We start from the raw sequence: 64,279 nt of genomic DNA on the forward strand, positions 1-64,279 counted from the left end.
GCCAGATTATCACAGGTATTTAAATGCCTACAGATGCAGATAGGTTCCTAGTGGGATTTTCAAACATTCCTAAGCGGGTGAGGTTCCTAACTCTCATTCAGATCACACCAACTCCCTCTCTGTACTCCATAACCAAGCATACAAACAAACACATATACATCCACACACGTCTCAAGTACCTAAACACCCACATAACTCTGTGTCAGATATCCCAGCATCCCTAACGCTCCACAGATATCCAACACACACCTCCAGCCAACACCCCCACACACATCCAAACCTGAATATGAGTAAACACATACCCAACAGCTACATTCCCACATATTAACATTGCAAACCTTCCACCCACCTCAACTCTCCCCTCACAGCCCCAGCACCCCGACATAACTTGAGCCAACACATACCTGTGCCCCATATGCACACACATATAGTCACCTCATATATATAATCATGCCATCCCCTGTCAAAAGCACCCCATGCCCCATTTATAACCCCATCTCTTGCAGCTACACCCACACATTGGACACCCACATCTTCAGATGCTACACACTAGCCCAACAAAGACCCTAAGCTCACACACAAAGATGTCCCGCTTCTCTTTGAAATTCACACCCTCCCACTAAGAAGTTCATCTTACAACATATTCCAACCCCACATATACCTCACCACTTTCTCTCTCTCTCACACACACACACAAAAGCGTGCGCACACACACACACTCTTCAGCAATCTCCATCTTACACCTCTCAACACACTGAACCTTCTCCACAGATATCCATTGTACATACCCCACATCTCATTCTCTATAACACCTCCAAACAAACTTTGCACACACATCCTCACTGACAAATGAACATCTATCCCAAAGAATTAACTCTCTCTCCCACACTCTTAAGTCCTACACACAAATATGTTCATACACATTATGTATTTTTATCTCACAAATGGTACTTTAGTTTATTTTGTTAAATTTTTCCTCCTTGTAATTTTGATGATAGCTAACGATAGAGGGGGAAAGAGGTGTGTATGTGTGTGTTGGACAGCCAAATAAATAACCAAATGAGGAAAACAGCTTCTTGAACAAAGCTTATACCTTGCTAGATTGAGTTTTAGGCTTTTAGGTGTGTGTTTTCACTTTTACTTGCTTTGAATCATCTCTGCTTTTAATAGGTTTTGTTGGGCATCACTTAACCTATGTCTCTTTGTTAATAAATTTGTTTTATTTTTACAATAAACAGTCTCAGTGCTCAGGTTTCAGTGTAGCAGCCCTGTTAGTCTCAGTGCTGTGTTTGCAGGAAAGCATGTATTTACCCCAGCTAAGTTAATAACCTGCAGTGTTTTTTTTTCTTCTTTAAAGGAGGAAACAAACTTTATTATTTCTCTGAATGTTGCAGGAGAGGCCTGGATACTTCAGGGCACATAGTTTGGGGAAAAGTCAGGAGTTGAAGTGTGTTGGGGTCACCTTGTGAGTAGCCACCAAGGCTCGTGGAGACAAGGGAGTGTGACTAGGGTGTTGCTAGCAGGCTTCTGGAGTCACAGTGGCTGATCCAGGGATGCACAGACATGTGGGATGTGACCTGAATACTTGTCTGCAGCCTGCTGTTCTGTGCACGGCTTTCCCTGGGTAACTCTTCTGTTGTTCCCAAGAGCCAGTGTTAGCTGCACCAATGTAGCTGGCTGATTCAGCAGACCTCAACGTTAATCATAAAGAAAGACCACAGGCTCAATCTGGTGATGAAAGGTCAACCAGGTTTATTGTCAACAAAGCACAATATCAGTAACCTGCATACCAAGCTATAGGTTCACTAGCACATGTTTGCCCATCACATAGTGTTGTCCCCATGGCCAATACAAAGCTGCCCTTCCTATAACTCTACTTCCACTGAGGAAAGGGGGCAATCTGAGGACCATGAGGGTTTTTTGCATATACAAAGGTTGTAGGATGGAAACTGTGTTTTATTACCTCTGTGCACACTGTGTGTGTCTGATATAGTGATGTCTTGTACCCTGAAGTTAAGGAATATTGATATGCCATTGTCAATTCATTTAGAACTCTCCTTTTATACATTGAGACAAACAATTTATGTATTACACTCCAGACGTTATTAGTTACCATACTTGTACCTTGTACTGGATAGGTTGAACAAAACATCTTCTTCCATTATCCTGTCATTCCTCCTTATCTGACAGGGGGTCTGTGTTTTCCTGTACCATCTTCCTAAGAATGTTAGTGGTTACTATTCTAGCGAGGCATTCTTTGGTTCACCACTTACTTCGGTTCATATAATAGCCATACCTTGACCTCCAGCAAGTTCTACACTGGCTGCTGGTGCCCAGAGAAGAGAATCACAACAACAGAGCAATTAAGGCACCCAGGTTAACAGGGCAGGTGGTGAAACATCTCCTCACTAGTCTGGATTGCGCTCCAGGATGTGACAGATTGGTCTGCACAGAGGTCACTGACAGCAGGGTGTGAAGAGGACAGCCTATCATGCCAAAATACAAACATAATGAGGTCACTGAAGCCCCCGTCAGTTACTCTCAGTTGCTCCTCCTGCATCCTTTGTGCTGTTTCCTGGGTAAACTGGTCACCTGACCTCCACATCTCTCTTCATTCTCCAACTCCTCTGGCTGGCTCTTGCAGGGTGGGCCCAGGCCATCAATTGCCGGGATACAGAGTTTCCGGCCATTGTCTGAGTCCAGGGAAATAGACGGCAGTCACACCTACCCTCTAAGGGTCTCTGCCACCATCACACAACCTTGTCCTACTACCTAGATATTTGTGCAATGCACAGAGGAAACTGAGGCCCACACTAAATTCATAAAAAAAATTAAGAAAATTTCCACTTCATCACAGACAGGGCTAAGTGCTTTGTGGCAAGAAGAGCGTGGAATTGCAATGAAACCATTGAGCTGGGGTGTGTGACTTCCGCAGAGGCAGGGAATTGATGTGCAACGCAGGTGTCCAGAAGAGAGGGGACTGGGCACTCAACTGTGACAAAGTGGGATGTATAAACAGTTAGTTTGCATGATGACAAAGTTGCACATGTGGAACTCAAAGTGGAGAGCTTGTGTTTGGTGTTTGGGGAAGGTTTAACCTGCTGGGTACAAGCCTGTCTCATGCTGTAAGAAGGTAGTAGTGATTCAGTCTGGACACCTTGAATAACTCTGAATAGTGACACAGCTATGCTCTCCCTCTCTGATTTTCCCAAATGATCCCTGCACCACTACTCACACTTGCTATACACGAGTTTATTAGCAGTGGTTGACATTCATCTGCAAAAAAAAAAAAATCTGTCTCATAAAAGGGGATTTGTTGGAATCAACATTTTTTGACTGGAAAAAAAAAAGCACTCATAGTAGGACTAAGTATTATCTAGATGTCAACGACTCCTCAGTTAATGCCCCAAAACTGCTATCAGGTCTCCTCTCTCAATGCAATATCAGCTCATTCAATGACTGCCTGCTCCAGATGCTCTTCTTCTACTTAATCAGTGCTGCAACAATGTTTTGACTTGTGATTATGGCTGTGGATAGGTATATGGCCATCTATAAACCACTGCGATACTTGACTCTCATGAACCAGGATGTGTGCGGCGGGGCTGGTGACAACGGCATGGATAGGTGGATTTGCTCATTCTACTGTACAGATTGAACTGATACTCCAGTTACCATTCTGTGGTCCTAATGTCCTAGACAATTTCTATTGTGATGTCCCTCAAGTCATCAAACTGGCCTGCAACAATACTTACTTGATCGAAATACTGATGGTCTCCAATGGTGGGCTGCTCCCCATCATAGTCTTCATCATTCTATTCACTTTGTACACTGTCATCTCAGTCAAGATAAAGACATATGTCACAGAAGGAAATCCTAAGGCTTTGACCACCTGTGGAGCCCAGATCATCATTGTGAGCTTAATTTTCATTCCAAAACATTGTTGTCTATGCTCAGCCCTTCAAGAAACTCCCCATGGCAAGATGGTCTCAGTTCTGTACACTCAAGTCACTCCCATGCTAAACCTGATGATTTACACGCTGAGAAACACTGAGATAAAAAAGGCCATTATCAGAGACTGATGAATAGAATGCTGATGCCAGGGGGAAAAAAAAAGACATGATTTATTCTTGAAGGGTCATTGCTATTAGATACCAGATCTCAGTATGTCATAGAGGGGATATATATACCTGTCATGTGAAAAAGAGATCAAATGCTGGTCAATCATGAAAAATTGTGTTCAGAAATAAGTCAGAGCCAAGGGCCTGAATCATCAATGAGGTCTCTGGGGCCAGCTGGTGTAAATCAGCCTAGCTGCCTGAGCTTAGAAAGCAAGATCCCTAGCCCATGTAAATGTTCATAGGTCTATTGCAGTCAATAAGCAAAATCCCCAGCTGGTTTAAATAAATGCAACTCCATTGGAGTCAATGGACAAGAATCCCAGGTAGTGTAAATCAGCATAGTTCCATAGGCTATGTGGGCCAGATCCATAGCTAATGAAATTTGACGTCACTCCCTGAAAGTCTTCAATCAGCTGAGGATCTGAGTTTGATAATTTTTGCTAAAAATCTATGAATAATTTCAAAAGGGAAAAAAAATCAGAGAAATCAAAGTCTTTTCAGGAAAATCTTTTAAAAGAAGAATATTTTATGTATCATAAGTAATTTTCTAAATACCATAATATTATTATAGAATGTTCCAAATTAGCAATATGGATTTTATATTACATGGTTATTCTTTTCTCCTTATACACAGTTGTTGAATATTAATGTTTCTCATCTGATTAGTAAGCAGTGTGATTTAATAAAATCCATTCTTTACTTTCACAGATAATTAGAGTTAATTCTTTTATACAACATTTCTAGTTCTATTTTTGTCCATAAAGTTTAAACTAGAATTCTCTTTGGTTGCCTTTTCCACTAATCCTGACATTAAAAAAAAATTATAAACAGAACTGGTCAATCTTTTCTTGTAATAGAAACTTATTTAACAGTAGCTTTTTACCAAAAGTTGGAAATAATATTAAAAACATTTGGGATCTAAGTGTGGTGACAAATTTATCCGATAACTGTATTCAAATATCACTAGACAGATATACAAGCCAGCCTCCCTGCACACACATTCATTTCAGTCTCCTGTCTTCCACACACACACACACACACACACACACACACACACACACACACATTGAGCAGGGCATATTTCCTCCAGCAAAGACACATACACACACACACACACACACTTCCGCCCTCTCCTCCAGTTCTCAGTTGTGTTCTGAGTACATTGTCAAATGGGAAATTTTATAGTACGATCTAGAGGTAATGCAAAATGATGTGTGTGCTCCCCCTGCTTCATTGGGGTCTGAGCCCCCAGAAGGAAAAGTCCCCATATCCCATTGCCCACCCCTCTGACCAGCCAGTCCCTGCAGAGTGCGGACAGAGCAGAACCCCTACTGCTCCCCTAGCAGGGTCCTCTTAAGAGACCTGCTTCATCTCCTTGTTCCTCAGGCTGTAGATCAGCTGGTTGAGCAGGGGGGTCCCCACTGTGTAGAAGAGAGTCACCACCTTCCCACTGGCCCCCGAGGCTGCCGGGCTGACATAGTTGACCATGCCAGAGCCGTAGAACAGGCCCACAACAGCCAGGTGTGAGGAGCAGGTGGAGAAGGCCTTGTGCCGCCCAGCCCCAGCTGGCAGACTCAGCACAGCTCTGGTGACTAGCCCATAGGATGCCAGGATGAAGAGGATGGTGGCAAAGATTATGAGGGAGCTCAGGGCATAGCCGGAATGTTCAGCCTGGGGAGCTGGGGTGTAGGAGGCAGCCAGCAATGGGGCTGGGTCACAGACAAAATGATCCAGGGTGTTGGTGCCACAGAAGGAGAGTTGGGAGATGAGAGTGACAGGCACTATGACCCACAGGAAGCCGATAAGCCAGCAGGAGGAGACCAGCACCCAGCAGCTGTGTGGGGACATGAGAACGGGGTAGCACAGGGGGTGGCAGATGGCCAGGTACCTATCCAAGGCCATGGCAGCAAGGAAGAGGCACTTGGTAGCCCCCATGGACAAGAAGGAATAGAACTGCATAAAGCAGGCAGGGAAGGAGATGGAAAGGCCAGGGGACACCAGATCAGAGAGCATCTTTGGCACCGTGGTAGGAGATCTCCAGCCAGGAGAAGTTCCCCAGCAGGATGTACATGGGCAAGCGTTGGAGGCAGGAGTCCCGCAGCACGGTCCACACAATGCACAGGTTGCCTGCTAGTGTCCCAGTGTAGGCGGAGGAGAGAAGGGCACAGAGGAAAGTGCGGCTCTCCCAGTCTATGGAGGTGAAACCCAGCAGGATGAACTTGGTCACTGGGATAGTGTCGTTGGCTGGATGTATCAGGGGGCCCTGGAGATGAAAGGAAACAATCAAGAGGATTCACAGGTTCTACCCAGAATGCTGGGAGGGGAGAGGGGTCTAATGGTTACAGTAGTAGGATCTAGCACACACACAATCACAACCACTTTCTCTCTCTCTTTCCTGCATATCATATTTCAAATTTTGCCTGGGATCTGACACTGAGCTGGGTTTATTCTGCCTTTGGAAACCCTCTGCACTGGATAAAGATCCTGCACTGAGGTATTGAGCCAGCTGTTCTGCCTGACCAATGGACTCTTGCTCCTGCTTCCATAGCTTGATCAGCTCCTATGGACCTGGCTAGGCTCACAAACCCCATCTGTGATGGTCAAAACAGTGGATGATGCCACAGAAGCAGAATGAGCTGCTTTAATGTCCCCTCCTCCCTATTCTTCAAGACTAACAAGGAATTGACTGGGCTGGGGCTTCACATTTGGGCACCTAAATCCACTTGAGTGTCTGGTCCTAAATCCCTTTGGTAAATAGGATTGGAATCCTAAACCAGTAAAGCACCTTAGGCAAATGTACCCCAAACCTTCCCCCCGTCTAGCTAATGAGTGGCACAGAACTGATTCGAGAGGACCTTTAAAAATTCCTTGGACAGCTCCAAGGATGACATTAATCATGGATTGGCCCAAAAGGCTCTGCTGAAGGAAAATCTAGATCAAATATATAAAAATCTATATGAATGTATCAATATGATTAAACTCTACAAATTATTATTGTGCTTGAAATGAATGTATAGAGTCAAATGAGAATTATAGTATTTATGGTTTATATTAGTGTATATTTAAAAAAAATGTCTGTGCCCCAAGCATTTTACACATTATATTTTCCAAAATAGATTAAATTGGTAAATTAAGAGTTACAGTTTATATTAATTTTGAGACTCAGACTGTAAAATTAACAACAGCATGCTATATTAATTTGATTAAAATGAAAAGTATTCAAAATTTTGATTAAAAATAAATAACTACCTAAGATTTCAATTCGTATATTTAAAATAATTTTATACCAATATATGTTATCAATTTCTACTTCCCATTTAAATAACAAATGAATAATTATGTATATCATGAATTACCATTTTAACTAATATAATAAATTAAGAAGTAGATATTGTATTCATTTCTCATTAATAGTAAGTCCATATATTATTGTTTTCCAGATTCATTTCACACGTTAAATTAATATTTACATACTATGTTAATTTATAGATTTTTGATTGAAATCTTACATTAATAAGTATATATTGTGATGATTTCCATATTTATTAAACGTGTTGCATTAATAATTATATTGGATAAGAATTCCTATTATCATTAACATATTTAATAATGATATAGACTTATTTTCATTAAAATAGTAAATTAAGAATTATACATTACTTTTGTCTAGATTTGATTAAATATTATGTTAGTAAGTATATTTTGTACTACTTTCCAGATGTTATTAGAATTGTATTAATGATAAATGGTGTAGTAAGAGGAGACCCTGAGACATAAACATTGGTATCAGAGGCCCGGTATGAGGCCTGAGACCTGAACTAAAGTAATGGTCAAGACTTTGCTAACATAAAGCAAAGTTAAGCTGTGAGCCAGAGGCAGGCTCTGCTCACAGAAGCTGGCAAGGAAAGGGCTGATACTGCAAGAAGATACGTACCTAAAAGGTACTGAACACTAGAAATCAGAACATTCACATACTTGCACATTCCACACAGATAACAAGGAACAGGCTGATCCATCCCAATGACAGGGCCAAAAGGGTAATATGATGGATAGAGTTGTTTTGTTCTAACCAACATGTACAAGGTGAGAGGCGGCACTTACTACGTAGAGGGGTTGTACCTTGCTAAGTAGAGGGGTTGCACCTCAATACGTCAGGAGTGATGTGTAACTTGTTTGTAGCTGTGTATAAGAATGCATCCCTGGGGCGATGTCTTTGTCCGGCTGAGGGGGCAGTGGAAAGTCCCGCCACTGATTGAGCCGAGTCCATTGACCAGGGGCACATACTCGTAGTATGCCCTGAATTAGACTAAGAAGTCTACAGGGAACTATTATTGTGTCCAGTACGGCAATAAACCTGGCCGAAGTGCCTTCATACCTTACTAGACTCTGTGGTCATTGGGGGTTCTCTTCGGGTCTGCTGTGGCAGCTATCTTTGAAGAGCTGGGACAGCACACAGACGAAACACATGCACACAGCCGAGTGATACCAACACTGGAGAGAGCAGAGCACCACACTGGTAGCATCTGACAACACCTCTGACAAGAATTCCTATTATCATTAACATATTTAGTAATGATATATTCTTATTTTCATTAAAATAGTAAATTAAGAATTAAACATTACTTTTCTCTAGATTTGATTAAATATTACGTTAGTAAGTATATTTTGTACTATTTTCCAGATGTTATTAAAATTGTATTAATGATAAATGGTACTTCACAGATGGTACTTAAAATTGTATTAATGATAAATGGTACTATAAATGGTTATAATTTTAAGCTAATATGTATATAAATGTCTAGTTTTTATGAAAAAAACAAAAACTGAAAACTGCATACGTTTTTAGATTTGGTTAAAATATTACATTTATGGTTCTCATTTTTTTAACCTGCAGAACCGATTAAAATATTGAGTTAATAATTCTGTATAGGACAAATTTCCAGAATTTGTTGAAATATTGGGTTATGAACACTATATTATGCTAATTCCCAGGTTAAAGTCAAATATTAAAGTGGTAAATATGTATTTTATTAATTCGTAGATTAGATTGGTAAAATTAAAATAGATAAATGGGAAGTGTTAAATCAATAAATATATTTTTATGTATTTCCAAATTTGATGTAAAATATCCTGTGTCAATTCTGGGACCCGGAGAAACCCAGAGAAGTATCTGATCTGATTATCTTAGAGCAGAGAATATACAACAGATCAGAATATCACTGGAAGGAGGTTTACAAAGGAACTGTATTTTGTTTTTTTCTTACTACTTTAGGAAAGAAAGAGAAAAACAATCCATCCAAAATGTTTTAAAGCACTTTTCTATTTCTTTTAAACTGAGACATATCTGTCTATCTAACTGCCTATCTATTCTCACACTTACTTTTTTGTTTATCTAGTTGTCTGCCTATCAGTCTAAAATGAAAATCTGCTCTTTGCTGAAGAGCTATTGGCCAGTACAATAATGTTTACTGGATGCTATCAATAATTTTAAGCCTTAGCAATTCATATAACTTGAATTGGCTTTTAAACTGATGTAGTTACACTACTGTGTGGACACACCTTGGTCACAAAGAAGCTGATTTCAGTGTAGTTTAAACCTATTCTTAATTAATTTAAACTAAACCAGAATAATCAGGTTTCAACAGAATTAAGAACATCCACATCCCTTTTGGCATTCATTTAACTATATCAGTTTAAATTCACAGTGCAAATTACACTGGGTGAGGCTGAAATGGATGTGGTCTTCCCTGGTTTTCTTAGGATATTACAGGGAGGACTGGGAGATGTTTCCTGGAAGCACTAACACCTGCATTGAAGAGGTGAAGGGATTAGAACTGAAATTCGAGTACCTTTCTCCACCATGTCAATTAGTCATTGGAACTGAATGGGTGTTAGTGGAAAAAACAATGTCCCAGATCCCCAGCTAGTGTAAATCAGCAGAGCTCCATGGAAGAAGGATAGTCAGGTGTAGTGGTCAGTGTGGGTGAGGCTGAGAATCAGGACTAATGGGTTCTGTTCCCAGCTCTGATAGGGAACTGGTGCCAGAGGGATAAAACATTGGCAGTAGCATAGCTAGGGGGGAAGCAGGGCAGCAGCCGCTCCCCCACCAAGCACAAGTGGCACCTTTTTAATTTTACTCACCTGAGAATGAAAGAAAAAAAGGTGCCACCCACTGAGACACTTTTACTGACAGGGCAGCCCTCGGGGTCTGTGCTATGCAGGAGGCGGCACTGAAGCTTCATCACCAAAATGCTGCCGAAGACCAGTGGAGCGAGTGAAGGTCACGCTGCTGAGGTGCCACTGAAGACCCGGAGCGCTGCTCCGTCAGTAAAAGCACTGAAGCAGGTGGCGCCTTTGTTTTTCCGGTCCCCACTTCCCTCCACCTGGCTCCACCACTGAACATTAGGGCAGGAAGTCAGGAAGTTCTGGGCTCTGGGGGCAGCCAGAAGGGACCACCCAGTCACCTATTCCTTCCCCCCATATAGCACAGGCCACCGAGAGCACCTGAAATGAGAACACAGAATTAGCACCTTTAGGGCCTAGATTATTATTTGCTATAGGCAGAGCAGGTGGGACTAAGATGCACCAGTGCCTGAGACCTCAGCTGTGGCAGGGAAATGGTTAAATGAGACCCATCCAGATAGTGCTGGTGAGTGACCGCACCCACACGCTGCAAAGGAAGGCGACCCCCTGCCCCTTCCATGACAAAGTGACTGCTCATCTGAACTGAGGGAAAAATCCTTCCCCACCCCACATATGCTGATCAGTGAGAGCCCGGGCATGTGAGCAAGAATCAGCCAGCCAACCACTCGAGAGAGACAGACAATGCTCTGTGCCACTTCAGAGCCTGGCCCCGCCCCCAGGCCCCAATCTCCAGCTGTGGTCATTGCCAGGAGCTACAGAGGAAGGGGAGTAAAACAAAATAAAATAAACCCTCTCACAATATATTGGTCGGGGGGATCCCTTCCTGACACCTGCTGGTGGCCAGATGAAACCTTAAGCATGAGCTTTCGGAACACAGGACATTAACTGGAAGTGAGCCCATGGGCTGCTCAGCCCTGTCTCCACCATCACAAGCAGCTCCATCATGCAATCACACTCATACATTTCTCTACCTCTGTGTTGAAACGAACAAAGTTGTGTGCCCCCAAAACTCCTCTGTGGGGCTGCTGCCGAACCTCCTCCTTCAGATGGTTAGAAACCTTCTACTAATTGCTAGGCTGACTTTGTGCCTGGTCGGGTTAGTGGTTGGAGCTGTGAGGGGCAGATGGCAGAACAATGCAGCAGCCAGGGACAAATCAAAGCAAGAAGGAAGCTGGATGTGAGATCTCAGTAGCCTCTTCTTTCTGCCTCCTCTGTGAAGGGAGCTGAGTGAGAGAGGCCTGATATCTGCTCTCTGAGCCACTGGGTCCCTGGGACTTCGTCTCTGGGGTGTGTAGGAACTGCCAGATCTGGATTTGATCCCTGAACGATATGTGGACACCCAGAACAGTGCCAGGGAGATGTCCCTGCCTCTCATCCCCCAGCCTTCTGCCCTCCCACCCCACACACACAGCTCACCCTCTCAAACAAAACACGGTGGGTGTCAAGATAAGGCCACATTGAAAGCCTGCAGTGCCAGCCCCCTAGGCACTTGGCTAATCCCAGCCAGGGGTTGGCAGTACTCAGGCAGTGCTTTGTCTTCCAGGAGGTGCTGGGTTGTCTTGCTCTCTCCACCCACTACTCAGGCCCCATTCCCAGAAGCAGGGACACACACACACACACACACACACACCCCTCAGCGCCGGGTAAGCCATCCCAGTGTGGCATTGTTTTGTGATTTTGTGAAGAAGAGAGTGGCTGATGTCTGCTCTGTGAGCCACTGGCTCTCTGGGACTTGGTCTCTGGAGTGGGTGGGAGTAGCGAGATCTGGATTTGAACCCTGAATGATCTGTGGACACCCACAAGAGGGCCAGGGAGACCCCTCCTTCTTCCCCTCAGTGCCCCCTAGTCTTCTAACCCCACCCCCATCAAACACACACACAGAGCTCACCCCCTCAAACACAACAGGTAAGGTGTCAAGATGAGGCCACATTGAAAGCCACCACAGCAGCCCCTTGGACACATGGTAAATCCCAGCCAATGGTTGGCAATACTAAGGCAGTGCTGTGTTCTCTAAGAGGTGCTGGGATCCCTCTCTCTGTCCACCCATTGAACAAGGTCCATTCCCTGAAGCTAGGACACTCACCCCCCCACACATCAGTGCTGGGTTAGCCATCCCCATGTGGTGTCACTTTGTGGCTGCTCCCTCGCCTCAGAGCTTGCTCATTCTCAGTGCTGGGTGAGCTTTCCTCATGTGGTGCCACTGTGGAGTCATTACCCAGTTGCCCCACCCCAGAGCTGACTGCATTTGAGGTGTGCTATGCACATGGAGTCCACGGGCCAAGTTTAGACCTCATGTTGCTGGGGGATAATGTGTTTCTCTTTTACCAAGCCAGAGGAAGAGCAAAATCCTGTCTGGTTCCCATTGTGTGGGCCCCATACTCTGCTAGTACCTCATTAATCATTATCATTAATTAACTAGAATGTCACATACTTCCTTGCTTCTCTAGGCCAAGCTGTTCACCCAGCTGGGCCGGGTCCCCTCTATGGCCAGCTCCTGGCCCACTCTGGTCAGAACTCAATGGATGATGGTAAAGATTGGAAAACTGTAAAAGCTGGCCACTAAAATCAGGCCTTTCCAATTTTCACCAAACTAAACAGGGTAATCTCAGTGGGGCTGGCTGAAGTGGTTGAGAGGGACCTCGGAGTGAGAGGGGTCTCAATGGAGTGGGAGTAATAAGGGTTCCGATCTGAATGGAAGTGATGGGCCAAGCTTCGGGCGAGGGAAGATGGAGTTGGGGCCCACTTGACCAGTTTTATACCAGACAGTCTTCTTTTTGGCTGATTTGTTGCCCAACCTGCAGAAGCAGGGCAGCACTTCCTTTAACATGGCATCCACCATGCAGCATAATAAGGTCACATTGGTAGCGGGGAGCCCAACGCTGTTCCTGGAAGTGCAGGGATCTCTAGTATTCCGGGAATGTGTGTGTGACCACCCTAGTCCCGCCTCAAATGCTTTTCAGCAAACTCAGCAGTCACAGGATGCATGGAAAGGTGCTATCATGGGTCAGTAATTGGCTAAATGATAAGACACAAAGTATAGGAGTAAATGGTTAGTTTTCACAGTGGAGAAAAGTAAATAGCAGGGTCCTACAAGAAACTACACTAGGACCAGTATTGCTCAACATATTCTTAAATGATCTGTAAACAGGAGGCAAAATTTGTGAAAGTTACCAAATTACTCAAGATACTTCAATTTGAAGCTGACTGCGAAGAGTTACAAAGGGATCTCACAAACTGTGTGACTGGACAACCAAATTGTAGATAAAATTCAGTATTGATATGTGCAAAGTAATGCACACTGGAAAAACACAATTCCAACTATACATACAAAATGATGGGGACTAAATTAGCTGTTACCACTGTCATAAATGGATAGTTAAAGGTTAATGTCTCTTTTACCTGGAAAGGGTTAACAAACAGGGAACCAAACACCTGACCAGGGGACCAATCAGGAGACAAGATACTTTCAAATCTCGGTGCAGAGAAGCCTTTGTTTGTGTTTTTTGGGTTTTGCTTTGTTCTCTCTGGGCTCCAAGAGTGACCACACGTACCTACAGGCTCTCTAATCTTCTATTCCAATTTAGTAAGTAAAAAAGGTAGAAAGGCAGTTTAGTCTTTTTGATTATTTTTGCTTTATTTGCAAATGTGTATCTGGCTGGTAGGGGTCTAATGTGTATTTGGCTAAAAGTATTTTAAATTGTATTTCTGCTGGAGAAGGCTTTTTTCTCCAGTTTCTATAAGCTGACAGACCCTGTAATATTCCATCTTCAATTTACAGTGATTTTTTTTTATTAAAAGTTTTGCTTTTAAGACCTGTCTGATTTTTCCCCTTGTTGAGGCTCAAGGGAATTGAGTCTGTACTTAACAGGGAAGGAGAAGGGAGGGGCAGAGAAAGGGGGGGAAACCCACCTGATTTCTCTGTGTTGTGATTCAAGGAGTTTGAATCACGGTGATCTCCTAGTGTACCTAGGGTGGGAAAGATCTGGGAGGAAGAAAGGAGAAGAGGGAATCTCTTTGTTTAGATTCACGGAGCTTGAATCTGTATATCTCTCCAGGAGCCCAGGGAGGGAACACCTGGAGGGGAGGAGGGGGAAGGGAAATAGTTTATTCCCCTTTGTTGTGAGACTCAAGGAATTTGGGTCTTGGGGGTCCCCAGCGGAGGTTTTGGGGGAGACCAGAGTTCTAAGCCAGTAATTAAGCTTAGGGGAATTCATGCTAGTACCCATATTTTGGACGCTAAGGTTCAGAATTGGGAATTATACTATGACATGATGTGCAGAGTTGGGATAAGAATCCAAAAGCCAGTAAGATTATTATTTTTCTTTTTTCTCTGCTAGCTGGTTATAAGCAGAGAAAAGGGGGATTTTAAAAGCAAGTCTGCAGGTTTTTTTTCTTTCTCTCTTCTTTTTGAGTACACTGAAGGCAGAGAGATTAAGGTTTAACAAGAGTCGTTTGTTAAACAAAGCAGGCATAAGTGGTCAGCAACAGACACCAGCAGAACACATTTGCATACCAAAGGGTTTTCTTTTGTTTTAATTTAAATGCGAAAAATTAGGTAGAAGAAATTAAAAAAGGCACTGCTGCTAGGCAAACCCAAGGAGGCAACAAAGAAGCAGTAGTTCAGGCAGTGAACCAGCAGAGGGTGCCCCAACACCAAAAAAGCAGGAAACATGACTTCCAGGGCAAAACTGAATGCAGAGAAACAAATCAAAGATGCAGACCACAGGCGAGACATGGAAAAAAAACTACAAGAGATGGAGTTGAAAAAAGAGAAAGAGAGGCTGCCCACAGGAGAGAGCTGGAAATAAAAGAGAAAGAGTTGGAACTCCAGAGGGAGGCCCACCGGCAGGCCCTGGAATTAGCGCAGGCTAGGCAGCATGCTCCAGTCAACCCTAACAACCCTTCACCAGTTACTGTTCCACATCCCAAGAAATTTCCCATCTACAAGGCAGGTGATGACACTGAGGCCTTCTTGGAATATTTTGAAAGAGCCTGCCTTGGGTACAACATCTCTGAAGACTAGTACATGATAGAACTGAGGCCACAGCTTAGTGGACCTTTAGCAGAGGTGGTGGCTGAAATGCCTAAGGAGAACATGAAAGATTATAAACTTTTTCAAACCAAGACCAGATACAGAATGGGAATAACACCTGAGCATACTCGTCGGCGGTTCACAGCTCTAAAATGGAAACCAGATGTGTCATTCCCCCGACACGCCTACCACATTGCAAAGAATTATGAGGCCTGGATATCAGGGACAAAGATTAAAAGATTAACAATATGGATGAGCTGCACCTCCTGATACAAATGGAGCAGCTCTTAGATGGTGTTCCTGAGGAAACAGAGAGGTACATCCTAAATGGGAAACTCAAAATGGTAACCGAGGCAGGGGAGATTGGAGCCAAATGGATGGAAGTGGCAAAAAAGAAAAAAGCTACTGTCAAGGGGAACGAATACCCCAGGGGCACACTGACAATAAACCCTATAAATGAGGGCAACCCAAGACCCCACCTACAACCCGAGGGAAGCCACAGACACCCTATTCTCCTGCCTTACCAGTCTCCAGTAACCCACCTCGGCCCAGTGACCAGTCAGCTGGGCGATGCTTTAAATGTAATGAACTGGGACATATAAAGGCCAACTGCCCAAAGAACCCCAGCTGAGTGCAGTTCATTACACCACCCTCACACCAAAGATCCCCAGGCCAAGATGCCTCTCTAATACTCTTGGAGCGAAGGGAAATTTTGAGAGTGGGCGGATACGTAAATTTGTCAATGAACAGTCCAATGACTGGGACCTAGTGTTGCAACAATTGCTTTTTGCCTACAGGGCTGTACCACATCCCAGTTTAGGGTTTTCACCGTTTGAGCTTGTGTATGGCCACAAGGTTAAGGAGCTATTACAGTTGCTGAAGCAGCAATGGGAGGGATTTACGCAACCTACAAAACACCCTCCGACACTCTTTAGCCCTTGCTAAAGAAAACCTAAAGGATGCTCAAAAACAAAAAAAGGCCTGGTATGGTAAACATACTAGAGAGCATTCCTTCAAGGTAGGAGACCAGGTTATGGTCTTGAAGGCGCAACAGGCCCATAAGATGGAAGCATCATGGGAAGGGCCATTCACAGTCCAAGAGTGACTGGGAGCTGTTAACTACCTCATAGCATTTCCCAATTCCTCCCTAAAGCCCAGACTGTACCATGTTAATTTTCTCAAGCCCTTTTATTCCAGAGACTTACAGGTTTGTCAGTTTACAGCCCAGGGAGAAGATGACGCTGAGTGGCCTGAAGGTGTCTACTACGAAGGAAAAAGTGACAGTGGCATGGACGAGGTGAACCTCTCCACAACCCTGGAACATCTGCAGCGGCGACAAATCAAGGAGCTGTGCACTAGCTTCATCCCATTGTTCTCAGCCACCACAGGACGGACAGAACAGGCATACCACTCCATTGACACAGATAATGCTCACCCAATTAGAACCCCACCCTACCGGTTGTCTCCTCATGCCCAAACTGCTATACAACAGGAGATCCAAAACATGCTACAGATGGGTATAATCCGCTCATCTACCAGTGCAGGGGCATCTCCAGTGGTTCTGGTACCCAAACCAGATGGGGAAATACGCTTTTGCATGGACTGCCATAAGTTAAATGTGGTAACTCGTCCAAACAACTATCCAACGCCACGCACCAAAGAGCTATTGGAAAAGTTGGGACGTGCCCAATTCATATCTACAATAGACTTAACCAAGGGGTACTGGCAAGTACCACTAGATGAACCTGCCAAGGAAAGGTCAGCATTCATCACTCATGCGGGGGTGTATGAATTTAATGTACTTCCTTTTGGGCTGCGAAATGCACCCACCACCTTCCAAAGGCTGGTAGATGGCCTACTAGCAGGATTGCGAGAATATGCAGTTGCCTACCTCGATGATGTGGCCATTTTTTCTGACTTCTGGCCCGAACTCCTAGAACACCTGGAAAAAGTCTTTGAGCGCATCAGGCAGGCAGGACTAACTGTTAAGGCCAAAAAGTGTCAAAAAGGCCAAAACAGAGTGACTTACCTGGGACACCAGGTGGGTCGAGGAACCATAAACTCCCTACAGGTCAAGGTGGATGCTATCCAAAAGTGACCTGTCCCAAAGTCAAAGAAACAGGTCCAATCCTTCTTAGGTTTGGCCGGGTATTATAGGCGATTTGTACCACACTACAGCCAAATCGCTGCCCCACTGACCGACCTGACCAAAAAGACCCAGCCAAATGCAGTTAAGTGCACTGATGAGTGTTAAAAGGCCTTTACCCAACTTAAGGCAACACTCATGTCTGACCCTGTGCTCAGGGCCCCGGACTTTGACAGGCCATTCCTAGTAACCATGGATGCATCTGAGCATGGTATAGGAGCAGTTCTCATGCAGGAAGCAACAGATCACAACTTCCATCCTGTCGTGTTTCTCGTGAGAGGGAAAGTCAGTGAAAAGGAATGCTGCGTCATTGTGTACGCCTTGGAAAAGCTACACCAATACGTTTGGGGACGGTGGTTCCAGCTATAAACCAACCATGCTGCACTAAAGTAGCTTCATACTGCCAAGGGAAACAACAAAAAAACTGCTTCAATGCAGTTTAGCTCTCTAAGATTTTGATTTTAAAATTCAACACATTTCAGGAGCTTCTAACAAAGTAGCTAATGCATTCTCTCGTGAAAGTTTCCCAGAATCCATTGGTTAAAATTTGTCCTTAAAATGTAGAAAGTCTTGTAGTTTACATACTTAGTAGTATATGTAAAGGTGCATGTGTTGTACTAATCTGTTTATTCTAAAGTTCTAGGAAGAAATCACCGCCAGTGAGGTTCCCCACTGTTTGCGATTTGGGGGGCGTGTCATAAACAGATAGTTAAGGGTTAATGTCTCTTTTAACCTGTAAAGGGTTAACAAACAGGGAACCAAACACGTGACCAGGGGACCAATCAGGAGACAAGATACTTTTGAATCTCGGTGGAGGGATGCCTTTGTTTGTGTTTTTTGGGTTTTGCTTTGTTCTCTCTGGGCTCTGAGAGTGACCACACGTACCTACAGGCTCTCTAATCTTCTATTCCAATTTATTAAGTTAAAAAGATAGAAAGGCGGTTTAGTCTTTTTGATTATTTTTGCTTTATTTGCAAATGTGTATCTGGCTGGTAGGGGTCTAATGTGTATTTGGCTAAAAGTATTTTAAATTGTATTTCTGCTGGAGGAGGCTTTTTTCTCCAGTTTCTATAAGCTGACAGACCCTGTAATATTTCATCTTCAATTTACAATTATTTTTTTTTATTAAAAGTTTTGCTTTTAAGACCTGTCTGATTTTTCCCCTTGTTGAGGCTCAAGGGAATTGAGTCTGTACTTAACAGGGAAGGAGAAGGGAGGGGCAGAGAAAGGGGGAGGAACCCACCTGATTTCTCTGTGTTGTGATTCAAGGAGTTTGAATCACGGTGATCTCCTAGTGTACCCAGGGTGGGAAAGATCTGGGAGGAAGAAAGGGGAAGGGGGAATCCCTTTGTTTAGATTCACGGAGCTTGAATCTGTATATCTCTCCAGGAGCCCAGGGAGGGAACACCTGGAGGGGAGGAGGGGGAAGGGAAATGGTTTATTCCCCTTTGTTGTGAGACTCAAGGAATTTGGGTCTTGGGGGTCCCCAGGGAAGGTTTTGAGGGAGACCAGAGTTTATTAGGCACTCTACTCTAAGTCCTGATTGGTGGCAGCACTACAGGATCTAAGCTGGTAATTAAGCTTAGGGGAATTCATGCTAGTACCCATATTTTGGAAGCTAAGGTTCAGAATTGGGATTTATACTATGACAACCACTTAAAAAAGAAGTGGAAGATTGGATAAATGACCAGGGAGGAGTATAAAAATATTGCTCAGGCATGCAGGAGTGAAATCAGGAAGGCCAAATCACACTTGGAGTTGCAGCTAGCAAGAGATGTTAAGAGTAACAAGATGAGTTTCTTCAGGTATGTTAGTAACAAGAAGAAAGTCAAGGAAACTGTGAGCCCCTTACTGAATGAGGGAGGCAACCTAGTGGCAGAGGATGTGGAAAAAGCTAATGTACTCAACGATTTTTTTGCCTCTATCTTCACAAACAAGGTCAGCTCCCAGACTACTGCACTGAGCAGCACATTATGGGGGAGAAGGTGACCAGGCATCTATGGAGAAAGAAGCAGTTCAGGACTATTTAGAAAAACTGGACGAGCACAAATCCATGGGGCCAGATGCGCTGCATCCAAGTGTGCTAAAGGGGTTGGCGGATGTGATTGCAGAGCCATTGTCCCTTATCTTTGAAAACTCATGGCGAACGGGGGAGGTCTCACATGACAGGAAAAAGGCTAATGGAGTGCCCATCTTTAAAAAAAAGGGAAGAAGGAGGATCCAGGGAACTACAAGCCAGTCAGCCTCACCTCAGTCCATGGAAAAATCATGGAGCAGGTCCTCAAGAAATCAGTTCTGAAGCACTTGGAGGAGAGGAACGTGATCAGGAACAATCAGCACGGATTCAGCAAGGGCAAGTCATGCCTGACTAACCTACGTGCCTTAATGAAGAGATAACTGGGTCTGTGGATGAGGGGAAAGCAATGGATGTGTTTTTCCTTGATTTAGCAAAGCTTTTGATGGGTCTCCCACAGTATTCTTGCCAGCAAGTTAAAGAATTATGGGCTGGATGAATGGACTACAAGGTGGATAGAAAGCTGGCTAGATCATCGGTCTCAACAGGTAGTGATCAACAGCTCCATGTCTAGTTGGCAGCCAGTTTCAAGCAGAGCGCCCCAAGGGTTGTTCCTGGGACCAGTCTTGTTCAATATCTTCATTAACGATCTGGTTGATGGGATGCATCGCACTCTCACCAAGTTTTCAGATGACACTAAACTTGGTGGAGTGTAGATATGCTGGAGGGTAGGGATAGGATACAGAGGGACCTAGACAAATTAAAGAATTGGGCCAAAAGAAACCTGATGAGGTTCAACAAGGACAAGTGCAGAGTCCTGCACTTAGGACAGAAGAATCCCATTTACTGTTACAGACTAGAGACTGAATGGCTAGGAAGCAGTTCTGCAGAAAAGGATCTACGGGTTACAGTGGACGAGAAGCTGGATATGAGTCAACATTGTGCCCTTGTTGCCAAGAAGGCTAACGGCATATTGGGCTGTATAATTAGGGACATTGCCAGCAGATCGAGGGATGTGATCATTCCCCTCTATTCGACATTGGTGAGGCCTCATCTGTAGTACTGTGTCCAGTTTTGGACCCCACACTACAAGAAGGATGTGGATAAATTGGAAAGAGTCCTCTGGAGGGCAACAAAAAATGATTAGGGGGTTGGAGCACATGACTTATGAGGAGAAGCTAAGGGAACTGGGCTTGTTTAGTCTGCAGAAGAGAAAAATGAGGGGGGATTTGATAGCTGCTTTCAACTACCTGAAAGGGGGCTCAAAGAGGATGGAACTAGACTGTTCTCAGTGGTAGGAGATGACAGAACAAGAAGTAATGGCCTCAAATTGCAGTGGGAGATGGTTAGGTTGAAAATTAGGAAAAACTTTTTCACTAGGAAGGTGGTGAAGCACTGCAATGGGTTACCTAGGGAGGTGGTGGAATCTCCTTCCTTGAAGGTTTTTAAGGTCAGGCTTGACGAAGCCTTAGCTTGGATGATTTAGTTGAGGATTGGTCCTGCTTTGAGCAGGGGGTTGGACTAGATGACTTCCTGAGGTCCCTTCCAACCCTGATATCCTGTGATTCTGTGATTCTGTGAATAGTCCTCTGAAAACATCTGCTCAATCTGCAGCCAGAGTCAAAATATCTAGCAGAATGTTATGAATCATAGGAAAAGGGATAGATACTAAAACAGTAAATATCATAATTCCAACATATAACTTCCTTGTACGCCTACAACTTGAATACTGCAGACAGTTCTAGTTATTCCATCCAAAAATATGTATATTAGAATTGGAAAAGGTGCAGACACAATAAAATGATAAAAGGGATTGAACAGCTTCCATATGAGGAGAGAAAAGAGATGAGTAAGGAGTGCTAGGCTAGCAGTCTATAAAATCATGAATGACATAGAGAAAATGAATAGGAAAGTGTTATTTATCTCTTCACATAAAGCAAGAACTAGGTTAATTGGTTAATTAATTAATTGGTTAATTAATTAATTAATAGGCAGCAGGTTAAAAAACAAACAAACAAAAAGAAGTACTTCACACAATGCACAGTCAGCCTATGGAACTCATTGCCAGGGGATGTTGTGAAGGCTAAAAATATAACTAGCTCAAGCAAAGACTTAAATAAGTTCATGGAGGACAGTTCCATGACTGGTCATTAGCCAAGATCACCGGCGTCACAATCCCATGCTCTGGGTGTCCCTAAACCTCTGGTGCTAGATGCTATGATGGAACAACAAAGGATGAATCACTGAATAATTGCCAGGTTCTGTTCATTCCCTTTGAAGCATCTGGCCACTGGTGGGAGACAGGACACTGAGCTATATGGATCTTTGGTCTGACCTGGTATGGACATTCTTACATTATGTTCTTATGTTCACTCTCCTGAACTCAGACGTCTAATGTAGGTAAGGAACTTCTTGCAGAAAACGAAAGGGTTTGTCATCTTGCCCAATCGCCCAGTGTTTTAAACAGTCGCCAACCACACTCAACACCCCAATTTAAACCTCCCCCCAGCCTCATTCAGAGCAACAACTTGAATCCAGGTCACCCACCTGCTAGGTGACTGTCCTAACCAACTTAGTCTATAGGGCATATTGAGATATGTTTCTTTCAGTTTCTACTCTGGAAGCTATTCTATGCTATATAAAATATTTAAGTATTTTACTTAAATGTTATGCCAGAAGAAGAGACAGAATGACTGTATAGTCTAGGGGCTAGTGCACAATTCTGAAAGCTAAGCAGGGATTTTAAGTATCTAAATATTGGATTCAGGCATCGAAAGTAGATCTGAGCTCCTAACCGCCTTTGTTGATCTAACCCTTAGACTTTTGTAAGGTATTGGCTTAGTACCACATGATTTTCTGATACAAATTTAGCACAGCACATATTAATCAGATTAAGAACTAGTGAACAGACTGATTTTTTTAAAAAGTCCTTCTCGCATAAACAAAGAGCAACAATACCCGAAGTCCGAAGGTGCAAACCATTTGATGTTTATTGGGGTGAACTTCCAGGAAGCTTAAATTCAAGTTCCTTTTCCTTATTTTTCGAATCCCAACTTACTTCCTGTTTGCCCCTAATTTATGTAGTAATATTTCCAGCTATGCCTTAAACAATCATTCTACTAAAATTTACCTAACCAATCCTTACGTATTGTAACATGACTAGCTAACCAATTATATCCCACCACCTTAATTAGTTTACACCTAGCAAAATTAATTATACAGCAGACAGAAACAATCACAGAACCAGATAAAGACCATGCAAATAGACATACAAAACAATACAGAAGTAAGGATTTCACAACTACATCTATACAGACATAAGAGTTCTCCAGCTGTCTATTGATAAGTGAGTTCTTGCCAGACAGGATGCGATCAAGCTAAGTTTCCTTTTACATCTTCTAGGCTCTTCCCTTTTTCTGGAGGTGATAGATCAAATCACTTTCCTAACAGTCCCAGATTGCCTTATTTTAATATGACTAGTTTGGAATGTGAGGACTTGACCATACATTTCCAAATTTATGGCTGCTAAAGAACCAGGCCTCAGACTGTCACAGTAAGAGAAGGCCACTACACAGACAGTGATTTTTTATTCTTTCTTTTATACCTCTATAACTAGCCAAGTGACAAGAATACACGTAAAGTCTTCAAGTATAGGCCTTTGCAGACAGGCCTGAATATCTATATCCTAACGGAGGACTCATCACCTAACAGAGGTATTTCTAGAGAGGTTCTGCGGTACCGATGCCATTCAACATTTTCATCAATGATCTGAAGTAGATATATAGCTTCCGACATAACTTGCAGATGACCAAAGACTAGAGAACTGATACAGGATGATGAGGACAGGGTGGTGACATAGAGTGATCTGGATTGCTTGGGAAGTGGGGCATATTCAAACAAAATGTGTTTTAACACAACCAAATGCAATATGATTCAGTGAGGAATGAAGGTGCTAAAGAGCTCTTTGATCTAGAGAAGAAAGGCAGAACAACCACCAATGGCTGGAAGCTCAAGCCAGACAAATGCAAATTAGACACAATTTTTTTTTCATTCACCACTGGAAGAAGCTACCAAGGGAAGTGGTGAGTTCTTCATCTCTTGATGCCTTCAAATCCAGACTGGATGCCTTCCTAGAAGATGCTATGGTGGATGGGAGCCCTTGAATCTCCACCAGAAGATGGTATGGGATCCTTCCCTTCTCTAGCACTCAATCAAGTCCTTCCCCTGCTCCGGGCATACTAGAGTCTCTCCAAACAAAAACAGGTTCTATCCTCCCTTCCCAAGGATAGGGAAAATCAAAACAAAGAAAGGAAATAGAGAGCTTGGTCTTTTGTTCACCTCTTCCAGACCCAGCTTTTCTGTAGGTTTTTTAGTGTCCTGATCAGGATTAGAGTCCACCCTTAGATCTCCCCACTTTTTGTAACCCTCATTCTATATCATGTTCAGGCAGTTTTGGGGCAGCAGGTGCCACAACTCTCTCTCTCTCTCTCTCTCTCTTTGCTGATCTACCCCTGTACCCTGCTGTCTCCAAGGCACAGCCATCTTCCCCCAGTTGCCATCCCTTTCTGTGGCAGGCTTTCTCTTTTTAATCATCCTCCCTCCAGCCTGAGCCTAGGACAGCTTGCTAACTTCCTCCGGAATAGGGTGAAGTTGGGCTCCCTCACGCTTCTTTAGCCAAACTCAAGTCACTGGGTCAGTACAGGGCTACCTGGGTGAAATTTAATGGCCTGTGATATACAGGAGGTCAGACTAGATGATCTAATTGTTCTTTTTGGCCTTTAATTTTGTGAAATCTATGAATCCAGCTTCCTCCACACCTGTTTCTAACTCCTCATACACTACTCTCCTCCCAGATTTGGGGATATAGCCCAGGAATCTGGATTCATGGACTTCTCTTGCTAAAACCCCACTCCACTCCTGGAGCCAGGAGAAAATATCAGGAGCCTTCACTCCTAATCTCTTATCTTTGCAAACTCATGGTGATCAGGGGAAATCCCGGACAATTGGAAAAAGGCAAATATAGTGTCCAATTTTTTTTTAAAAAGGAAAGAAGGAGAATCCAGGGATCTACAGATCAGTCAGCCTCATCTCAGTCCCTGGAAAAATCATGAAGCAGGTCCTAAAGGAATCAATTTTGAAGCAATTGCAGGAGAAGAAGGTGATCAGAAAGAGTCAACATGGATTCACCAAGGGCAATTCATGCCTGACCAACATGATTACCTTCTATGATGAGATAACTGGCTTTGTGGATATGGGAAAAGCCATGGAAGTGATATACCTTAACTTTAGCGAAGCTTTTGATATGGTCTCCCAAAGTATTCTTGCCAACAAGTTAAAGAAGTATAGATTGCATGAATGGACTATAAAGTAAACAGAAAGCTGACTACATCGTTGGGCTCAACAGGTAGTGATCAGTGGCTCGATGTCTAGTTGACAGCTGGTATCAAGCAAGAGTGCCGCAGGGGCTGGTTTAATTCAATATCTTCATTAATAATCTGGATGATGGATGAACTGCATCCTCAGCAAGTTTGTGAATGACACTAAACTGGAGGGAGAGGTAGATATTCTGGAGTGTAGGAATAGGGTCCAGAGTGATCTAGACAAATTGGAGGCTTGAGCCAAAAGAAATCTGATAAGGCTCAACAAAGACAAGTGAAATCTTGCACATAGGATGGAAGAATATCATGCACAGCTGCAGGCTGGGATGGACTGGATAAATGGCAGTTCTGCAGAAAAGGACTTGGAAATTACAGTGAATGAGAAACTGGATATGAGTCAAAAGTGTGGCCTTGTTGCCAAGAAGCCTAAGGGCATATTGGGCTGCATGATTAGGAGCATTGCCAGCAGATAGAGGGAAGTGATCATTTCCTTGTATTCAGCACTATTGATGCCACATCTGGAACACTGCATCCAGTTTTGGTCCCCCTACTACAGAAGGGATGTGGACAAATTGGAGACACCAGTGGAGGGCAACAAAAATGATTAGGGGGCTGAGGCACATGACTTATGAGGAGAGGCTGAAGGAACTGGCATTATTTAGTCTGCAGAAGAGAAAAGTGAGAGGGGATTTGATAGCATCCTTCAACTACCTGAAGGGGGTTTCAAAGAGAATGGAGACAGGGCTGGCTCCAGGCAGCAGCGAAGGAAGCAGGTTCCTGGGGCGGCCAATAGAAAGGCTCAGTAGCGTATCCGTTGTTGGGGAGGCACATTCAGATCGGCAATGGCAGCACTTCAGCGGCAGCTCAATCGGCCCGCATCAGAGCGGCGACAATTCAGTGGCAGGTCCTTCACTCTCTTTCTTCCTCTTTTACAGCAGTTCGGCGGCAGCTCGATTGAGTTCTTCTTTTTTTTTTTTTCTTTGCTGCTTGGGGCGGAAGAAAAGCTGGAGCCGGCACTGGATGGAGATAGGCTGTTCTCAGTGTTGGCAGATGTTAGAACAAGAAACAATGGTCTCAAGTTGGAGTGGGGGCAGGTCTAGGATGGATATTAGGAAAAACGTTATAACTAAGAGGGTGGAATGGTTTACCTAGAGAGGTGAGGGTATCTCCATCTTTAGATTTTTTCAAGTCCTGGCTTGAGAAAACCCTGGCTGGGATGATTTAGTTGGGATTGGTCCTGTTTTGTGCAGGGGATTGGACCTCCTGAGGTGTCTTCCAACCCTAATCTTTTATGATTCTATATTTCCATCTATACAGTTTTTAAACAAACACCTAAGTGACATAGCAATCTAAACTCAAGAGTCCTGGGATTTTTTGTGACTCAAAAGCCAATCAAATGTCCAAATTTTCCCTGAGTCTCACATACTTTCCAGCAACTCAAAGCTCAGCCAACTCCACACATGTGGAAAACACTTGCAATATGTAAATCCCAAATCTGAAAACTTCATATATTTCTCAATAATCTCCCTTGGAAGCAAAATGCCAGGTGCCTAATGCCCAAATCCCCAATGTAGAATTTTTATTGGTCTTGTCTAGTGAAACTCGAGGGATTTCAGAGCTGTTTCATCTTATACCAGTGTTAGTGGAAAGGTCAGAAATAATATAATGAGATTTCTGGGGCTGATACTTCTTTGAACCTAGATGTGTTTTCTTCACCATGAGAGAGGTGAACAACTCTGAGATGTGACTTCCCAGTGGCATTCTTCATTGCTTAAAGTCAGCTGGCCCTGAGATCACAGACATGGCAGAGTGAAGGGTTGAGAATTTAGACATAAACTATGGAAAATGTTAACTGCAATACCAAGAATTTGAAACTGTTCTATGACAATTCTGTTTTGTGACAAGTTTCAAAGTTTCAAAATTTGTTTTTCTTCTGCAATGGAACAAAACCACAACACTTGGAACATTTTCATGAAATGGAATTGGCTGAACTTTCTGGTATTGGAGTAAAAAGGTCAGGTTTTCAGTTTCTTCTATCTATCTATCTATCTATCTATCTATCTATCTATCCTCAAAAGCGATCTGAGAGCCCTGGAACTCAGAAGTCTTCCCATCAGAAACCTAATTGAATCAATCCATCTCTGGCAAGCATCTCCACTTCACTGAAACAGCAGCATATTTTGATGAAAATACATTTATTTAGAAGTTCTGACCAGCTTCTATGCATTTGTGTTATGGAGAGGGGAGAAATGCTCAGATAAGGATATAATATTTTGAGTAGGGTTTAACGCTTATGACCTGATTTCCAAAGGTACTTGGACACTTATACTTACAGATAGGTACCTAGTGGCATTTTCAAAATAATGTAGGTGTCTAACACCCATTGAAATCAATAGGAGTTGGGCATCTCAGTGCCTTTGAAAATCCCAATAGGTATCTATCTGCATCTTTAGGCACTCAAAGACATTTAAAAATTTGACCGTTGATGCTTCCAGAGCATTTCTATGTATAGCATTCTTACAAAATATAAATTACCTAACCCATACATCTCCCCATAAATTCGTAGAGCCCATAGATTCCAAGTCCAGAAGGGATCATAGTGGTCATTTAGCCTGACCTCTTGTACAACACAGGTCAGAGAATGTCCTCAAAATAATTCCAGTGATAGAGAATCCACCATGACCTTGGGTAAATTGTTCCAGTACTTAATTGTGCTCACTTTGAAAAATATGTGTCTTATTTCCAGTCTGAGTGTGTCTAGCTTCAACGTCTAGCCATTGGCTCATGATATCTGTTAGACTGAAGAGTGCAGAAAAAAATCTGGCCATTTAGATCTGGCTTCTGCAAATCATATTTTAGCTTTGGAGCTGGCCGAGGAACCTAAGTGCAGTTTCATTAAAATTTCAGAGATTTCAAACTTTATTTGTTGCAATTTTTAATCATACATTTTAAAATATTGATGAAAACATTCTCAGACACTAGGATTCAGCCTGGGGGTATTAGCAATGTGCTTAGGCACAGGGATGGCTATAAATGGACAGAAACAAGGAGGTTTCCTCTCCAGGTCAGACTCACCGTTACTTGGCTGAGATTTTCAAAGCCAGCTCAAGGAGGTGAACTTCAACCCCCATTCATTTTACAGGGAATTTAGCATCCCAGTCCCCTAGAGAGCCATGAAAATCTCAGCCTTTGTATTTGTAATCATATATTTAAAGTATTTCTAGCAGCCCAATGGCTGCAGTACATGAGCATCTCAAGATATTTCAAGTAGTTATATTAATGCAATCCAATGAGGTAAGGAAGTAGCATTATCCCCACTGGGATGGGAAACTGAGGCACAGAGAGGCTAAGGGTCAGGCTTCCAAAGGTGGTCAGACCTCAGAAATGTAGACAGGTGCCCAGTGGGATTTTCAGAAGTGCTCAGCTGCCTTAAGAAGCCAGAACACCTTTAAAAATATGCTGTAAGTGACTCGTGTCAGGGAGTGTGTGACAGCACAGGGGATGAAACCTGCATCTCTGCAGTGGCAGGCTGCTATCCTAAGGACTCAATCATCCTTCCTTATCTGCTGAGTGGATAGGGATGATGCTAACTGACCCAGCACATTGTGGGCCCTTAGCAACATTCCTGATGTCTTGCTCAGTGCTCTGGGTCAAGCTAATTTCCATGCAGTGGCATGGACACCAATGGAAATGTCCCCTCTTGCAGTAGCCAGTGGGCCAGGCACAACTTCCACTGGCTAGTGACAGGTGCTGTTTGGAGGGACAGTGTTCAACAGGGAAATGGGGCAGAGTAACACAATACCAGGCCAGTCAAACACAGGATGCAAATGGAGAAGCAAGGAACTGAATGCTGGTTTGCCAAGTCCCAGCCTAGTGCTCTAACCATTGAGCCACCCTTCCCCACTAAGTAGAAGACTTTAACCAAAGCAATGAAATATCTGCTGCTTTGGGGCAGGGATGGTTCCCGTGGGGGGATGGGAATGGGAATTTGCTTCCCAGATCTGTGCAATGGCTGCAGACCATAAACTCACCAAGACCAGTGGAGTCAGGGGATAGAAGCTGATAATAAGAATCCTCCATGTAATGTCGGCCTGCATAGAGAGTCACACCCTTTCCCTCTCTACATTCTTCAGCAGGAGATGTGGAGCCCAGTTGCCTCCACCTGGCTGTGCTTGTTTGCCAGCATTTGTTTGACATGGGACAATTGTGCAAATACACATATGCATATGCATCCTCAGTTACTGAAATGTTTTGTGCCTCTTAGGAATTAGGGTCAGATTTTTAAAGATATTTAGACACCCAAAGATGCACATAGGATTCTAGTGGAGAATTCATAAGTGCCTGACTCCCATAGCTTTCAGTGTTTGGGTGCAGAGGTGCTTTTGAAACCCCACTAAGTGCCGGTCTGCATCATTTGGAACCTAAATATCTTTACAGATCTGGCTCCTATTGACTAAGATTTATGCTCCCTGGTGGATTTCAATATTCAGGTGCTTGTACTGAGAATTGGGTGCCTGACTCCTCTAAACATCTTTGGAAATCGTAGTCTGGAAGCCCAATATACCTCAGCCTAAGGGTACATTGTTCCAAGCTATCTTCATGATTTAAAAGCCCAGATCCCATCTCCTAACATTAGCCACCCAAGCTCAGACCCAGGAGAGTCAGATGGGCTTGAGATCCTGCACTGCAACATCCACACTGATAATGTTAATATGCCAGCTTGCTCCAAGCTGCAGTGCAGATATATCCTTAGGAACCTAATTCTCATTAAAGGTTCATGGTCTACATGGCTTGTTCTCAGCACTGCTGGGTTTAGCCCTGGATTTTCAAAGGAGTGGGTATCTGACACCCTTAGGCTGCTTTGAAAAACTAGGCAATATGTGTCAAACCTTAGCACTATTTCATGGAGTTGGGTCTGGGATCAGTCCCTGGCTCTAAGTCTCTTCCATCAGATAAAAAGTGGGATTTTAAAAAATTCAAAAGTATTTATGCACCTAAAGATGCCGATAGGGCCTTAGCGGGATTTTCAAAAATGCCTAAACTTCCATTGATTTCAACAAGAATTAGATGTCTAACATGCTTAGGTGTTTCTGAAGGTTCCGCTAGGCACCTATCTGCTTTTTTCGATGCCTAAGTACTTTTTAAAACTTGACCATTAGCTACTTTTCAAAATGCATGTAAATACCTTTGTGAATCCCACTCTGGGTCCCTAAAACACAAAGATTGTGTTGTATATTAGACATCTAGGCTCTTTTGAAAATCCCACAAGGCACCTAAATAACTTTAACAATCTGGCTCTTCAGTAAGTCCCAGCATTATTTCCTCTGGAAAGGGAGAAGAAAGTCATTGACAGATGGAAGTCATGGTGGATAACGGGGCATAGAGCTTCAGGGAAATTCAGTGTTAAGACTGAACTTAAAAAGAAACCTAATATTTGAAAGAATGGAAATGCTCACAGTCACTTCACAGTGATGGGGGAAAGAAGGGAATTCCCTAAAGGAAAAAATGACAACAAGAAACAAAAAGTTTGCCAAGCTGGAGTTAAGATTGACAGTTGTTACCAGTAATTGAAGAATAGTAATATAAAAAAGCAAGTGAACATATTTTTCAGAAGTTGTTGCTGGATCAAAAATTTCCAAACATTTCGAGGAGGTGGTGCCTTTGTTATAAGCAGAAGCTTAGTGGTTCGTAGACTTACCTGTGAGGTGGGACAACTGGATTTGATTTCCTTTTTTGCCTAATACAGAGAAAGGGTTTGAATTTAGGTCTTATGTAAGAGAGGAGCATACCCTGAGTTTTGGGATATTGGGGTCTGGGGTTTACTCAATCTCCACTCTTAAAGCTTTTCTATTTTGTGTAAATACTTAAAAGATAGACTGGAGCAAGGATTTTATTTTGAGAATCCCCATGACTACCTTAACCACCAGGCTATAGAATCATTCTCACCAACTTTCTGCCAAAAATACTAAGAATCACTATGAATTGCCAATATGAAAGACAATGGGCCTGGGACGCTACAGCCCAGTAGTTCATACACTCATCTAGCATGTGAGCCACCACAAATAAGGGGACCTAGGTACCTAATTAACCATCTACCCTTTTCCACTGCAATTACACTGCTATTTTGTGTGTGTGTGTGTGTGTGCTTTCCCAATCAGAAAGGGAATTCCTAAGCAAAATAATGCACAAAACAAAAACTTTGTTAAGGTTGTGAGTGGTTACCAGTAACTTAACAGCAAGAACTTCAAGGAGTTCATCATTCTTATAAATGGCCTCCCTGCAGGTATAGTTCAAGGACCCTAAATGGAGCAGGAGAATCTCCCCCGCCCTATGACAGAATTTATTTTGGGAGGCATCTCTCAGAGCAGTGAACTCTAGAACTTCCTCTTTCTGGTCTTCTCCCAATCTATGGGACTACATGCCAAGATAACTGCCCCCAAGATGCCATTGGACCTCCTGTACCAGCACAAAACCATCTCATTCAATGGGTGTCTGACCCAGATGTTCTTCTTCCACTTCATTGGCGGCACTGTGATCTTCCCAGTAGTGATGGCAGCTGATTAGTATGTGGCCGTCTATAAGCCATTGCACTACCTGTCTATCATGAACAGAAGTATGTGCATGGGGCTGGTGGCAGGAGCATGGCTGGGTGGCTTTGTCCATTCCATTGTCGAGCTTGCTCTGATCATCCAACTGTCCTTCTGTGGACCCAAAACACTAGACAGTTTCTAATGCAATGTCCCCCAAGTCATCAAACTAGTCTGCACAGGCCCTGTGACTTCGTCTATGACTAGCCTTTCCAGAAATTCACAGTGGACAAGGCAGTGTCTGTGCTGTACACAGTGGTCACACCAAGACTGAACCCAATGATCTTCACCCTGAGGAACACTGAGTTGAAAAACACCATCAAAAGGTTAATGGGAAGGTTCCTGTGCTCAAGGAGGAACGCAAACTTCTAACAGATTTATGCTGGAGGTCGCTGTGTGTTTTGCTTTTCTAAATACTTCCAAGCTTTCTTAGGTACCTAGATGATCAAATTTTCATGGGATTTAGGCATGTTTAATCCCTTAGGCAGCTTTGAGATTCTAAACCTTCAATCTGAAATTATATTTATTTAATTTCAAGAGAAGATCCACATGAAAGAACCTAATTATAGTCTTTATGACAGGGCTGGGCAAACTTTTTGGTCCAAGTGCCGCATTGGGGATTTGAAACAGTGTGGAGGGCTGGGTAGGGAAACCTGTGCCTTCCCAAGCAGTCTGGCCCACACCCCCTCTGACTTCTCTCTCCCTGATTGCTCCACTCAGAACCCCCCACATCCAACCCACTCTGATCCTTGTTTCCTGACTATGAGGGAGGGGGAACAGCGGAGGAGGGGCTGGGGGCTAGCCTCTCCAGCTCAGAGCTCAAGGGCCACGCAGGACGATCTCGAAGGCCAGATGTGGCCTGCAGGCCATAGTTTGCCCACCTCTGCTCTGTGAGATAGAATTGTTGAACAAGATTTTCATTCATTCAATTTTATGTATGTATACAGCCTCCATAACAGAGTATCTGAGCACTGCACAACCCTAAGTCCTCACAACACCCTGCTGTAATAGACAAATGTCATTGTCCCTCTTATACAGAAAGGGAACTGAGGAAGAAAGAGACTAAATGATTTGCCCAAAGTTACAGAAGAAGTCCCTGGAGGATGAAGGGAACCAATGCAGAACTTGACACTGCCAATTTAGTTCCTGTTAGGATATAGATATTCAGGCCTGTCTGTAAAGGCATATATTTTAAGAATTTGGGCTTATTTTTATTACTTAGCTAGTTAAGGGGTATAAAAGAAAGGATCAAAATCACAGTCCACCTGTGTATGGGCCTTCACTCATTAGGATAGTATGAGACCTGGTTCTTAGGCTAAGGCCTTTGACTAAGCAGCAGAAGCAGCCATAAGTTGGAAAGGTACGGTCACATCCTCACAGTTGAAACTAGTCACATTGAAATAAGGTGTTATTGGGCTGTAAGGAATACACTCCTTTCCTGAAAATCACCACCAGATAAAGAGAGCTAAAGGTTGAGGGGATAGTTCAGTGGTTTGAATATTTGCCTACTAACTGCACAGTTGTGAGCTCAATCCTTGAAAGGATCACTTAGGGGACTGGGGTAAAAATGTGCCTGGGGTTTTCTCTTGCTTTGAGATGAGGGTTGGACTATATGAATCCACCTCCCAGAATCTACAGGAAAGTTTGAGACAATAGCTCTGAGAAGGGAAACTGCTTTGGGTTTGACTGATATAGCTACATCTGCCTGAATGTGCAGAGACCCTGAACCAGTCACAAAGATAAATACATAAGGTTGAGGGGAAGGCTACTGCTCTAGGTTGCTCTCAACATTGGTGGAAAGATGGGACAATTTGGGGAGATAGAACCCAGTTTTTTACAAATACGGCATCATTTCTCCCCACTCTCTCTGGGGGTGCCTCTAAGGTGGCCCTCCACAAGCCAGAGTAGGTCATTCCTCTGGCTGTGTTTCTCATACCGGGCATATCCCAGTCTCTGATCTCTCACCATCACTGTCATTTTACCTTGGGGCCCCAGACCTAGTGTCTATATATTTAGCAGCAGGGAGCACATCTCACAGATATCTGTCTGTGAACTATAATCTAGAGATTTTAGAATATTTTATGTTTATTACAATGGAACAGAGGTTCTAAGCAATGAGAACCTTGTATACTGGAACAAACATAATACCAGGCATCATGGTACAGATACTGAAGTCACGTCCACTAGAATAGCTCCATATCACTATGCTAATTTACAGAATCCAGACTACATTATGGCAGATTTACCCAAGGTTTGTGTGGGGGTGGTGTGTGGCTTTGACTCCTTAATGCAAATGGAGCTACAATTGATTTACACCAGATGAGGATCTGACCCTTTTGTCATTGGTCAGTCTCTCTGTCATACCTACAATCAGTGTGAAATAAACATTTTTAAGATGTCATATTGCATTGCACCTTCAGCATAATGAGTCTTTTATTTTAGTGATGTCTGCAGAAAGAAACCATATAATTGTTGAGAAAGAAAGAAAGAAAGAAAGAAAGAAAGAATGAATGAATGAATGTGGGTTCATTCATCCAAATAGAAATTGAAAGTCAGATACAGAAAATCAAAGCAACACTGAATTCCTCAAAAGTTCACTCCCCAGTGGGAAAGAAATGCTCCTTAGCCCTTGAAAGTTCCATTCTTTAATTGAATTCCATGGGGCAAAGAGTTAAGAACATGCAGAATGGTTAGGAATTTCTGTCTTCTCTTCAGAGTCACAGGCAAAAAATATGTATTTGAAACTGAAGAATGGGCCAGATCACCAGCTGGTGTAAATTCCTAGTAGCTCCATTGGAGTTAATGAGGCCTAATTCAGCTGTTGAAAACTACATAGTTCATCGGCATCTCATCCCCAGCTAGTGTAAATCAAAGTAGCTCTGTGGAAATCAAAGGGTGACATCTCCACTTGGCGTAAATAGTCCTAACTATTCAAAACTCAATGGAAATGTGTCAATTAATAACATTTTAGGATGTAGCTGGGAGCTTTTAGTGTTTGCCTCTGGCTGCTTCTTAGTGAGAAACATCAAACAGCCAGGGCAACCTGAGCTGTGGCTTATTGTGGTGGCTGCATCTCAAGAACTGCTAATGAAATGCAGAGAAAAACATCTCTGCTGTCCAAGAGCTGCTTATGTGGCGTTATTCGAGGAACAGGCTATTCCAGGCCAGCTGTGGCTCTGGTGCCACTGGGATCTGAGCTATTGTAGGTCACATGTCTGTGCTTCAAATACATATTTTATTCTGCAGTCTCCGTGAAATGCCACTTGTCATTCATCCCTGCCTTGTTCCTGGCCAAGAGACCTTCCAGGGATGCTGCCATCATATGAGATTCAGGGTGGGCCGTTTCCTCCTATGGGGAGTTAGGTTTGGTTAGGGTTGGTTATCAGGGTGGTTTCTTCCCAAGACGAGATGAGAGCTGGGCTTACATCTCTAGGGAGTAGATTCAGCTATTTAACACCAGGATAGGTACATCCTGGGCTGTGATCATATCTGAATCCCACATAACTCAGGATCAGCTATAAAGTTGGGAGGGGCTATCAATCTCCATCCTATTTAGTCCTTCACTTCTCAACCAAGCCTGACCCAAGATAGGAGCAGGGAGTGGTCATCTGTGGAGTGGGTCTCTGTTTGTCTGGAACTGCAGAGACCCAACCTCTGAGGGAATATGGTGACGGGGCAGGGAAATAGCTGTTGGATAACACATCGGTGGGGGCATTATTGAGTGATATAGAAACAGACAACGAATGAGAATCCTGGCAGTGGACTATCAAATGCTTCTCAGGCTGGGAAACATTCCACAAAGACCAACACTGTAAGTTTGCTATTTCAGTTAATAGATTTGGGTTTTAATATACTGGAGAAAATATAATAATAGAACTATGATTTCACTGAAACTGTAAGTCTTTTACAATCATTTAATAAACATCTAGAGCTCAGTTTTTATTGAAATTGTGGAAATCAAAACTTTTTTTACTTTTGTGTATCGAGAACCAAACAATTGCTGTTAAAAACTGCAGAAATCTGGAAAAAAAGTTTTGATTTTGCCAATACATATGTTGTTTTTTATGGATAGCAAAGACTTTGCAGGAAAATGTTTTTAATTGAAAATCCAGTTTTCCTTTGGAATAATTTAAATGGATTGGAAACAGACTGAAAATTTAGCCCAGATTAGAAATCTATAATTAAGCCTGAATGATAACATTAACATTCTCAAATAACACCACAATTACAAACCCATTCACTCTATTGGAATTAGGTTTAATTGCTGTTTCATACTGTTACTTACATAATGGTAAAACTGTGTAAAGAGAAAAGCTGATACCCACAGAATATGTGTTATACATGCAGGCACCTTTAGATTTAGGCACAGACAGCTGAAGCCCCCAGCCAAAGCCTGTCTCTACCCAAGGACATAGAGGAGGGCAGTGGAATTGTGAAACTGTGAAAACCAAAATTTTTTTTCTTTTTGTTCTTTGAGAACCAGACAATTTCAGGTAAACTGGTTAAAACTGAAATATAGTCACTGAATTTAAAATAAAAATGTTTTGACTTTTCCAGTACATAGGTTGTTTTTCAAGAATAGCAGAGACTACCTTGGAGTATGTCTCAGTTTAAAATCAAGTTTTCCTTTGAAATAATTTAAACTGAAAATGTCTGAATACACCAGATTGAACATGTAGATTTCAAGAGAGGTAGAAACACTGATATAGTCCAATCATTATACAGTTTGAACCCTGTAACTCTATTGCAACTGTGTTTATTTCTGTTTCAAAGAGACACTTGTTGAATGGCAAAACTTAGTAAACAGCAAAGCTGGCAGACAAAATCATAGGTATTAAACATACTAGCGCCTTAGACAGAGAACAGTTAATTGATGTCCCCAGCCAAAGCCTGTCTCTCTTATCTCTGCCCAAAGACATAGAGCATCTCAATGGAATTAGAACTGAGATAGTCTGCTCTATCGCCATATGCGCTGCCCCACAGTGCTGCCCACTAAACAGAAATGCTGTAAATGGGGGCAGTGAACATACATATAATAAGACACAGCTCATCCTCCACAGAACTCACAGTCCAAGGAGACAAGACAGAGAAATTGATGGAGGGGAAAGAGAGGCACAGGGAGGGGAAGTGACTGACCCAAGGCCACAGACTAGGTCACTGGCAGAGCCAAGAACAGAACCCAAGATTCCTGATGACCACTGATCCACACACCCATAAAGCGACAGAGCCAAATGACACAGCAGAGAGGTAACGGAGCGATGCTGCTAGCCTATTGGTACACAGAGATGGAAATGGAGTCAGGATTTGGGGTCATAAATCAATATGTTTGTAGGCAGCCGGCCGTCTACGTACTGTTGAAGTGAAATCATTACAGGCGAGCTGTCATACACAATGCCAAGTCTATCTCCTATTTTCACAAAAAGAGGATATCAGGCAGTGTTGCCCAAATCCAGAGTTTGCTGTTTGTAGCAATAGGGGATCCATCTTGGCTAGAATTGTTGCACTGGGATTGTACTTTGCTCCATCCTTCACACAGCATTTTATTAAACTACACCATGAGCTGGATCTTCACATGGTGCAAACTGATGCAGCTTCATTGACTTCAAGGAGCTGTGCCAATTTACATTCATGTGATAAGTCACCACTAGTCCTAGTTAATAGCAGTGATGAATGCTGTGCATTGTTGACACTCACTTCATATTTCTGCGGGAAATCAGGGCCACTCCCTCTGTCACTGAAATTCCCCCACTGTCTTTGTCCTTCCCTCCACAGCCATCAGACAATGAACTGAGAAAGAAAATGTCGAACCAAACCACCCTGACCGAGTTCCTTCTCCTGGGATTCTCTGATGATCGGGAGCTGCAGATTTTGCACTTTGTGGTGTTCCTGCTGATTCACCTGGCTGCCCTGATGGGGAATCTTCTCATCATCACAGCCGTAGCCCTCAACCCCCATCTTCAAACCCCCATGTACTTCTTTCTGGTGAATCTGTCCTTTCTAGACTTTGGCTCCATCTCCGTTACTATCCCCAAGTCCATGGCCAATTCCCTCATGAACACCAGGGTGATTTCTTATCCTGGGTGTGTCACCCAAGTCTTTCTCTTTATCCTCTTCACTGCAACTGATCTTGCCCTACTCACCATCATGGCATACGACCGATATGTTGCAATCTGCCAACCACTGCACTATGAGAGAGTGATGAACAGGAGAGCTTGTGTCCAAATGGCAGCAAGTGCCTGGATTACTAGTATTGTTTACTCTGCCCTGCACACTGGCAACACCTTCAGGTTACCCTTTTGTCAGTCCGATGACATCAACCAGTTCTTCTGTGAAATCCCCCAACTACTCAAGCTCACCTGCTCGGATTCGTACCTCAGTGAAGTTGGGGGTATTGCAGTAGGTATCTTTTTATTGTTAAACTGCTTTGTTTGTATAATTGTGTCTTATGTTCAGATCTTCAAAACTGTGCTGAGAATCCCCTCTGAGCAGGGCCGGCATAAAGCCTTCTCCACCTGCCTTCCTCACCTCACCGTGATCTCTTTCATGGTTTTCCCTGGCACCTTGGCCTACCTGAAACTCACCTCCAGCTCATCATCAGGTCTGGACCTTGTGGTGGGTGTTCTCTATTCCCTAGTGCCTCCAGTGATGAATCCAATCATCTACAGCATGAGGAACAAAGAGATTAAAGCTGCATTGAAGAAACTGATTGTGTGGAGGTTATTCTCAAAGAGTTAAAATGTCCATCCCTGCAACTTGATTGTGATTTCATTCTGAGTTTCTTTGTGGATATAATCAACTGATGACAAAATTGTCTCTTTGAGAGCATTGGGTGCAATCTGTTGATGAAATCATGAAATCTGGGCTAGCTTCACTGAAGTCAGATGAGTTAGAATAAGATTACACCAGTGTGCACAAGATCAGAGTCTATCTACATATGCACCTACCTATCTGTCATAGGGATTTACAGGGCTACTGTCACCTATAGCCTGGGATCTGAGAGTTTTGGCTTGTGTGTTTCCTTGTTTCTTTTTCATTTTGTTTGATTTTGTTGATTCATTCGTTGACTTGTTTCTTTGTTTCAGGTGGCTTTTCTGGGGGAGGGAGAAGCTTGGGAGGGTGGAGTATGTCTGACTAAATGGTGGTATCCATTTATTTTGTCATCTATTCAAGGTGTCAATGTGAGAATCACCTTGATGGAGTTTTCTGAGAGATTTGACGTTTTGCTTTCCCCATTAACAAAGAATTGAAAAAAAGATTCTGCCGGTGTCTGTTCAAGTGATTATTTTAATGCTGATGGGATTTTATTGTGTCATGTGTGAGGTGTTAGGGCACCCAGAGCCTTATATAACTATGTATTATTGCTATTTATTTAAATTTATTAAAATAAATAAATACTGTATTGTTTTTCCTATGGTGGAAAGATATTTGGAAGAGAAAGGTTTTAAAATGGTTCCTAAAAACAAACTAAGTCTGAATAGTAAGGCAAAATTTTGATTCTACCAAACTACTGTAGTGATCCATCTGGAAGTGCTCATATTTTCTATGTTATGCTTTGTTCCTATTGTTGTAAATAAATCACATTTTGCATGGTGAAGACATCTAGTCACTCAACTTACTATTTGTCACAGCTCCTGTGGGAAGAACTGCAGGTACCAAACACAGTTGGAGAAATCACGGTTGGGACCCAGTTTGAGAGATGGGGAATGACATGATTCCACCCTAAGACAGGGATAGGCACAAAGCTTAGACCAGAAGATTTGAAGTTAGAGACCAGAGCAGGGAGAAGAGATTGAGCTAATCTTTTAATCATTACAATTGGGATATAGCCATTCACTTCAACATGTAGCTTTTTATGTAACCATTCGTCTTTCATCCACACAAGTATCTAAATGTGTCTAGATGTCCGAAGCTGCTTGCTGTAATTATTATTAATTAATATTTATTAAACCATGTTTGTGCCTAGTTGTGTGTACTACATATACAATAGATAAAATAAGATCATGTAGTTAGATAGATAGATAGATAGATAGATAGATAGATAGATAGATAGATAGATAGATAGATAGATAGATAGATAGATAGATAGATCGTGAAAAATCAATGCCAAATTATCATGCCTCTTTTTATGTCTATGACCGCTGATGTCTAACTCATGATTTTCCTGTGACTATTTATCATTTGTTGTTATTGCTCTTAATGTTTCTTACTCCATTACTCTTTTACAAGAACTTCATTACATGCAGTACCTTTCAGCTTTGAGCCTTTTAAATTAATACATTATAATATGCTCTGTTTCTTTGTCTTATTGGATAAAATGAGTTTTCTTAAAAACAAAGCTACTCAGTTGGTCTAAATAATAGCTCTGATGGGTTGGATCACAGAACCCCCCTTGGAAGCTGCCACCCGATCTGCCAAGACTACTTCTACCCCAGCCTTCCTTGCCAACTCAGGGCCCCAGACACTCCCGTCTGCGCCAACAAAGACCCAGAGTCTGAATTACTTGCCCCAAAGCTGCAGGATTACCTGAAAGCAGCTAACAGAAGTGTTCCTGTCTTTAACACTCAGACACCCAACTCCCAAATGGGTCTAAACCCATATAAGTCCATTATACCCTGTATAAAGCTTTTACAGGATAAACTCCTAAATTGTTCGCCCTCTATACCCATGATAGAGAGATATGCACAATTGTTTGCTCCCCCAGGTATTAATATATATTCTGAATTTATTAAATACAGAAAGTAGGATTTAAGATTCCCTGTAGTAACAGACAGAACAAAGTAAGTCATCAAGCAAAATAATTTAAAATGCGCAAATCTATGTCTAATCAAACTGAATACAGATAAGATCCTCACTAGTTCCAGAATTCTCCCTTTTACAGACTAATCTTTTAGGCTGGGTCCAGCAATCACTTACACCTCTTGCAGTCACTGCCCTTTGTTCCAGTTTCTTCCAAGTATCATTGCGGGGGGGGGGGGTTGTATGGGGGACGCTCTCTCTTAAGCCAGCTGAAGACAATACGGAGGGGGTCTCCTGAGAGTTTAAATAGACTTTCTCTTGTGGGTGGAGACCCCCCTCCTCGCCCCTATGCAAAGTCCAGCTGCAAGATGGAGTTTAGGAGTCACCCGGGCAAGTCACATGTCCATGCATGACTCACAGTTTTTACAGGTAGCATCCATTGTTTACATGCTAGTTTGAAGGTCCTCAAGTAGACTTCTTAAGTGGATTGGAGAATTTCAAGATCCATGTCCTTTATGTGATTCTCCATTAGATATTTAATTTCAACATTCCTTTCTCCAGGAACTGACCAAATGCTCTACTAAGGTTATTTAGAAATCAAGCCACTACATAGCCAATATTCATAACATTCATAACCTGAATATAAAAATGATACATGCATACTAATAGGATTAATACAGTCAGTAGATGATAACCTTTGAGATATGTCACATGGCATATGTAGCATAAAAGACATTCTAAGCGTATTTCCATAAAGCCTTATGGGAGGTACCATCACAATAGTAGCTTCTTGTCCAAACACACAATAATTATGAATTTAAAACTCAAATTCCTTTCGTGCAATGCTGTGCTATATATTTCAGTAGTGATGCTCATTGTACTCCAGTTTATTATTATTTGCTGAGACACTTGAGAAAATAGGTGGTGGTTCATTGACACTAGAGTTGCCTTCTCATGCTACAGCCCAAATCTCTTGACCTTCAGGATGTGGCCTGAGGCATACTCATTCTTGCAAATTTTCCATGAAGTGATGGATAGAAGAGGTAGCATGACTGGACTTATTAGTTGAGGTGCGAGAGTGTTATGGTGAATAGATGAGGAATAACCTTGTCGGGGTGAGTGAAAAGTGTTGAAGTTGATTGCTGGATTAGGGACACAAATTGTATAGGTTGTGAATGGATCAGGTGACTTCTAGTCTTCCTGTGGTGCATTAAGTATTGCCTATTGCCCAAAGTCACTACATATGCCATTGGCAAATCAATAAGCCAAGACCCATGGGAGTTAAGTGCTAAAAACCTTTGAGGACCTGGGACTGCATCGAGTTCTTCTAAATTTCTTTCTAGTGCACTACCTTAGACTCCATAGACATTCCAGCCTAAATATGTCATTTGCATGTGCCAATATGGTGTAATTTGGGGGTGGAGAATAAAAGAAACATTTGCAAATGTGGCTCCAAATAATTATTTCAAATATTGTCTTAATAATAACAAAGACATCACATACAAACATTGATGGAGACCTAAAATGACTTGAAGTTATCACACAGCTCACTCTTTTATTGTATGCACCAGCTTTGAACTCATCCCTACATAACATATCCCAATGTTTGGCTGGCAACAATTGTCCATTTTGATGGCTATCACAGTCTCCATGGATAGAACATGAAGTGACTGGGACTGAGAGATTGAATTACCCCCTCCCACTTCTGAGATGGTCTCTTTGTCTCTGCTGAGGTTGCTAACCGAGTATCAATTGGACCCAGTCTGGATGAATGGGCTGTTGGTGGATTCTGTCATGATATGTCCAAGGAGTTGAGACACAAATCTTCCCTCTTCACAGAGATCAGAAGAGGGAAGGACACAGAGACATTGCCTTTGGATTTGAACAGAAGATTTGGAGATGAAAGCAGGGATTTCATCTCTTATCTCCTGAGCTATCCCATGCCATAGTACTCTGCACAGTCTGTAGCATTCACATGGAAATGGGGTATGAATTGAGACCTCATTTCCTTTCAAAAGTCCAGGGACCCTAAGGCCAGGAATTGTCCTGTTCTCTAAAGATGTCTTATTGGGAAACAATCAAGTTCCTGGCCCTGCCACTGCATTTAGGTGCTGCCTGCTGTGCGAAGGACATAACATTAGCCCAGGAGTTCAGCTATTGATAGCAACTAAAGCAATCAGACTATTGGACCAAGAGGGGAATCCTCTATGAAATGCCAATGAGGGCCACAGAGATGTGATTATCTCCCGCAAGCATAAGCAGGCGAGTGAGTAGAGAATAGCTTAACAGAATTGGCCTAATGTATCCTGGATACAAATTCACTGATTTCATGTAGATGCACCAGGGATGAGTTTGGCCCTGTGGAGAGAACTATAACTGACTGCAGAATCCTGTGCAATTAGAGCAGAAAGAAGGGGATGTGGGTGCTACACAATGTGGGGCAATACAATGGACTTTTGCTCCAGACTGTGAGCTCTGACAAGGATTTCTTTAACTTGCTGGCAAGAATACTGTGGCAGACCATATCAAAAGCTTTGCTAAATTCAAGAAATAACACATCCATTGCTATTCACTGATCCACAGAGCCATTTATTTCTTCAAAGAAGGCAATTAGGTTAGTCAGGCATGACTTCCCCTTGGTGAATCCATGCTGACTGTTCCTGATCACATTCTTCTCCTCTAAGTGCTTGATTCCTTGAGGATGTGCTCCATGATTTTTCCAGGGACTGAGGTGAGGCTGACTGGTCTGTAGTTCCCCGGATCCTCCTTCTTCCCCTTTTTAAAGACGGGCAATACAGTAGCCTTTTTCCAGTCATCCAAGACCTCCCACGATTGCCATGAGTTTTCAAAGATAATGACCAATGGCTTTACAATCACATCCACCAAGTCCTTTAGCACCCACGGATCCAGAGCATCCAGCCCCAGGGACTTATGCTCATCCAATTTTTTAAATGATCCTGAATATTTTCTTTCTCCACAGAGTGCTAGTCACCTCCTCTCCATATTGTGCTGCCCAGTGGAGTAGTCTGGGAGCTGACCTTGTTCGTGAAGACAGAGGCAAAAAAAAATCATTGAGTACATTAGCTTTTTCCACATCCTCTCTCATTAGGTTGCCTCCCCTGTTCAGTAAGGGGCCCACACTTTCCCTGACCTTCTTCTTGTTGCTAACATACCTGAAGAAACCCTTCTTGTTACTCTTGACATCCCTTGCTAGCTGTAACTCCAAGTGTAATGTGGTCTTCCTAATTTCACTCCTGTATGCCTGAGCAATATTTTTATCTCCTCCCTGGTCATTTGTCCAAGCTTCCACTTCTTGTAAGCTTCTTTTTTTGTGTTTAAGATCAGCAAGGATTTCACTGTTAAGCCAAGCTGGTTGTCTGCCATATTTACAATTCTTTCTACACATCAGGATGATTTGTTCCTGCAACATCAATAAGGAATATTTAAAATACAACCACCTCTCCTTGATTCCATTCCCCCTCATGTTATTCCCCCTTGGAATCTTGCCCATCAGTTCCCTGCAGGAGTCAAAGTCTGCACTTCTGAAGTTCAGGGTCCATACCCTGCTGCTCTCCTTTCTTCCTTGTGTCAAGATCCTGCACTTGACTATCTCATGGTAACTGACTCCCAGGCTCCTATGCTTTCTTGTTTCCTCTACAAATTCTTCCTTGTTTGTGAGGAGCAGGTCAAGGAAGGAAGGACCCATTGGTAACACTCAGCTGAAGTTTCCAAAGCCCTCAATATTGGGAACATTTTGGATCTCTCTCTAATTGTCCAAGCTTATATGTGTAAAGCCTCTTAGGGGATTTCAGACACTCAGGGATAGATTCACAAAAGGACTTGGGTGCCACATTTTCAAAGGTTTTTGGATGCCAAAAAGGACTTTCAAAAGGACTGAAGTACCTAAAATTCATAGTTTTCATGAATGTTGTGCACCTAGCAGCTTTTGAAAATCCCACAAGGCACTCAGATACATTTAGAAAGTTGGCCATTTTGTATTGCAACCCTGAACATCTCAGCACTTAACCTTTGGGCACTTAGAAAATCACTGGTATTTGCAAACCCTGAGTTAGGTGCCCAAGCTCCCTGTACAATGAACAGGGAGAGACAGACACTGAAGAATGGGATCCAGTGAAGCCAGTATGCTTTGTAGGGAGGTACCTAACTAATCTATGGGAAATACCGACCAGATAGGTATGTGCTAAGCCACATCCTCTAACAGGTACCTAAATGCAAGTCTACACTTAAAACTCTGCATCGGCATAGGTGCCCTGATGCAGCTGTACCCCTATAGTGGTTAAGTGAAGAAGCTTTTACACTGACAGTAGTTAATCCACTTTCCTAAGGGACAGTAGCTATGCTGACAGAAAATGTGGTTCCCGTCAACATAATACTGTCTACAAGGGGGGTTAGATGGCTGTTTAGCAGTTCAGATGGTGCCTTGAGTAACCATCTCTCCATGCCTTCCCACCTCAAACATAACTGCAACAAAGAAACAAATAAAAGTATCAAACAACTCCAAAAATACAAATTAAAGAACGGACAAACAAACAAAAAAATCCAAAATGAACAAATGCATTGATACTTCGATCAGAGTTTTTATCCTAAAAAATAAGAAGAGCCAGAGACCCCACTAGCGACTTTGCTATGGTTGCTCATTTTATGTGCAAGGTTGATGAGAGAGAGAGAGAGAGAGAAAGAAAGAGAGAGAGAGAGAGTCTGGATTTCATTTACATTACTCTAAACCTAAATTAAGTCTTATTTGTCTTGAGTTATGTTTGTCTGGATTTTTACACGTGTAAATACTCAATTTTGCATAAAGATGTTGCATGGTATGTTCACATGGAGGCAATATTGTCATCAGCCGATTATATTTATAAGGAAACTCAAAATGAAATTGTAATCAAAGGAGAAATATGGACATTTTATTCTTGCTGAATAACCTCCAGCCTATCAGTTTACTCAATGAACGTTTCACTTCCCTGTTTCTCATGCTGTAGATGATTGGATTCATCACTGGAGGCACCACGGAGTAGAGAACACCGACCAAGAGATCTAGACTTGATGCTGAGCTGGACGTGGGTATCAGGTAGGCAAAGATGCTAGTGCAAATTAACAAAGAGACCACAGTGAGGTGAGGAAGGCAGGTGGAGAAGGCCTTACGCCGGCACTGCTCAGAGGGGATTCTTAGCACTGCTTTGAAGATCTGAACATATGATACAATTATGAAAACAAAGCAGCTTAAGGGTAAGCATGCACTGAAGACAACAGCCCCAGTTTCATTGAGGTCTGAATCAGAGCAGGCAAGCTTGAGGAACTGGGGGATTTCACAGAAGAACTGATCCACCATGTTGCCTCCACAGAAAGATAGCACAAATGTGCTCCCAGTGTGCAGAGCAGAGTAAAGAATACCACTGATCCACACACTGCTGCCATTTGGACACATGCCATCCTGTTCATGACTCTCTCATAGTGCAGTGGTTGGCAGATGGCGATATGTCGGTCATGTGCCATGACAGTCAATAAGGCATAATCTGCTGAAATAAAGAAGATAAAGAGAAAGACTTGTGTGACACATCCAGAATAAGAAATCGACCTGGTGTTCATGAGGGAATTGGCCATGGATTTGGGGATGGTGACAGAGATGGAGCCGAGGTCTAGGATTGACAGGTTCACCAGGAAGAAGTACATGGGGGTGTGAAGATGATGGTCAAGTGCTATGGCTGTGATGATGAGAAGATTTCCCACCAGAGCCACAAGGTAAATCACCAGGAACACCAGAAAGTGTAAAATCTGCAGCTCCCAAATGTCAGAGAATCCCAGGAGAAGGAACTCAGTCACAGTGTTTTGATTGGACATTTTCTTCCTCAGTACATTGTGTGATGCCTAGGGAAGGAATGAGAAAGTTTATGGTCAGGGTTAAAGTAACAGAGAGAATGGCCTTTATTCCCCTTCCTCATGGTATGAATGTCAAAGCTGCCCAGCGCTCATCACCTTCAATGACTTGGTGATGTTAGTGCTCCTCACCTCTGACAATCACTCAATTGTGTTATCATGGTTGTGTAAGTTGGATCAGCTCCTTTAAAGTCAACAGAGCTTCATCACTTTACCCCATAGGAGAAATAGGCCCATGGTGTGGCTTTATAAATGCAGTATGAAGGATGGAACAAAGTACATCCAAAATCCATTTCTGGCCAAGTTGGATCCCCTATTGCTACAAATAGAAGGCTCACCTCTTGAGCATTACACTAAAAATACTACAACACTAACTCCACCTGATTCCCTCTTTTCCGGGAAATATGACAAGGACTCACCCAGCATTCTGGGGGGGTAGATCTATACTGATTCCACCCTAACACCACACAGTTGTCTGCTACCTAGATTTATGGCACCCAATCCTAGCTGCACCCACATTCCATATTGCAAATAAAGAATACAAACCATACTTATAGGATGGGGGACACTATCCTGCAAAACAGTGACTGAAAACAATTTGGGGGTCATGATGGATAATCAGCTAAAGATGAGCTCCCAGTGTGACCAATAGCTAGTGAAATCTGGGGTGCATAAACAGGGAAATCTTGAATATGAGTAGAGAGGTTATTTTACTTCTGTATTAGGGACTGGTGTGACCATTGCTAAAATATGATGTCCACTTCTGGTGCTCAAAATTCAAGAAAGATGTTGATAAATTGAAGACGGTTCAGAGAAAAGCCACAAGAAAGATTCAATGATTAGAAAACATGATTTGTAGGGAGACCCTCAAATAGCTCAGTCTATTTAGCCTAAGAAAGGGAAGATTAAGAGGTGACTTGAGGGCAGTCTGTAACTACCTAGAGGAGGGAACAAATATTTAATATGAACTCTTCAATCTAGCAGAGGAAGGTCTAACATGAAACTAGACAAATTCAGACTGGAAATAAAACATAATTTTTTTAACAGTGAGTGTGATTAACCATTGGAACAATTTACAGGGATTGTGGTGAATTCTCCATCACTGGCACTTTTCAAACCAAGATTGGGTCTTTTTCTAACAGATCTGCTCTAGGAATTATTTTGAGGAAGTTTGCTGGCCTCCAATATACAGGAGGCCAGACTAGATGATCACACTAATCCCTTCTGGCCACAGACTCTGTGAATCTCTGAATATCTGTGTAACAATGGACTAGTAGCATTGCTCAGTTACTTGCATGTTTCATTGTTTCCAGCTGTGACTTTAGATCTGTGCTATGTGATTCAGTGGCAGTCAGAGGACACCTTTTTTTTCTTGGCTCTGGCACTGATCTGCTGTGTGATACGGTACCAGTCTCTTCCCCTTTCTGTGCTTCAGTTTAGCCTCCCTTTCTCTGCCCTCTCTGCTTGACTGTAAGCTCTTTGGGGGATGGGCTGTGTCTTAGCACGTGTATGATCAGTGCACCCATTTACAGTATTTGTGCTCAGCTGGCAGCCGTTTTGTATGCTGGACACACTGCTGAAGCAGGAGGTATTCTGATTCTGTTGACCCCCTCTGTGGCCATGGGTTGTGCCCCAGTAGACAGTCTTTGGATGCTTGGTACAACTCTAACCCAGTTTTTAAAGGGGCTAGTGTGTATGACACATATTCTGTGACCTATCAGCTATGTTGGTTACTTTGGTGTTCCTTCCTTTGAAAGAGAAATAAACAGAGATGCCAGAGAATGAATGGGTTTTCTAATCATATATTATTAAACAACATTAACTTTTCCTTCCCTTCTTAAAGTTTAAAGTTTCTTGGGAATTTTCATATCTTAATGGAAAATATGGGATTTTATCAAAACAATATTTCCCCTTCAGAATGCATTAGCTTTCCTCAAAAATTTGTGATGTTTTGTTGGAAAACTGAAAACTCAGAAAAAAACCTTGTTAGGTTTTCTGCTTGAAATTTGAACTTTTAAGATGAAAGTTTTCAGGTGTCAAACACTGAAGAAAAATGGGTTTTGGTTTGTTGATGAAAAGCTTTAATTATTTGTAGGGGGAATTTTTATTTATTTTTTAAATTATTTCTAACCAGTCATAGATGAGTAAATTGGTAGGAATATATAAAGCACATCTGAGTGTAATTCCTATTACTGTTCTTAAACTACCCCTGGATGTTATCTTTCGGACAAATTAAATTGAATGAGAAAACTTACTGTGTTGCTCTTTCAGTCCAGCACCAGGATTTTGTAGTCATTATCTGTCTGTCTGTCTGACTATCAAGTAGTATCTACAAGCCAAAGACACAACTTTCTAAGAGTCCTCTCATTCTTCACTCTAAGACTGTATTTGAGTCCAATCCGTTGCTCTCAGCAGACGAGCTGTGCACAGCTGGCTTTGACCCTCACTGGCTTTTAAGGACCTGTGCTGAGGGAAGGTGATTTATCCATGTGTATTTTACTCGCTAGAGCCCTGCACAGCTCAGCAGCAGAGATCCACTGGGAAAAGTTCACAGATTCATAGATCTGAAAGCAAAAAAGGGATGTTATGATCCTGTAGTCAACCTCCTGCATAGCAAATAAGAACAGAAGAACAGTCACATTGGTTGAGGCCAACAGTCAATCTAGACCAGTATCCTGTCTTCCAAAAGTGGTCAGTGTCAGATGCTTCAGACGGAATGAACAGAACAGGGCAATCATTGAGTGATACATCCCGTCATCCACTCCCTGCTTCTGGCAAACTGAAGTATACTGATACCTAGAACATGGGGTTGCATCCCAGATTGTCTTGCATAATAGCCATTTATGGACCTATCTTCCATGAATTTTATCTAATTCTTTTATGAATCCCATTATAATCTTGGTCTTCACAACATCCCCTGCCAATGAGTTCCACAGGTTGACTGTGTGTTGCGTGAAAATGTACCTGCTTTCTATTAATTTCATTGGGTGACCAGTGTTATGTTATGTGAAGGAGTAAATAATATTTCTTTATTCACTTCTTCACACCTTTCATGATTTAACAGATTTCTATTACATCCCCTCTTAACCACCTCTTTTCAAAACTTGAAAGGCCCAGTCTTTTTAATTTCTACTCATATGAAAGTTGTTCCATACTCTTAGTCATTTTTGTTGCCCTTCTCTGTACCTTTTTCCAATTCTATGTAACCCTTCTGCCTCTCTGAGTTGGCAGCAACAGGGCCAGGTTCAGTATCCAAGGGTTCCGTTTCAATAACGCAATGCAAATCCGGCTCGAGCCCCCACCCAGTGACCTGGGATAATTACATACCACCCCCCTGGGCATCTCTAGGAGGCAATACTTCCACTCTCACAAGCACAGAGTCTGAGTGTAGCAAAATCCTTTTAATAAAGGAGGGAAACAATGCAGCATTATGTTGGGGAAACACCACAAACAGGATTCATAACACAAATGATGGGCAAAAAAGCCACCTCCAAGTAAGCTTGGCAATGTCCTTTTCCCCTCAGGGTTTTAAGTCCAATCACCCCAAAGTCCAACAACCCAAAAGTCTCTGTCCCTGATCAGTGGCATCTAGGAGTTCAAAAGTTTATCTGCAGAGTTTTACCCCCCCAGCCTGGGTGGAATTGGGGGGGGCACACATGGTGTCAAAGGGCACCTTACATGGGCCGAGGCCGACCACCCTGCCTCTCTGTGGTGTTCTGCTGCAGCCTTCATCACGAACGGCTCCACTCCTCCAGCTGTTCCTGCAAACTGCTCCGCTCTGCTCCACTCGCTGTTCTGTGGGCCACTCCAGCTGTCCCACAAGCTGCTTCATTCCGTCAGCCGTCCAATGAATCACTCCAGCTGTACCTGCAACCTGCTCAGCTCCACTCTGCTGTGCTCCGCTCACCGCTCCAACCATCCTACAAACTGCTCTGCCAGCCGCTTAGCAATATAGCTTCAGGCTTCCCCACTAGTTAACACAGCACTCAGTGTTCTCAGGTCAGTAATTTAGCTCTTTTATTGGTTTCAGCTCTTAGTGAGTTCAGCTTGTAGTAGGGGAGCCCCAGTGCTGGTGCACCATTGGGCCAAAGTGAATTCAGCTCAGCAGCCTCTAGCTAGACTCCTAATGGAATCAAAATTAGCTCTGCTATTCAACAGTGGGGAGGAAGAGGGGGAGAGAGAGAGGTGCAGTTGGTGTGCAGGCCCTCAAAAGGAACCTATACCATCAGGTACATATACCTGTCCTCAGCCTCTCTCAATTGACTGGGTTTTGGAACCGATGTTCCTTGTCTAGTGAGTGCTACTTAGGTTATGGTGGGACTCTCTGTCATAAAACAGTCTCATAGTCTTTCATTCACATAATCAGGGTAACAACACTTTATTCCTCCTATCCCAATAACCAAGAAATTGGGGATCCCATGGCTGTCAAAGTGATCATTTTTGGTTGCCGTGGGCTCATGCTAGGCGGAGTGGATGTGGCTATGCAAACAAAATCAGCCCCCTAAATTATTTTCCATACTTGCCATAATTCACCACCAGATGTCAGGGTAGAGCACATCCTGACTCTGCTTACATCTAAGATATCTTTTTTGAGATAGGGTGACTGCATCTGTACCAAGTATTCAAGATGTGAGCATATAATAATTTATTTAGCAGCAATATGATATTTTCTGTCTTATTATCTATCTCTTTCTTAATTATTCCCAACATTCTGTTCACTTTTTTGACTGCAGCTGCACATTGAGAAGATGTTTTCAGAGAACTATCCACAATGACTTGAGTCTCAACAGCTAATTTAGACCCCATCATTTTATATGTATAGTTGGGGTTATGTTTTCCAATGTGCATTACTTTATATATATCAATATTGAATTTCATCTGCCATTGTGTTGCCCAGTCACCCACTTCCGTGAGATCCCTTTGTCACTCATCACACTGTGCTTTGGATTTAACTCTCTTGAGTAGTTTTGTATCATCTGCAAATTTTTCCACCTCATTGTTAGTCCCCCACCCCCTTTTTGAGAGAATAGGTAGACCACAGTTCACTTCCTGAATGTTAACAGACTTGGGCTACAGCTTCATAAAACTATTCCACTGTCAATGAGCCATCACTGCTCTGCTCAGGTTTCTCAGACGATTCCAGTTGTCCAGGTGTCTAAATTAAGATATGAGAGGAAAGACACTGTACCTTGCTGTTTTCTGGTGAGGCCTCAGTTCTTGAAATGTTACTGTTAAGTGGCCAGGAGGTTGATCTGATTGGTGATGAATGAATGTCAGTATTTATTGAGCAATATGGCATAGCATTAGACCAAATAAAACTTGTAAGTCAAGCTGACCAAACAGTAGGATTTCTGGTTTGTGAGAATATTGAAAACTCTGAAAAGAGTTTGTTTCAGAAATACTGTGACAAACGGTACTCTTATGTTCACCCTTTTTACAAAAGTAAATGTTCTACCAAGTATGTCTTGTGAGGTATTACTTGAAAATTCACAACCAGCTGGACATTATTATATTGATAAAATATGTATGGTAGCATTATATGTAAAATTATAAGATTCTACTGTATGTTCCAAGTTTAGAAAAAAACAGCTTCAGATTGGTTCCCCAGAAAGAAAGTGCTAACCAACAGCTCAGCCACATGTCACAAAATCCAGTTGTCTGTCACCTAGGTAAGCAGCTGTACTTTGGCAGAAACAAGGGTATAATTGAGAAATGTACATATTGGCAATGGAAACAGCTGGGGTCCTGTGTAAACAGATTGGCAGTTGCCTGAACCTCAGCTGGAGATAATCCTCAAACTGCAGGGAATAGTATAAGAATACATAACAAACAACATAGATCCCTCCTCCGTCCTTCCTTTCTCTCTGCTCATGACATCAAAAACACCTCAAAAACACTGAACTGGGGGATGAGTCCTGGCTCGGAGACTTCCAGCCAGTAAAAGGCTGAAAAGAGCATGAGTTGCAAAAAAACCACCTTTGTTTTGAATGTATTTACCTTGCTAAATTAGATATTCATTTGCATTTTATCTTTTATTTTCTTTGTAACCAATTCTGACTTTTTTGCCTCATTATTTATAATCACTTAAACTCCATCTTTATGTAGTTAATAAACTTGTTAAATTTGTTTTATCTAAACCCATGTGTTTGGGAACCTCCAACTGAGATAACATGGTCTGTGTATGTCATTTTCCATTGATGAAACCTCCATAGTCCAGAAGGGTTCTGGGCAGTACAAGACACACATTTTTGAGAATAAGTCTGGGACTGGGAGCTTGCTGGTGTCGTTGTCCGGTAAGGTAATTCATGAGTGACTGGTCAGAGCATTCATATAATTCAGATTTTGCATGTTAGAGGCTTTGTCTGAACTAGCCAGCAGTGGTTGTTCTCACAGCAACAGTGGTGTTTGCCCCGACCCTGAGGCCCTCCTTCCCACCTCTATATCCCCTCTCCAAAGGCCCTCCCACCTTCCACTCATGCCTCTTTGACCCATCCCAAGCCTCCCCCCCACCCTGCTAATTGCACCTCTTCACCCACTCCACTGAGACCCCCTGCGTGCTGATCATGCCTCTTCACTCTGAGTGGCCGATGAGGGGGTCCTCAGGGGGAAGAGGTAGAGCAGGGGTGGGATGAGGAGAAAAACAGGTGGGCCATGGAGGAAAAGGATAAAAAGGAGGGGGCCCTGGGGCACAGCATGGGCAGGATTATCTCCCAGATGCTTTTTAGGTGACAGTGCTCCAAATGCGGCAGGTCAGCGTACCTCCACTGGGAAATGCACCACATCCTGTTTGGAGAGGCTTAGCCTGCCCAGGTTGCTTATACCTGCTTCCTATGTGAAGGTGCTCCTCTGTACTGGCGTGGGTCTAATTGAGATGATAATCTAATCCTTACATAGAATCATAGAAACGTGGGACTGGAAGGGATCTCAACAGGCCATCTAGCCAAGACCTTTGCACTAAGGCAGGACTACATATTATTTAGACCATCGCTGACAGATGTTCATCTAAACTTTTATTAAAAATTTCCAATGACAGAGATTCCACAACCTCCTTAGGGAATTTGTTTCAGTGTTTAACCACTCCAACAAGTCAGATTATTTTCTTAATTTCTAAACTAAATCTCCCTTCTTGCAAAATAAGCCCCTTACTTCTTGTCCTGTCCCGGTGGATAAGAAGAATGATTTAGCACCCTTCTCTTTATAACAACATGGTGAGGCTGCGAAATCAATGGGACTGGGATCCTGAACTACCCACTCCCATGTCTGAGATGGTCTCTTCAGGTCAGGATTTGTCCTTTTTCTCTGCTGAGGCGGCTCAGAAGGTGTCATCTGGTTCCTGTTTTGATGGATGGGATGTTTGTTGGGTGTTGTCATGACATCTCCAAGGATACAAATCCAATGTCTCCAGAAAGATCAGAATACGAGATTACTGCTCCCTGGAGCTGGGTTAAAACACGCGGCCTAGAGGTGAAAACAGCTGTTTCATTTCTTATCTCCAGAGCCAGTCTGTCCTATCTGTAAACCCAGTTTGACATGAGTAAATGGACATAGGTGAGGCCTCATTTCTTGGGAGACAGTAATAGGGAGATAAATGGGTCAGTAAGCTAAGAGACAGAATGTCTGTTCTAACTAAGGTAATGATGGGATACCCAGGGAACCATCTACACTGGGCAAAATAAGAAGAAATAAACCAAGTCTGGAATGTAAGATGAAGTAAAATGCAACTTGTACATGGACAGAGCATGCTGTACAGGGATTGGTTCCTACAAAATGTCAGTCTGATCCCCTTATGTGTGATATAATGTATAGAACATGCAATGCAATGTGTAAATGTATGTAAAGGAAGAGGTTTGCTATGTAACTTTGGAGGTGTGGTAGGCCCTATACCCATCCCCATGCTTAGGCTGATCAACTCAGTGTAGCTTTGCTGGATAAAGGAACCTGAGTGATGAGACTGGAGTCAAACTAAGTTCCTGGGGCACTGAGTGGAAGAGGTCTTGGGGGAATCCCAACAGCATCCTGCTCTGAGATGTCAGTAGCATTCACATGGAAATGGGTTATGAACTAAGATCTCAACTCTTCAGCTGTCCTGTGGGGGCGAAACCAAGAAACTGTCCTGCTCTTTAAAGATGCCTTATTGGGATACAATCTATTCCCAGGCCCTGCCACAGCATTTAGGTTGTGAATGCTGTGCAAGGGACCAGTGCTAAAGTAGGTTCTCTCAGGGTAGTTGGGTGGCCTGTCCATGCTATGATCTGCTTCTCTGCTGGAGTGTCCATGTTTGGTGAAGCTGGCATTAAGTATGTTAAGGTGTGTACCCCAGACTTTCTCCTAAGCTACAGATAACAGACTTCTTGGTGTGCTGGGGTGCTTAGTGGATCTGTGAAGTTAAATGTGTAGAGTTGTCTCTAGGATCCCATTGCTGATTGTGGTGTCCAGGAAGTTGATGTGGGTGTGGGAGTACTCTAGAGAACATTTGATGATAGGTGGTGGTTGCTGAAGTTGTGGTAGAAATCTGTGAAGAAGTTTGGATTGTTTGCCCAAAGTATGAAAATATCATTGTCATAGGTTTCATCCCTACTCTGAACTTTAGATTACAGATGTGGGGACCTACATGAGAAGCAGGACTGGTGCAAGGATATTTTGCGCCCTAGGGGAAACTTCCACCTTGCGCCCTCCACCCCCATCCCTTCCCCCAGAGCATTGATTATAAAATTTCAAAAATGAATACTGCAAAATATGGCATTGTTCATTAGAATTAATACACATTCAGCTTGAACATTTATTAATTTCATTATTTAGTCTACATATTTAATGAAAAGAAATGAATAACCTGATAGGGTGTGGGGCTGGCTGGTTTTGGACATGGGGGAGTGGCAGGGGGTGGCTGGACACAAAGGGGTGAGGGGCTGGCTGCAAACAGGGCAGGGGGTGTGGGGCTGGCTGGAGGTAGGTCAGGGTATGTGGCAGGGGCTGGCTGGAGACAGGGCAGGGGGTGTAGGGCATGGTGTCTTCGGCCTCCATGGGGGTAGGGTTCTTGGGAGGAGCCCCAGGCTTCCATGGAGGGGCAGGCCTCTGGGGGGGCGGGGCTGGCTTGGAGGGCAGGGGGGAACCACCCCCAGCACTCCTCGGCGGCGCGGCTGGGGCCGCATCTCTCCACTTCCCCCTGCTGCAGAGCTCATGGGAGTGGGGGTGGGATGGGGCTGAGCAGGGGCGGGGCCCTGTGGCAGAGCCAGAGCAGCAGAGAGCAGCACAGCGCCCCCGGTGGCCGAAGGAGGAATGACATCACTTCCCGGCTGGCCAGAGCTGATTAAAGCTGCAGTGCCGGGTGGGCATCCCAGACATTTTGGGCACCGTTTTTCAGCACCCTCAAACCTTGGCGCCCTAGGCGGCTGCCTAGTTTGCCTAATCGCTGCATCGGCCCTGATGAGAAGCCCTAAGCTTAATTACCAGCTTAGATCTGGTTGCTGCCACCACCAAGATCATTTAAAACAGCTGTTTATGAGTCATTTGGGAAACTCTGTCTTCCCCCCCAAAATCTCTCCCTCCCAGATAGTGTAACCCTTCCCTGGGTAATCTTGAGAGACTTCTCCACCAATTTCCTGGTGAAAACCAATCCAAACCCCTTAGATCTTAAAACAAGGAAAAATTAATAAGGTTCTTAAAAAGAAAACTTTTAATTAAGGAAAAATGTTAAAAGAAATACCTCTGAGAGTTTAGAATGCAAGCTACTCTCACAGACAACAGATTTAAAACACGGAGGATGTTCCCTGGGAAAAAAACATTAGTTACACAAAAGAAAACCCAATTTGATTATTCCTCTAATTCAAAAGGACAAAGTCACAAAAGGAAATAAACATAAGCTAATTCATTCCTTCTGTAATACTCACTACCCTGGTTGATTCCTGGATCTTTTCACTTCAGCACAGAACTTAATGAATAGAACAAAGGAAGAACTTCTCTCCTTCCTCGAAACATCTTGTCCATTCATTGGTTCCTCTGGTCAGGTGTCAGCTAGGCTAGGTGAACTTCTTAACCCTGTACTGTCTGTTTATGACATGGCCTCCCCCCGCCCCCCAAATCATAGACAGTGCTGGACCACCCTGGCTGTGATTTTCTTCCGAGAACTTTAGAATAAATAGATTAATAAAAAACATGCACCTTTACCTATACTACTGATTATGTAAATACTAACAAGATTTTTCACATTTCAAGAATGATTTCAACCAGTTCATTCTGGGAAACTTTCATGGGAGACTACATCAGCCACTTTGTTAGAAGCTCCTGAAATGTGTTGAATTTCAAAATCAAAAACTTGAGAGTTAAGCTCCACCGAAGAAGTTTTTTGTTATTTCCCTTGGTGATATGAAGCCACTTTAGTGCAGCATGGTCAGTTTGTAGCTGGGAATGCCATCCCCAAACGTTTGGGCATAGCTTTTCCAGTGCGTACACAATTGCGTAGCATTCTCTTTTGCTGATTGACCAGTGGCTTTCCCTCTCAGACAGTTTCTTGCTGAGAAACTCAACAGGATGGAATTCTTGATCTGGTCCTTCCTGCATTAAAACTGCTCCCATGCCATGCTGGGACATGTAATTTTAGATCTCTCGTGGCCAAGATGGAGTCTGCTCTGCAGGTAGCTCTGGCCAAGAGACAGCAAGCGCAGGAATGCAGCAGGAGAAATCCTTTCCACCCCAGGGGCACCTGTTCCAACCCCTCCCCCCCCCGAGTGAACACACACACCCACAGGAGAAGTTCAATGGATATAACAAAGGGAAGTATTGATTTACAGAGGGATGAGAGGAGAAATACAACAAGGGGAAATATAAGAGGAGCTGTAAAACAGGGCTGCATTCAAACCAAGGCCCCACAGGCCCAGTGGTAGCACAGTCTGGAAGGCAGACACTGAGCAATGTGTCTGCACACAGAGTTCAGGAGGCCTGAGTAAAGTTCCAGTCCGATAGTGAGTCATGGGTGCTCCTGGTCATCTTTGGCGCCAGTCAACTTTCCCCTGCAAACCCCTCCAGTGCCCTCTTCTGCCGCTCTCTGCAAAGCCACATAGAGCGACCACCTCCCCACTTAACTAGCTACAACCTCCTTCCTTGTTCCCAATACAGTCACCAGCCCCAGTACTCACAGCCCCACGCAGCTCTGGGCAGTCATGATCCTGGGTCCAGCTCCGACCTGTCCTTCTCGGGCGATTCCCCCTGGCACAGGGCTCCTCCTGCTCCTGTACTGGGCTGTCCCCGAGTGGGCCTGTCCTCCTCAGGCCTCAGGAAGGTTCTTCCTGCTTCTTTCTCCAGGGCCTGCCGACTGCTTCTCCCTCTTCCTGGAGCTCCAGTCCGACCCCTGAGTTTCCCTCCATTTTTCTTACTCTCCCCCTCCCCTTGGGAGAAAGATTTAAAGGGGCCATGCTGTCTAAACCCCAAAGGGGTTACAGACACATCTGTGGTTACTAGGAATGGTTTGTCAAAGTCTGGGGCCCTTAGCACACAGTCAGACATGAGTGTTGCCTTAAGCTGGTTAAAGGCCTTCTGACACTCACCAGTGCGCTGAACTGCATTTAGCTGTGTCTTTCTGGTTTTCCTCAGCCTATAAACTGGTTAATTCTATTTCCTTTTGCATAGTTTTTTTTCCCTCTTGTCTGACATTTTCCCCCCTGGTCTACCTTAGCTATTCTCTGGAAGTAGAAAGAAAAAAAACAGCTTGTAAATTCCTTTGTTACTGTAACTGAACTCAAAGTAAGAAAGAAACAAGATTTTTCTAACAGGGCTTTGTTAGAATAGGTTTCCAGCTGGGCACAGCTGGAGGGTAATTAACTAAAGTCACAAAAGGAAATAAACATAAGCTAATTCATTCCTTCTGTAATACTCACTACCCTGGTTGATTCCTGGATCTTTTCACTTCAGCACAGAACTTAATGAATAGAACAAAGGAAGAACCTCTCTTCTTCTTCTTGAAACATCTTGTCCATCCATTGGTTCCTCTGGCCAGGTGTCAGCTAGGCTAGGTCAACTTCTTAATCCTTTACTGTCTGTTTATGACAACCACCAATGTATCTCAGGTATATTGTTGGTTTCAGTACAAAATATTTGCAGAAATTCTTTAATGAATAATACTGAATAATTATCTGGATCTTTACAGTCAAGAACAGAAAAAGAAGTACAATAATTTGCAAGGATTATTTATCTATCTATCTAGATCTAGCGATCTGTCTAATGCTGATTCCCTGAAGAGTTGAGTAAAAAAGTATGTACAAACATGGTAATCAAATAAATTAAATAATAATATTAATGATAAATTATGTGGCCAGGGCATGTTTTGTCACCTTAGGATAGTTGTATGGATGAAAGATCATTGGCCAAATCTGGATCACTTTGAAGTAAAAGGTAAAAGTCCATCCTATCATAGTTAAAGGGCTAACTGCACCTCTGACACCTCTGGTTTCTTTGGGTGCACCCATCATGTTGCAGCCTTGTGCCTGACCCTTTTTTAGGGGGAGCTATGTTATTCACCAATGCTTAAATTGGGTCCTGGGGTATAAACACTTATGCACCAACTGTGATTTCCTAGCAGGGTCAATTGGATTTGGTGCCTGCTGTTATTCCCTCTGGAACTGTGACCGGTATTTAGTTGAGTGACCAGAGAGCTTTGTCTAAAAAAAAATAGTAATTTAATTAACACAGCAGGAACAAAAGATAACATAAGAGAAAATATTACATAGCAACTCCTCCTCCATCACAACAAAAACTGAAATAGGATCCATATTTGTCCTCATTATAGAGAGTCAGGTAGGACTGTCTTTAGGTATGTCACCATTCCTTAGCAGGTCATAGCTGACAAAGTCAAATTCAGGACAAACTGCTGAGACATAGGCCAGACTCCTGCAAACTGGTGGCTATTCTACCATTAGATTATACCAAGCGAGTAAGAAAAGTGAACCTCTGTCTCACCACATTGGTTAACAAGAAGCCAAAAATGCAGTCTCCTTAGGCATCCCATCCCTTGGTTCACCACCCAAACACAAGAGTATAAGGATGAGTGGTTACTGAAAACCAATTTTATCAGATATAGGGTCCTTTCAGTCCCAAGAGATCAGCCACTGAGGCAAGTCAATATATAACTTAGATCTTAGCCAATAATCACTCTGATACCAATCCTCTAGTAACTAAAATCTAAATGTTTATTAATAAAAGATGAAAAAGAGAATTATTAATGGTTAATAGATCATATACATTCAAGTGGTCTTTCAGCATTCAAAGATCAGGATAATAGTAGTAATTAAATAAGTTATTAGACTGCAAATGTCTCTCTGGAATCACCCAAACATATAAGGGGATCAACAGTTTGCTTGGTAAAAATCCAGTCCATAGAAATGAAGCAGGAAATGAAGCAGAAAATGAAGATAAAATGGAGATGGCTCAGGGGTCTTTTCATATCCTCTGTCATGCGCAAGAAATTTTACTGTCTCAAAGAAAGTTCACAGCCTTTGTTTACAGAAAGTTTATGTTTCAAGATGGAGTCCAGGGTCACATGAACATATCACATGTCCTTACATGCTTTGATGACTCACAGGTGCATCCATTGCCCATATTCTTGCAGAGGTTGCAGTAGTAGTTGAAAGACAAACATAGTTGATGTCTCCAGACTGCAGTCTTGATGGCTTTGAATGAAAATCCTTCAGTGACGTCTGGAACACCTGTTCTGAGCAGGGCATCTCTTTTGAAAGTAGCACAATAGATTGCCCTTGGGCAAGTGCACACTTGTGCAGTCACTATGGCAATATTTCCACTTGGGCTATGTCTACTTTGCAACTAGACACCTGTGGCAGACCCAGGCTAGCTGACTAAGGTTTGCAGACTTTGGGCTAAGGAGTTGTTTAATTGCAGTATAGAAGTTCAAGTTCAGGCTGCAGCCCAAACTCTGGGACCCTCCCACCATTCTGGGTCCTAGACCCAAGGCTCCAGCCCAGACTTGAATGTCTACACCACAATTAAACGCCCCTTAGCCCAAGCCCCATGAGACAGAGTCAGCTGGTACATGGCAGATGGAGTGCAGACAGACCCACTTAGTACCCCACAGAGCTCATGAACTGATACCATCCTATTGCACTCTATCACACAGGACAAAAAAAAACAAAGGCCATCCTTCCTCCAGAAATTTACTCGCAAAAAGATATGATCCAGAGACTTCTTGTAATAACTGGGACTACAAATGTATCGGGATGGTAAGATCAGTTGTGAAAAGTTCTGGGGAAATTCATAAAATGTCACCATAATTTCTATTAACCAATGTTAATGGGAAAAGGTGCAAGAAAACCAGAAAGAGAAATGGGATTAGTTTCTACTATAAAGGCCACATTGACAGTATCCAAGAACTGTTAAAATTCTATTTGTTAAAAACAGATGATGTGGAGAGAGAAGTTAATGAAACAAAATGGGAGTGTCAAATATTAGGTGTAATTGGTGGACACAATAAGGAGGGGATGGGCTATTCCACCCATCATTCACTTTTTAAAAACAAAAAGAACAGAAAAAAGTTCCTGGAGCGAGCTTCACGATCATGCCAGCCCCCCACCATTTCCTAGTATCCCAGACCATATTTATACTAATGCTGAGGGATGTCCTGACAAGCTCATGCCAGAGAGAGAAATTGAGATGACATTGCTATCCCTACCCGCTCTTGCTGAATTCCACGTACCACCTGAGATAAAACGGGATCATATGTGAATAACCTTGTGGTATGTGTTCTTTTATCAGTTTAACAAAATAAATAATAAAAATATTGCTGTCACAGCTGCAGAATTTCACGACCTGAGTACGTTAGAGGGGCCTCTACAGTTGGAGCTGTGGGTCGCGTGAATAGCAGCACAAATACAGCTCTCACGTGAATTGGCCTCTTATGGCAGGGCTGCATTTGACTCACTGAGTGCTGCAGATTCTGTAGTCCCACTGTGTGGTAGAGGGGGAACTGTTTGCTATTCTTTCTGGCATTCTTCAGCACCTGAGATGCTGGTCTCTGTGTGTGTCATGCTGCTGAGATAGAATAGATGCCATGCCACATGGATGGGTGGGCTAGAGAGACAGAGCTCACCACTGGCATGGAGAGAGAATGGCGTGTCACTGAAGGCCTCAAAATGTCTGAGCCCTAGCATGATGGACGAACAGGGGGAAGATTAGGAGTCCACCACCTAACTCATTGGCAGCTCCCAATCCTGTGTGCAAGCTCACAAAAAATAGCCAGGTGATTGGGGGAAAACAATATGGATTCAAAACTGTGTAATGGACCAGATCTCCAACTCATGTAAATCGGCCATAGCTCAATTGAAATCAGAGGGCCAGACCCTTAGCTGGCGTAACTAGCCCTAGCTAGTCAATGAACCTGTGTGACGGAGTCAAGGTCTGATATTCTGGACCTGCTCTACATGAAACCAGACAGGACTCTGGGTAGCTAACTCCCCTCAGGGCACGCTGTCCAGGGCAAAAAAACCTCGGTGGCTTAAGCCTTCCTGTTTGGCAATCGACATCCCTGTTCACTCTGCACACTTCCCCTTGGTGGGGGAAGCCAGAGGACCCTGCAGCCCAATTCCACAATCAGACGTGACTCTCAGCCAGTGTTGTGAAGCAGAAAGGTTTACTTGTAGACCAGTACATAGTGTAGAACAGAGATTGGCTGCACAAAAGTCAGTGACTTTCAGCAAAGTACGTCTGGGGAGACACTGGACCAGAAGTCCTGGACCCCCTCCTTTCCAGTCCTCCACTGCAGTCTGCCCCAGATGCCCTTGCCTGGCCTCTGACATTCCCGTTGCTTCTCCTCCAGTCTTTGTCATGCTTCCCGGGCAATGTTACTTCCTGGTCACTTCCCACTCCTGGTATTCAGGTTATGAAGGGCACTGGCCATCACCTACATGCAGACCGCTGAGCAGCCTCAGCTGCCCTGAGGGCCTAGGCAAAAGTCACACATCCAGTTCTCACCACCTTGGCATTGGTGCACCACACAGGGAAACTGAGGTACACACAGTATTAGTATAGAGCAGTAAGACTAACATGCAACATAGCAAGGTGAATAAAACCCCACTTCATCACAAACTGTATCAATTTACACCTACTCAGGGCACTGCTCTAAGTCAGGGATGGGCAAACTGGCCAGCCAGCCAGCTGTTTTAAACTAGCCCTTGAGCTCCTGCTGGGGAGTAGGGTCTGGGGCTTGCCCCGCTTCAGCTCTGCGGCACTCCAGCTGGGGAACAGTGTTGGGGTGGTGCTCCACGCAGCTTCTGGAAGCCACGGCATGAGCCCCCTCCAGTTCTTATGTGCTTCAGTGGCACCCTCTATAAGTCCAATGGGAGCAGTAGGTGAGGTGTCTGTGGACGGGGAAGCATGCAGAGCCCCCTGGCTGTGCCTCCGCATAGGAGCAGAGGTTGGAACATGACGCTGTTTCCGGGAGCCACTTGAGGTAAGCACAGCCTGAAGCCTGCAGCCCTGAGCCTCTTCCCATGCCCCAACCCCCTGTCCCAGCCCTGATCCCCCTTCCACCCTCCAAACCACTTGGACCCTGCCCAGAGCACCCTCCTCCACCGCAAACTACTCATCCTCAGCCCCACCTCAGAGTCTGCACCCCCAGCCGGAGCCCTCACCCCCTCCTGTACCCCAAGCCCAATTTTGTGAGCATTCATGGCCTGCCATACAATTTCTATTTCCAGAAGTGGCTCTCGAGCCAAAAAATTTGCCCGTCCCTGCCCTAAGTGTTCAATCTTTGCCTCTGGGTATTTCTTAGTCACCAACATGAAGCAGCCATGGCAGCCTGAGCTATGGGTTCTTTTGGTAGCTGCATCCCAAGTGCTGCTGGTGCAATATAGGAGAAAACCAAAATCCCTGCTCTCCCAGAGGTAATTATATGACAGTTTTGAAGGAACAGGCTATTCCAGGCCAGCTGGGGTTTTGGTGCCACTAGGCTCTGAGCCATTGTACCTCACACATCTGTGCGACAAATATGTATTTCATTCTGCAAACACCTTGGGAAACGCTTTGGACCTCAGCCTTTGGTGTGTTTTTTTTTTTAGCGAAGAGTCTTTCTAGGGATTCTGTCATCATGTGAGAACCAGGTTAGGTATTGTTCCCCTCTGTGGGGTTAGGATCAGGTAGAGCAGGGTGTCATGGTGGTTTCCTCTTGAGCTGATATCAGGGTGGGGCTCACATCCCTGGAGGCCAGATTCAGCTATTTAGCCCCAGAACAGGGAAGTCCTGGGCTGTGACCTTGTTTGAGTCCTTCAGCAGCCAGGAACAGCTCAAGAACTGGTGGAGGGGTTCAATCCTTGATACCACTTAGTCCTTTGTCTCTCAGCCAAAGCTGCCCATGGAGGGGAGCAGGGAGCACCCATCCATGGAGTGAATCTCTGTCTCCTATGAACTGCAGAGAGGCCCAGCAATTCAGGACATCCAGCAAAGGTACCTGGCAACAGCTGCTGGATAATTCAGTGATGAGTGACAGACAGATACTGACCAATGAATCCTAGCACTGGAGGATTAAATGCATCAGAAAGTAGGAAAAATTCTACAAAACCAACACAGTAAATTTTACTCTTTCAGTTTAATATTTTACTCTATTACTATAGCATATCTATACAAAGGCATATTTAGTAACAGAAATACAAATTGTAATTGGAACTGTTACAGACTTTTGCTCTTAAGTCAAACATCTACAGCCTGTCAGATTTTTATTTTCAGCAGAAAATTTTGACTTTTTATAGATGTTCCAAAAATCCCCAATTTTTGTGGGATTTTTTTGCTAACTGAGAAACAAATATTTTCAGCTAACATGTTGAATACTGGACAATTTCATCTGACATCCCCTCCCCCACATTGGGCTTGATATTAAGCAATTTTTCATAGAAAGGCTTAGCTGTCCTCTCTAGCTCTCTCTCTAAACTGAAGCAGGGGGGGGGAGGGGACATGACTGGCTCAAGGTCACACTGCCAATCAGTGGCAGAGTGAAGAACAGAATCCAAGTCTCCGAATGGCCACTGACGCACACAACCCAGACACAAAATCACAGAGTGATATGATATAACACAGCAGTAACTGTGGTGTTCCTAGCCCATCAGTACACACAGATGGAAATACAGAGGTGAGATCTGGTGCCATAACTCAATTTGTAACTGGGCAGCAGGTCGTCTATATGGTGTTAAGGTGGAATCATCACAGACAAACTGCCCCTATGGATGCTGTGTGAGTGAAT

General features: G+C 43.3%; 1 protein-coding gene and 2 pseudogenes across 1 annotated transcript; 1 reads left to right on the forward strand and 2 right to left on the reverse strand.

The window, feature by feature from the left end:
• Positions 1 to 5,446: 5,446 nt before the first annotated feature.
• On the reverse strand, positions 5,447 to 33,396 carry LOC115637837 (annotated as a pseudogene).
• Positions 33,397 to 37,218: 3,822 nt separating this feature from the next.
• LOC115638191 (olfactory receptor 14A16-like) lies at positions 37,219 to 38,154 on the forward strand. Its single transcript, XM_030539758.1, has one exon. It carries the CDS (start codon positions 37,219 to 37,221, stop codon positions 38,152 to 38,154), a length of 936 nt encoding a protein of 311 aa, XP_030395618.1.
• A 6,904-nt stretch (positions 38,155 to 45,058) lies between these two features.
• On the reverse strand, positions 45,059 to 46,014 carry LOC115638190 (annotated as a pseudogene).
• Between the last annotated feature and the right edge of the window lie 18,265 nt (positions 46,015 to 64,279).

This window comes from Gopherus evgoodei, chromosome 21, assembly GCF_007399415.2.
Source record: "Gopherus evgoodei ecotype Sinaloan lineage chromosome 21, rGopEvg1_v1.p, whole genome shotgun sequence".
Classification (NCBI taxonomy): domain Eukaryota; kingdom Metazoa; phylum Chordata; order Testudines; family Testudinidae; genus Gopherus; species Gopherus evgoodei.

What these genes read in the sequence shown, in the direction of transcription:
- LOC115638191 (XM_030539758.1), top strand. Translation starts at nt 37,219, where the DNA reads ATGTCGAACCAAACCACCCTGACCGAGTTCCTTCTCCTGGGATTCTCT.